The sequence below is a fragment of the Ailuropoda melanoleuca genome, chromosome 16, assembly GCF_002007445.2.
Source record: "Ailuropoda melanoleuca isolate Jingjing chromosome 16, ASM200744v2, whole genome shotgun sequence".
NCBI classification, from domain to species: Eukaryota; Metazoa; Chordata; class Mammalia; order Carnivora; family Ursidae; genus Ailuropoda; species Ailuropoda melanoleuca.
This window is the reverse complement of record NC_048233.1, coordinates 72,430,449-72,491,347: the sequence shown is the minus strand read 5'-3', so window position 1 is coordinate 72,491,347 and position 60,899 is coordinate 72,430,449. Positions and strand designations below refer to the sequence as shown.

Here is a 60,899-nt window from a genome sequence, read left to right as displayed (position 1 = left end):
ATTGAAGTCTGAATGAGGCCAAATCCTGGGCTCTTCACTACAACACCGCCCTGCCTCCCCCCACTCCCCTCTCCTGCATTCTAAAAACAACAGATCAGTTACTAATAATAGCAAACACCACCCCGACATCAACAACGATCTAAACATCCAACATACTGGGACTGGTTACCCAACGCAACATATACAATCCTATGCAGCCATTCAAAACCATGTTATGGGACAGCAATTAATGTCATGCACTCATGTCCTTAATAAATAGGAAAAGGCTACAAAATGATGAGTTCAGTATGAAGTTGTTGTGTTGTTTTTTTTACGGATACAAACATGCAGAAAAAATACACTGCAAAATGTGAAGAGCTGTTGTCTCTGGTTGTAAAGTTACAAGTGATTTTCCTTTTTGTCTTCCTTTTTAATTTCTTGCAAAAAACACATACTCCTATTCTAGTTAGAAATAATAACTAATTTTGAGAAAGGAAATAAAAGCCATGCTGGCTTCCTTCTATCTGTAATAGAAGGGATCGTGTCCTCCTTTTATACATTCCCACTGTAGCTAATACACAATCTTCAGACATAAAAGCCCTGGTCTTGAACAGAATTCCAGCCTCGCAATCTTGTTTAATCTTCCAGGCCAAGGCGTTCTGTACAGAATTTAGAAACCGCCAGCAAGGACAAGAAAACAACGTGACTGGTAGGGGTGCGCCTGAGCCTGGTTGGGTGACCTGTCCCCCGGGCTGGGAAAGCTCAAACACTGCCCTGAGGGGAAAGAGACAGTGGAATTAGGCCAGCAATGGTGCATTAGGAGACCAGTCACTTGGGGAGCATGTGGCAGGGCTGCTGAGAGTGAGCGGAGCTTTGACTGGAGGCCACTTTGGCATCTGGCATCTCTCATCAGCTTGGTCTAAAGAACTTCCCAGGAGACGTGTAAATGCCACTGGATCTTAATATGGTGGATAATTTTCATTTTGCCCCTCCTCCCAAAGCTTCTGCGCCTCCCCTCACAGACTGCAACAGAGGTGTGGACACTCAAGGAGCCTGCCAAGAGGAAAGGTGGGGTCACAGGGCATTGGTCAGCTGCAGAGGAATCACTCACCCAGCGGGAGGGTCAGGGCTGGGGTCAGTAGGGCATGTGGAAGGAGCCACCTATGACATGACGTTATTAAGCACATTACCGTCAGGAGTGTGACATTCGAGATCTCGCGACCGTCCCAAGACCTCGGAGAGGTGGCTGCTTCTGTGTCCATCGCGCAGCTGAGGGAACAGGCTTGGGGGCTGTCTGGTCCAAGGTGACTCAACTAGAAAGGTCAGAGTGGGACTCAAGCCCTGGTCCACCTCACTCAAACTGAGGCTTCTTCCCCAAGAGCTGTGGCAGTAATTCTGACGACTGTGGAGGCTGGGCCAGTCGTGGGGTGTCATGGCGGCTCCCTAATCCGCCCCATGCCTGCAGCACCGGAAAGGGGGCACGCCCCCTTGCAAGCCCGAATCTAGGCCAGTCTTGCCTGAAGCTGTCCCGCTCCCTGGCCTCATAAGCTGGTGCAGGGCTTGGCTTGCACTATTTTCGGCAGGAGGAGGCTGCCTCCAGCTGCAGCAGGGACTCTTGCCATGTATCGAGCCACCGGGCCAGTGCGGCGCAGCGCCGGTCAATACCACTCCTTGGAGGCCTGCCCCACAGGCACTGTGACTTTCTGGCGGTCTGTGTCCGTGTTCCCTCCAGTCACCAGGTGCTGCTTTTAGCTAGAAATCGCAGAGGAGGTCACGGAATCCGAGTGGTGGAAAGATAGTGGCCTAGGCACTTGATATGGGTCTTCATGCTGGTTCTACCTTACCAGCTGGGTGCCCCTGGCATGAGCACCTCTGGAACTTGCCTTCCTCATCTGTCCAAGGAGGAGAGCAGGTCCTAACCTATACCCTCACGGTACTTTGGGAGACTGAGGGCAAGGTATTCCAAGAGTTCACTGCTCTCCTCTCCGGCCCACCTCCTCCCTGCTGGAGGAGGCAGACTGGGGGAGACGGGGGCAGTTGAGAGGGAAGCCAGACATTTGGACTCCCCCTTGATTTCTTGCCTCTGGGTTAGCTGTCCTTTCCCCTTCACTGCAGGTGAATGGAGACTAAAAGCTACTATCAGAAAGGGTGCTGGGGAAAAATGAGTGGCTAATCCCGTAGACATTTTCAGAGGAAACATTCCAGAAAAGTTTTCTTTAACCAACAAGGGCACAGGAAAACGCTTCCCGAGTCCTGCCTGGGTGGCCTGCAGCCTGAACGCACTTGGGCCAGAGTTTGGGAAGCACCCCCACCCCTGTGGCATCCTTTATCCACCCATCCCACGTTCTTCAGGCAGGGAGGATATAGCCCTCAACCCAGAATTGTTTTTGGAGGTGTGGATTCCCTTCCTAGAGGGCCCCACCCATGCCCATTCTCTAAGTATAGACAAGAAGGGCAGGGTGGGAGCCAGTGGCATAGAGACAGACTCGGTCATCACAGCACCTGTAGAAGGGCCTGGAAAGTGGCTTCCTGCCTCTTGGGATGGTGGGGGGGGGCAGCCCCACAGTCTCTGCCATTTGCTGCAGCAGGAAACATTTTGGCCACATCTAGCCAGGTGGGTACATGCGTTCTGATGGCCTTTTTAGGAGGCGTCTGGATCATCACATGGGCTGCTCGGCAGGCCCTTCCTGCAGTGGGTGGCTAAGTGCAACCTGATCACACAGCCCCTCCAGAGCCCACTTCTTCTTGCCTCCTGCCCCAGGGGAAAAGCTCCCAGGCTCCCAGGCTCAGATTGGTGTCTCTATGCTGCTTCTGGTGAAGGGACCAAGAAAGCAGTCCCTCCAGCCCCAGGAGACACTGGCTGCAGCTGTCCCCCATGCCTGGGGCCAGGGCTGGGGAAAGAGCAAAGACAGCACAGAAGGCCCGCTGACAAGCAGCCCTGCAGGCCTCTTCCAGCCCACCCTAGGACACCAGATTTCAGAATCTGATCATTTTCTAGGTACATGTTCCTCCACCTGATTAAAAAACAAAACAATGACCGCATTAGGGTCACTTTTAGGGAGAAGTCAGATTAGGGATGTAATAGGCCCAAAACAGTGGTTTTTGTTTTAAGGGTTATGTATTTTAGAGAGAAAGCACGCTCATGTGCACACCCAAGCTCAAGAGTGGGGGCAGAGGGAGACACTCAAGCAGACTCTGCGCTGAGTGCCAAGCCCAGTGCGGAGACTGATCTCATGAGCCACGAGATCATGACCTGCGCGGAAACCAAGAGCTGGATGCTTAACCAGCGGAGCCACCCAGGCACCCCCAGGCCCAACACAGCACTCTGTAAACTCCCTTGTGGCTTTCACCTTTCCTTCCCATCCAGAAACCTATAATTTGTGTCCAGGGTTAAAAGCTAGTGGGGTCAGAGGCCAGGATCCTGCCTGAGCATGCCCACACTTCTGGAGGCCCCATGAGAAAAGGGACTGTCCCTGGTGTTCAGGAAATGTGAGGGTTGGGTGTGGGTGACAGCACTGACATCACTGTAATGACAACACTGTCACACAAACCTCGGTCGGCATGCAGCTGGCTCACTTGAGAAAGCAATCTACTCGGTAATGCTGGCTACAAATGTCCCACCTCACTTACCCTGCCTTCCTCTACTGCTCTCCGACACTAGGCCCCTCGCTCAGCTTTAACACTAAAAAATAGCCCAGCCCAACAGGGGGCTCTGTTCACAGGCTGGAAAGGCACTTGTAAATTGGCGCAGCACTACTAAGCCAGCTGGAAAAGGCACCCTTAGTCTGTGTTCCACTCTAATAAATAAACAGCAACGTCATTTCCCTGTTGACGCTCAGACACAGGAATCACCATATCTAAGACTGGATTCCAGCAGCACAAAACTGGCTGGGGCCTCCCATGAGGGTTCTTTCCAAAGAGAAAATGGGGAGGGGGGGGATAGTTGTTGACTAGGTCCTTCGGAGGAGAGCGAGTGGGTGGAACCATGTATAAGTAAAGATTTAAACAAACAGAATGCATCACTATGGAAACATTCGGCTTTTTCAAAAGCATTGTTCAGAAAAATAAAGCAATCAAGACTTCAGATTCAACACTTTACAAGTGTTTATGACCAGAAAAGGCAAAGTGGGTCTTGGATATTCTGCAGCCAAGTAAAAGCTGCCAGAACTCAAGGAAGAAATATTCCCAGCAGGGCAGGGACCCATCCTGTGTCAAGGATTTCTCTACAGTCCTCCAACTGGAGCGTTCTGCTCAGCGCAGGACCCACTTCACTCTGTTGGGGTTGCCATGACACAATTCAGGAGACGGGGCCACTCGCTGACCCTGTCCAGGCGGACCTGCCACACACTAGGGCAAGGTCGTATCAGCCACGGAGGCCACACAGAGTGAATGCCACAAGGAAATGTCAGGTTCATGAGCCTGCACGAGCTCCAAACTTATCAGCAACGGTCCATGCCACTGGAGTTAGTGGTTTAGCCAGCAATGCAGATCATGATTTCAATACGGAGGGTACGATCTGAGGCTGGGTGCGCGCTGTTCTAAGGCAAGCTGCCTGTTGGCAAGACACTTTCGGTGTACAACCCGACCCGTTTCTTTGGGGTGTCTGTTGACCACAGTAGTACTGTTGTTAAGTATCACGAAGAAGCCTGACGCTGAGTTTGGGCGTCATTCAGAGCCCCCAGATGTACTCACAGGTAAGCACGAAGAGAGGAAGGGACCATGCATCCACCTCAGAGTGTTTGCTGGGATACGATCAGGAAACACTGTTCTGGGTCACTGGAAGGTTGGATGAGTATTAATCTAACTTGCCAGAAACTGGATTCTCTCCCCCCAAAATGAGCTTCCTTAGTTAAATGGCCAATTATGAGTCCAGTTGGCAGCACGGTTTCTGACTAGGAGCTAATGTTGATCAGGAAGAGAGACGCAGACGCCTGCCCTCACACACAGGAAAGCCAGAGGACAAACCAGGAGGCCTGGGAGGCAGCTCTGCCCGTGGGTTCCCAGGCTGAGCTGGACGGCCAGCTCCGCAGGAGCAAGCACGGAGGTTCAGGCTCTCAGAGAGGCCCGGTAAACTATTCTGCCGACATTCATCACGGCAGAGGGAAAAGCACGCAGTTTAAGGATTCACCTGTGGTTTGAATTCTGGTTCTGCTGCTTCGAAGTCCTATTAAATCACTCACCCCTTCCCGGGGGGCTCAGCTGCCTGCTGGCTACAATGGGAAGAGCATCTCTTTCCTACACGGCTGTGAGGGAGGATGAGGGATTATGTAGAAAAAGCTTCCAGGACAGTACCTAGCAGGTGATTAAAGCTCAAAAAAAGGGCAGCAAAAAAACTAGAGCTGTTTTTCTTCATGCTACATTGTTATATTTGCTTCTTCTGCTTTACAAGTAATGTTGGCGAAGCAGCTCGGCCCCTAACTCCTAGTGAAGATGTCCGGCCAGTAAAACTCAGCTACAGGCTGGCGCAGTCACGGAGCACCCTTGGCCAGGTTCCAACCGTTCCTGTGCAGTCCTCGACCCTGTGCTCTAACTCTGTGGGAAGTGCCTGCTTGTCATTTCAAAAGGGGCATTATCTTAGTGGCTAAAAAAGGTGGGGAGGGTAGTTCTAGCACTGGCCGGCAAGAAACAAAAGCTAAGACTGCTGCTCTCAGCTGAAGACACCCAGGCGGAGGCTCGGGCCGTTGGCTGTTGAGTAGGAATCCCGTTCCCCGACAGCCATGGAAGCGATGAGTGAGGAGATCAAATGTGCAGCTGACATAAGGGGAGGCCATGACCCTACATTAGGAGGGATGCCGTAAGTCCGGGAACCATCTGCCAGTTCTTTCGTCCGTGGGAGTGGAAGAGGAATTTCCCAAAGTCATGCATCAAACTCACAATGGAAGCTGGCTGTACCACCCTGGCCAGGTTTTGTTTAATAGGAAAACAGCTAGGAATTAGAGGTTTTATTTGACTTTTATGGTGATTTGCATCACCTTCACTGAAAGGCTTGGTGTGATGCTCAGATTTTTTTAGTATTTGTTACAGAAAGGAGCTATCCACATGAAAAAAAATGTTTTTAAGTGTGTGGGGGAGTGGGGGAACCCCAATGTGAGAAGCCAGAAAGCCTGTCAGAAAGCAGAGCCCGACAGGCCTTGTGTTGCATCTGAGTTCTAGGGAAGAGCCTGGCCAGTTTTTGGCACTTTACCATCCCCGAGGCCATCCGTCTTCTAGCATGGAATGGAAACAAGATCAAAAGAAGGCTCTGTACATTCTCCCAGCAGGCAGCTATGGAAACGCTAACTCTCTTGCCCTGTTTTCACCCATCTGATTCCATTCTCTTTCTCTCAAGTTTTCCCTATCTTGGTTTGGAATCAATCTGGCACGGTGCTCCTAAGTCAAGAGGTCAAGAAGACGTGATTTTATGATGCAAGAAAGGGCAGCCACTGTGTTCTGTTTTGGGAACCCTGATGACATCATGGACTAACCGCTGAATCTCGGGAACTTATGTCTAAGAGAGTCAGAAGAAAGCTTTCGTCACAGGGCTCCTGGAACTTAAAGCAAAGACAACTATTAGGTGACTGAGCCCATCCCCAGAGGACTGTTCCTGCTTCTCTCTGGCCCGGGTTTAAATGACTCAAGTCATTCTCTAGGGGAAACCTATCTATGTGGGACAGCTGTCACTAGCAGGACATTTGTTGCTCTTCAGCCTAAATTTCTCATGACATCACTCAAAGACTTCTCCCTCTGTGGGGGCAGTTTTCTCTCGTATTACAAGCATCCAGGCGGCTGCCTGAAGATGGCTGGGTTACAGGATATGGCCTCCACTCTTTATTCAGTGGCCTGTAACCTGTCTAGGTCTGTCCCAGGAAGGAGACTCGGTTAAATAAAGTGCTCCCAGAATATGCAGCATTCCATCACGAAAGCACGCAAGCCAAGATGTTGAGGAGTCAAGGCGGACTTCCACGAGGCTCTGTGAAGCCACTTCTGTTTGGGTTTTGGCAGCTGTCTGCCTGCGGAGGGCTCCAGAGTCACTGACACATATTTATATCCTACTTCCCGAAGTCACAAGGAACAAACACGTGCACATTTACCCTGTAGGCAAAGCCCATTCACACAGCCTCAAATGAAGCAGGGAGGGCAGGAGAGAAAATGCTTACGGACAAAATCACCTGTGAGCACAGCCACAGCAGGTTTTAATTTGCCTGAAGAAGATACGTGATTTCAAGATGTGATGAGGGAGTACTGTTCCCGCAGTAAACATAGTATGAACATGAACTGCTCACTGTCATTTAATAGAACTCCGAGGCTGGGAAGCAAATCCCCACCCTTGTCTTCCAAGCAGCCACCCCATGAGATCAGCTGGACCAGCCTCTGGAAGTTTCTTCACGGCAGAAGGTTTGCTCAGTCTCAGCCCAGCTTCCCTCTCAAAGATTTCACATCACCAGTGCGCCCCTCCAGGGTCTGGATAAACTGTCCGAAAGGTCAGGTTTATTCTCGGTTCTCTAGAGTGGTACTCTTTGGGCACTCGATGCTAAACGGAAATATAAATAACTCTGACATAAACACATTTATGAGGGCACGGACATATTTTGACTTCATCCCCCCTCAACCCCGAATGAGCATCAATAAACTCTTTGAAGTCTTGTGGAAAAAGGTTTTCTTCTCTGAAGCAAATCCCTCCCAGTCCCCACCACTCGGATAAGCCAGCGCCCTCACGGTGAGGTACCGTTTTTATCTTTTCTAATTGTTGTTCTTCCTCACAGCCTCCTGCCATTTTCCCAAATCTCGTAAGACAACACATAAATGACTGAGACCAAAGGCAGGCATGAGATTCTGCTCCCATGCTAAGCATTCTTCCATGAACTTGCACACCTTAAAGGTGACCTGGCTTTAAAAGAGCCCAGCCTAAGGCAAGAAGCTGTGCCACCAGGTATGCCAGCCACTGGCTACCTGGAGCTCCTGAAATGAATTGAAATCAAATTAAAAATTCAGTCCTTCAACACACTAGCCACATTTCAAAAGATCAATAATATTCGTGTGTGTCCAGTGGCTACTACATGAGGACTTAGATGCAGAGTATTTCCAGTGTCACAGAAAGTTCTATTGGATGCCACTACTGCAGAGGTCCATTCTGATCGTCAGAATCAAAACTCCTTGAAAATGATGTCACTGTACCGCCTCTCGCTCATGATAAAAGCAACTTGCCTTTCCCCATATTTACTACAGAAATGAATAATCATATGCCATCAGGGCACCGCCTCCATGTGAATCCGAAATCCTTGCACATTCTCACCTGCCAGTCAGCTTGTGTTGCTCCTTCCATGATTAACAAGGTCCCATGATCCAAGGGGATCTTCACTCTCTCCACATACGTGTAGTCTCCATTCTCTTCCTAGAAAACAGCATTCATTGCACTACATTTTTTGCTTGTGTGACCAAGATGCCACGGAACCTGACAGTGGTCGAGAAATGCAAACCTCTCCTCAGCTAGACTGTAGGGGTTCATCTACTGGCTCTGTCCACGGCAGCCGTCTGGCCTTAGGCAAGTTGTGGCACCACTCTGTACCTTAATTTACTCATCTGAAAAATGGGGGTGACGACAGGACATAGGGCTGCGTGAGCCTCCACTGTTGTGATCTGCGTACGTCACTTGGAGACTGGCACATAGGAAGTGTAAGTGCCAGATACTACCACTAGCAGCAGCTACAGTGCAGAAGAGTCCATTCTGGCATGTGAAGAAATTAAGTCATTTACACAAGAACTCTTTACATCTGCTTTATGCTGTGCTCTGTGTTTTGCCATAGTCAGTGTGGGAAAAAATGGGCTTTTAAACAAGACATGGTGTGGTGAGTTCTCATCGCCTTTTTACAATTTATGCTAATTCACTAATCAATGCCTATGTTAAAACTGGTTACGACACTTCCTATAGCTCCTCTGGTGTCTCGGAGATAAATTCTTGTTTCTTTCCAGAACAGTCAACAGCAAGATCTTCTTAAAGAAGGGAGCTCTGGCTTGACCAGAACAGTGTTGCAAACTGAGACTGGCTGTTTAAGCCTCGGAGCATAGATCACAACTCATCACTTCAGACAGAAATGCTTTGTATTGACACTGCCCCTTTCTTCCAGAGAACTCAATTCATGTCCAGGCACGGCCTGCAAAACAGCCCAAAAATGGGAGTCACTCCTCCTTCACAGCTGACAAAGGGGTGCGTTCAAAGAGTTGGTCAAGAGTTGAGACCCGAGCTTCCTGATTTTTCTACTTCCATTCTGGGCAGACCCACCCGTTCATTTACTTCACTTCTGATGCAAGGGACTGCATTTGGGTTACTGCAGGATTGATTGCCCTGCAATACTGTGTTTATGTTTATTATTGTAGGGGTGCTTCTGAGAACATAACTATTTACAGTGATTTCCTTCAGGAAAATCAAAATCAAAACCATAATGAACTTGCATAAACAGTTTAAGTTCCAGGTCCCAACCCTTGGCAGTGACTTTGTGGAGCGCAGTCCTAACTTGTACAGGCAGAAGATAAAAGCAATGTTTGAAATAATTTTTGGTTTCGGTGATTGATTTTAATTGTGCCTGCCACCTTTTCTTTTCCAGCAGCAAGTAAGCGCTGAAGCATTAACCTCTGGCCCCTCAGCCAATCAGAGAGTAGTGGGAAGGTGACCCTGCCCTCGGGTGGCCCAGCTGCATCTCAGAGAAGAAAAAGGTGGCTCTCTGAAAAGAAGGACTCCAACTAGAAGAGATGGATTTCCTACTGGAGAAAAGGTACCAGGGGCGCCTGGGTGGCACAGCGGTTAAGCGTCTGCCTTCGGCTCAGGGCGTGATCCTGGCGTTATGGGATCGAGCCCCACATCAGGCTCCTCCGTTATGAGCCTGCTTCTTTCTCTCCCACTCCCCCTGCTTGTGTTCCCTCTCTCGCTGGCTGTCTCTATCTGTCAAATAAATAAATAAAATCTTTAAAAAAAAAAAGAAAAGAAAAGGTACCAGAAGGGAGTGCATTGTCCATGAGATTATAGGGCTCAAGGCTCCTTGATTTAAGCTGTAAAGTCAGTTGTCAGATCAAGGTTCAACATAGCAAGGAGCAGACATTCTCCTGCCGCCTTCTGCATACTGCACACCCAGGGAGTAACTCAAGCACAGACACAAGGACAGGGCTGCAAAATGAAGTAGGGAGGAAAGGCGCTGCCCAGACATGAAGCCAATCCTGAGATGAAGATCTCTTCAAAGAGTAAAAACATTCCTGGGGAGGAGGGGGCACCAAGGCCAGTGGAAGAGAAGGGGTGAGCACTGTAATTCTGCCTGGAAACACCCGGTGGGAGTAGAGCCAGCAACCAAGAGAGAATTCCACATGCAAACGGGAACTATCAGCCCTGATGGAAAGTAATGTTCCACAGAGCCATGTTTCACTTAATGCTCCTACGATCTGAATATTTCAAATGAGAGAAAGCCTCAGGTTGCTTTTAAACATACTACATCCAATATAACCTTTAGCTGTACCTAAAAGCCCAAGAGGGAGATCTTTCATTTGGGATAGAGCTACTCTTGGTCAGTCCCAAAGGAGACAGCGATACCCAGGGCACCCACTGCGTGAGGTGGTGTCATCACTTTGCTGCTTGCTATTTGTCCCTTCCAACACCCTTGACTCAGAAAGCGCATTCCTAATCTGCAGACGAGACAGAAAAGAGGGCAAGGGATTCTACTAAGGCAACACAGAGCTCACAAATGTGTCCTTCTTCTCTTGAGGACAGAATGCCAACAGACCAAGAGCCACCCTTTAACTTAACCAAGATACACAGAGACTTTTTCCACTTTGGAAGGAGATAAAAGGCCAGCGGAGTTCACGTGGCTGTGCATAAAGACTCAAATTGATAAATGGATAAGCAACGCTGGAAGCAAGGGTCAGACTGTTTAGAGGAGTGCATTCACAGCCATTAAGCATGGTTAAGTTACCAAAACACAGCTCTGTGACCCTTTTGATTTACTCAGGTCTTTCTTCAAAACAAAACAAAACAAAACACAACCCTAAAAAAACCATGGCTTAGGATAAAATTTTCCATCCATGATCCCAATTAAAAGAGGCATTTTAGGGGCGCCTGGCTGGCTCAGTCAGTTGAGCATGTGACTCTTGATCTCAGGGCTATGAGTTCAAGCCCCACATTGGGCACAGAGCTTACTTAAAAAAAAAGAGGCTTTTTAGGGTCGCTATCAGTCTACAGGGTGGGTTTTGTTGTTGATGATTTGGTTTTCCACACAAAATTTCACAAGTAGATGAAAAAAGCAAAAAATACATACTTTTATGTTAATTCTGATCAACACTCTCCCCTCCTCCCGAAGCACAGCCAGTTCATTTGAACACGCGATTATGATTCCCAAGGCGCACTGGGCCTTCCCAAAGTTCTTATACTCCCACCTCTGCCTCCCAACACAAGCCTATTCAGTTTCCTTTAGAAAAACAGTATTTAGGGGGAAAAAATCTGGGTGTATTTGTCATTCTGTCATTACTAACCATCCAACAGACAGGAAACCTAAACATGTTTCTTTGCATTGGAAAGGTAACTTCAAGTTTTACAAGCTCTATGTAGATTTTTCATGTAATCGCTCCTTTCTTGTCCTAAAAAGGTGCTTTAGACAATATAAACAACAATCGATGCTTGAAAATCAGCAGCAGCAGAGTTTTTCTCTCTACAGAATAAAAGTGACATGAGTTCACTAAAGTAAATGACACATGGAAATTACTGGTTTGATGCCTGGCTTTCTCCTCTCTGATAAACTCCATGAACAGAGAACTATGTTGTCTTGCCCTTTTGAAATATGCTCGGCGCCTATCACACACATCAATAAATATGTGCTGAATGGGGAAGAGCACCAAGAAAATATAACCCTATTATCCAGAATTCATGCAATGCATGTACAGGAAACATTCTGTATATATAATCAAGTACTTTACATTTTGAACATTATATTGTGAGAATGTTTTTATGTCTCAAATGTACGGTATTTCAGAAATGGGGTTATATAATATTCCTTTTATGAACATATCTTTCCTTCTTTAAACTCACAAATATTTTTTGACCGCTGTGTATATCAGGCACTGTGCTAATGCTAAGAATATAGCAACGAGGTACACACTGCTGGACACTGAGATTTTAATACATCAGTATCGCTAAAAAAAAAAGAGAGAGAGAGAGAGAAGAAAGGAAGAGAAAGAAAAAAGAAAGAAAGAAAGAAAGAAAGAAAGAAAGAAAGAAAGAAAGACTACTACAAGTAGATCCTTACCAAAACATTTCTGAGTATTTTTCTAAGGATATATTCTCAAAAATGGAATTACTAGATCCAAGGATATGAACTTTAAAGCAGTTTGACTTATACTACCAAACTGATTTCTTAAGAAGGCTGCGGCAATTCATAATTCCATCAGGAAACTACTACAGTACCTATCTTCTGATCACAACACCAATACTGAACATTACCAACTGACAATGATGAAAAAAAAATTTAGGGGAAAAGTAACAATTCATTATTCAGAGAGTTCTTTAATTACTAACCCAGTTCAACATTTTTTCCCATGCCTATTTGCTGTTTGCATCTATTCTGTTGTGAACTCTCTGTTCACGTTCTTTTCCATTGTTCTACAGGATGTTAGGATTTTTCTTATTGATCTGTAACCATAGATAGTGAGATATTTACCCTTTGTCATGCTTTCTGCAAATACTTTTCTCATTTCTCTTTGTCCTTTAACTATGTTGATATTTAACACAGAGTAGCTCAAGAACTTTTAGAGTCAACTCTGACCTTTCTTTGGTTCTCCTCCACAGTTTTTATGCTTAGAAAGTCTTTTCTCATCCTGGGGGAAGTTAAATATTCAACTGCATTTCCTTTTTGGTTAACAAAAAAAAAAAGTTTACATTTTTTAAGATTTAATTCTTTAATCTACCTGGAATTTGGCTCCCCCTGCACCCCCCCACCGAGGGTTCTTTTTATAACAATTTCCAAATACTTAAACCAAGGCATCCTGCCAGACTTTTTGGACAGGATCAACCACAGTGTGTGCTGCACAGGTGCCAGGCACATTAGGAACTATATGTACGTCATTGCTAATGCTCACTACAACTCTAAGAGAGCAAAGGGAGCTGCAGGGAAAGCACATCTCTAAGGCAGAGGCTGGCAGGAAGAAGGCAGGGCTAGTATTTGGACTTAGATCTGCCTAGCTCTAAAGCTTCTATTTTTTCCAGTATACTGTGTTCTCCAAAGTGATCTCTATTCCTTCTGAAATCCCGTAACATTTCCTGTCCTAATTACATGGCACCCTAACTGAACCATAAGGGTCGCAAATACCAGCAAGTAGCATAAATGAGGAGTGCAGGCAGGATGCAATGCAGTGGGGAGTGGGGGCTATGAAGAACCAGAGAGCATGGGGCCTGCAGACAGGTGAAGCTCCAGCTCACTGTTCCCTCAGGGTTGTCTGATTTTCTGGGTTTTCCAGGGAAGCTGATAAATGGCATTCTTATGTTAAATCTCCTGAGTTATAAATTTTGGCAAGTAATCGAATTTCTTTAAAAACGCCAAGTAGTATAAACAAGTCTGAGGACCAGACTCACTTCAAGAGCTGCCCAACTGTGCTGCTGATGGACCCATCATATGACTCCTTTTATGCCCACGTCTTGTCATCCTATCTGGCCTGGAAGCTCCCAATCAAGGCCAGTCGTAGTCTGCTGAGCATCTCTCATCCTGCTTTGCCATTTCATACAGTAATGCCTGACAGAAAGCTTAGGACACATATACAATTTCAAGTATGTATTCTTAATCTCAGTGACTCAACTCACCCAGAAAAGGCCATTCAGAGCAAAATATACTTCCAAATTAATGATTTCAATTTACAGTGAGACATTTGATTTTCCAAGTCATCTCTGATCCTCTGAAAAGTAGATGAGCTACTTATTTTAAAAATTTCCATCATTTTGGGGCGCCCGGGTGGCATAGCGGTTAAGCGTCTGCCTTCGGCTCAGGGCATGATCCTGGCGTTATGGGATCGAGCCCCACATCAGGCTCTTCAGCTATGAGCCTGCTTCTTCCTCTCCCACTCCCTCTGCTTGTGTTCCCTCTCTCTCTGGCTGTCTCCTATCTCTGTCGAATAAATAAATAAAATCTTTAAAAAAAAAATTCCATCATTTTACTAAGAAGATGTTGATGAAAACAAAACACAAATGAGCAGAAAGAACAAAGTAGGAGCCTGCTACCTGTTTCTCATTTCCTGAGCTCTCAGGAAGCACTTGATATGCAGCAACTATGATTAGTTTCTGCACTGGAGGCATCATGGAAGGCTTCAAGGCTACAGTGGGTCCTTGAATCCTAGAGAGGACTTAAGTTAATGAGAAGGTGGAGAGCGAGTGTAAGGGAGGGCAGAGAGATGATCTCATGGAATGGTGCAATCACACAGGGAACAGCAAGACACCAAAGTAGGTTGGGCATAGAGTATGTAAAGATTTGACAGTCTGACTAAGAAGCTGACATTTTATCTTTTGTTCCAGTAGGAGCAAATAAAGGCTTCTAGTTGGAAAACAAAGTGATGAAAGCAGTGAGCTCAATCTTGGCTCTCTGCTCCTCTTTAGCTATTCTCTTGCTCTGAATGATGATGTGGGACTCCATCGCTTTCCATTTACCACATTATCAGTTCTAACTCAATTCAACACAGTTATCGAAGTCATACTGCGTAAGTGATTTAACAGTGTGCTTCAGCCACATCGTCCGTACAACGGGGATAATAGCAGTATCGACTTCATGGGATTATTGGAGGGCTGAACATAAAGCACTTCGAGCAGGGCCAGGCACAGAGTCAGCACTACACATCTGTTATTTATCGCCATCATTTTCCTGCTGTGATTCTGACAATTCCCAAATGATGTTTCTAGCACAGGTCTGTCATCTGAATTGCAGACCTGCATAGCCAGTGGCCTACTTCCCCTTGGAAGTCTCAGGCATCTCCAACCTAGCATGTAAGGAACTCTGGTTTCCATCTACAAATCCTCCTTAAACAAGACCACAACCGGAGGCAAAAATCCCTGGTCCTCCTCCTTCTGAGTAAACAGCACCTCCATCCAACAACTGCTCCAGGCAGAAACCTAAAAGTCTTTCTTGATTCTTACCTTCGTATCTAAACTATTACTGGCAACTTCTATTGGTGCACCCTCAAAAACACACCTCAAGTTCATCCACTTCTCTTCATTCCCACCCCCACCTTAGTCCAAACCAGCCGTCTACCACTGGGTCTCCCACCCTCTATTTAGTCTCCTACTTTTGCCTCTCCTCAAACTATTCCTCACAAGCAGCCTGAGTGACCTTTTCAACGTATAAACCAGATCATGTCATAACCTCATTTATTCCTATTGAACCCAGAATAAAACCCAAACTCAGAGCTCTAACTACAAGTTGTAATTACTTCTCTCTGTTCATTTGATTACTGTCCAGCTCCTAAGACCTCCATGAGGGTGGGCCCCATATTTGCCATGTTCACAGCTATCTCCTCAGAGTTGAGCAAAGCATCTGACACATAGTAAATGGTCAATTAGTATTTGTGGGACAGAGGAGAGAGGAGACAGAGAGATAGCAACCTGTTCCTGAAAATATCTGGCATCTGGGTATCAGATAGAGTTGAGACAGAAAAGATGGGCATTAAAGACACTTTAGTATTTTAGACATGTGGTAAATAGAGCTTGGGATAAAGATGGTCACTAGGAGAGGGATGAATTCTTCAGACATTTCAAGAACAAATTAAGAAGATATGGGAATTGAAATAATTAAGAGAACAGGGAAGAACTAAAAATAACTTACATGTGGGGTGCCTGGGTGGCTCAGTCAGTTGAGTATCTGACTCTTGATTTCGGCTCAGGTCATGATCTCCGGGTCATGAGATCAAGCCCCGCGTTGGGCTCTATGCTCAGCGGGGAGTCTGCCTGGAATTCTCTCTCTGCCCCCTCCCCCACTGAAATAAATAAATCTTTAAAAAATTTTTTAAAAATAAAAATAACTTACGTGTGAACCTGACCAAGAGTGTTATCATGAACATAAATGGACTTATCAGCAGGTGAAATTGTGGAGTTTTCTGAAAGAACAATAATAAATCTGATTTTATAGTTTCAGGTCAGAAGTCACATATGCTGTTGTAAGTGGAGGTCTCCCTCCCCTCCCCAAATAAATAAATAAGTGGAAATGTCCTGTGAACATGTGATGACTTGAACTTGAGATAAAAGTCAAGGCTTGAGATAAGAGATTCAGAAGTCACTCCACCTTAAGAAGGAACAGTTGAAGCCATAAGAACAAATGAAATCATGTTTATTAACTTATTCAACCAAAATACACACACATACACACGCACACACAGAGTGCTAAATGATGCGGGCATAATAAGACAGAAATGGACCTTGTCCATATGGCATTTATAATCTATGGTCAGCTTATAATCTCCTAAAAACTAACTTAAACAAAGATAATAGATTCAAAGACAATCTTGAATGTCCATATTGTAGGGGTTAATATAAAGGAAAAGTCCTTAAAGGAGGCAGGGAAATAGCAATGAGAAAAGTGTGAAAGTAGCTAAAATAACACAGTATTCCAGCCAACAGGAAAAAGAAAAGGCAGCTAAGAGATGGCTGAGTTTCAAGCAGAGAGGTGATGGATACGGGGACCAGTATTACAAGGAAGAACAGAATGACGATCGAGAAAAGGCTCTTCCAGACAATGGCATCTATATATGAGCAAAGGGGTGGGGATGGGTCTGCAGAGCAGGCGCGTCAAGAGTGAGGTCATTTGTAAGGAGAGGGAAACTGCAAACACAGAAAACTTATTCCAGAATTTGTGCCTCAAAAGCAAGCAAAGAAAAACCACCCCAGATGTTAGTACGAACGTCTGCAGAGTCAAGCAAAGGGTTTTCTCAAGATGGTAACAGATATAAAGGGATTTCCCAACCTCGCTGGTCCAACGATCAGATATATGGTAGAGCTGCTTGACATTTTGATCAAGGCTTTTTGCAGACTGAAATGATCACTGAAAACTGAATATTAGCCCATGCTACAGCTACGTAACCTGCTGAGGGCCAGCTGTCCCTTTACTTGCCCTACCTCCCAACTATGATGATGCCAATAACGTCTCCCTCTCTGCTTTTTAAAAAAAGATTTATTTATTTGAGAGGGAGACAGAGAGAGTGCACATGCACGTGCATGGGGGGTGGGGGGGGAGAAGCACAGAGAGAGACTCTCCAAGCAGACTCCCCACTGAGCACGGAGCCTAACACGGGTCAATCTCACGACCCTGAGATCATGACCTGAACCAAAATCAAGAGTCGGATGCTTAACCGACTGAGCCACCCAGGAGCCCCTCCCAACCTGCTTTTTTAAAGATTTCTTTTCAGCTTGTTTTTACAATCAGATTGTGGAGTTCACTTGCCCTTGAGAACCTGGCTGGCTTCTTCTAGACTGCTTCATAGATCATCTAAGCTTGCGGCTATAGTTGGACTGCAAAGTTGTTCCTATAGTGCCAATACAAGAACACAGCTGGACTTACTCTTCATAATGGTAACATGTTTTTTTAATCTGACATAAACAAAATATATTAGTTATGGAAAATACAGAAAGAGATTAAAGCTAGGACCCCACAATGTCATCTCTAGTTATTATCCTGCTGACTCGAACCACACTTTAAATGATGGTAACCTCAATATTGATCTGAAATACATTACTTTGAAAGGAGAAGCGGCTGTTTCTGAAATGAGATCTGCTAAAGTAAAAGGCTGGCTGGAAAAATATAGATTTGAAATCACTGAGGTTATCTGTTCAAAACAGGTTTAAGCTCATCTGCCACATACAAATCTTTGGGTTTTTATCCAACTCTTTCCTGATATTTGGCACTGATTTGGCATGGAAGGTTCTGATGAGATGAGTGAGGACACTAAGTAAGCAGGAGGGACTGGTACGGGCAATCGATCATTGTATACCAGGGATGCCCAGTGATCTCAACAGTTCAGTAAGTCAGGACCTCGCCAAGGTCTTGCTTGGAAGGTCTGGGCAGTTGTTCAATGCAACAGTGGCTCTCTCCGTAGGTACTGAAAACAGCACTGGTGACCAGACTAGCATGAGAACTCCTGCCTTTCCTTCTGGATGAAAACATGTGGAAAGGCAAACAGAGCAAAATACTGTTGACAGTGTCTATTATTCAGACTTGTTGTCAACATAGCACCGGTGGCAGCGTGGGCACAAGAAGTTACTGAATTTCAGCAAAAATAAACATGGCTTTACCCTCACTGTTATAGTCCTTCTAGCAACACTGAATGTGCATTTGAAACCAGAAGGTTTAATGTAATAATGGTTCCATTCTTGGTAATGTAGTTCCAAGAAATGTAACTTAAAGGAATTGCTATCCTGAAAGAGCTTCCACCAAGACTGCTGCACCAAAAACAAATGCTCTCCATGTCCGACATTCAGCTGACCCCAGCCCCCAGCAAAAGTGCAGGGTTCTTCAGTCATCCATTGAAACCACATAATTCATTCCCAAACCGTTCCTGGAATGACCTGATCACACATAATTCCCTCCAGTCTCTCCCCCCTGCACCCTTCCACTGTGTCCTCCGGAACTCCCATTCAGTGATGAGCAAACACCCCCTAAATCCCCAACCTCACGTGCTCTGAAGGTTCCCTTGACTTGCATGTCCTAACTGAAACCTTGCTCTCTCCAGGATTCTAAATCCCTGCGGCCCTCTCATACGGAAAGTGATCGTGCCTTCCACATCCAGACAGCCAGGAGGTACGCCACACTAACACTTCCAGACCATATTCCCATGCCTCTCCGAAAAATCCCTGCTCCTCTGAGCTCATGTCATTGAATCTGTTCACCTTTGTCCTTCTCTGCCTTAGTCCCAGGTATGCACGAGGTATAACAAGCTCTTAATTGGTCTCTTAGCTCCCACTCTTGCTCCTTTCTAGTCCAGGCTCCACCCAGCAGCAACTGACTTTGCAAAATTATCCATCAGATCATGTCACTCTTCTGCTTCACACACGTCAGTGCTTCGTAATGTACTTAAAATCTGCTCCTTCCTGAGGCTCACGAGCCCCTGCGTGATCTGGCCCCTGTCCACTCTCCCCATCTCATCACCTGCAATGGCTCACTCTACTCTGGTGTAGGGCCTCCTTCTCCGTCCTCAAACCCACTAAGCCCTCTTCTGCCCCAGCCAAGCAGTCATCTACCATGAAAACAGCACTTGGGAAAGAGGAGAACATCACCAGAAGGCTCAGGAATAGTTCTTAGGAGTATGGCAAGGGGAGAAAAAAAATTCTATCACTGGGACACCATTTAAAAAAGTCAAGTTTGGAAGCAGAGCCCATTCCTAATCATGGCACATGCAAATTTGATGAATCACTTTGGAAAAGGTTGCTCCTCCAAGACTAAAAGGACCACCAGTGCCACTACAAAACTGGGTTGTCCTTGGCAAAAATTAATTCTTCCCAGTGGCAGTCAGGGCACGGATCCAGCTGAGACAAGGCCCCAAGGCAGCAAATGAGGATTCCAGCTCCCACAGGATTTGACGTCTGAAGAAATTCAAGTCCTACCAGAACTCAGCTTTATGGGCTCAAACATATACATTTTCATTTACCCACCCATGCACTCACATTCTCCAAACCACTAAATGGCCCTAGAGATAGCAGCTCAAAAACTCAGTAACTATTCCTGGTCCACAGGCCACTACACCCTCCCCGAGTCTCCCTTCAACTCCCTCAATGAATGCCATTTCACAGGCCAAAGGAATCTTGGGATTTTGGCTTCACTGCCATTCATTTCCTTTCCCAATTTTCAAATCTGAAAAGTCACTGTGGCATCTACAATTTTTTTTTATAATTTTTTTTAAAAGATTTTATTTATTTATTTGACAGAGATAGAGACAGCCAGCGAGAGAGGGAACACAAGCAGGGGGAGTGGGAGAGGAAGAGGCAGGCTCATAGCGGAGGAGCCTGATGTGGGGCTCGACCCCTGAATGCCGGGATCACGCCCTGAGCCGAAGGCAGACGCTTAACCGCTGTGCCACCCAGGCGCCCCGGCATCTACAATTTTTAACAGCTTAAAACTTCACTGATTATTGCAACAACTCTGCTCCCATAAAGTAGTTACCACTTATCACCCCATTTACAAAAAAAAAAGAAGTATAAATGAGGTGGATAGGTGCTTTTTGCCAGTATCAGTGACAGAAAGAGGAAACAAAAATGGATTTTCTAGATTTCATTTAGGGATGTATTAAAAAGACAAAGGTTATCAACAATTTCTTTCCAGTATTTCCTGTAACTTTTCAGAACAGATGCTGTAATCAGATGAGGGGCTGATTAGGAGATATGGATGACTAGGCCAGCAGCAGTGGGGTACTGGCTGAGGTAGGGGTTCAGTCACTACTCCATGAACTACTGCCCTGTGTAGTTTATCCAGCTTTCAAATTTAAGCTAGTCAGTATTACAGCATTTTGGATTCTAATAATCCTCATTTCTTCTAAAGTCCTGAAAAAAAAATCAGTATTTGTGATCAAACTGACCTCTTCATACTCCACCCTTCCCAGTAATGGACAAAAAAAACAATAAGCAAGATAGGTACTAGGAACTACAAGTCACTGGGAGCTCTCAGAGCCTCCACCATTGGAAGTGGTTTTACAACCATCTCTTCTGGTCCTATGAACAGGGTTCACATTCTTCAGAAGGTGCTAGAGAGAGAAGTTGCTTAAGAAACACTGAACTTGCCTCAACTCAGCAGCCTGAGGTAGACAGAAACCCCTCACATTTTCAGGATTCAGTTGATGAAGGACAGAGCTTATCCATGGGTAATGTGCTAGAAGAACAAGGCTTCTGGCATCTAAACCTTCAGCAAGCACATCACAAACTTCCTGCTATTATCTAATATCCCCCCAACTCAGCCATCACTGTTTCCATGGCAACCGACAGAGAAATAGCAGCCTGCCAAATGGCTTTTGTAGTTCCTTTTCCAGCTTGTTTTTCAGTATAGAATTAAAGCTAGCTGGGAAAAGAATCAGACTAATCTTTACAGCAGGGACACGATGCATTTTGGAAAGTACAACTGGGTCTGGGACAAGGAGTATAGACAAACTTTAATGAGCCCAGCTTGAAAGAATAAAAAAAGGTTCTTGGTTTCTAAAAACGTGTCCACTGAAGTATATTTGGTAAGCTTTACTTTTGTCTTGAGATAGTATATCCTGACATTGGCCAGAAGATACATATGGCGCTATTCACTCTGTCTTTAATTGAATTAACAAAAGAAGCAATGGGGTGAATGGAATGGCAAGATCAGGCAAGTTTACTCGGCCACCAAGTGCCTTGTTATCATTAAAGGAAACAGTAATTTACTCTAAAATCAAAATGAATGGGCAGGAGTTGACTGGCTTGGACTAGCAGACAGTGAAGAAGGATCGGCGTCTTGGAGGGGTGACACGTTTATCCCAGGGATGATGCCTGCATGAAGCCAGCTGAGCCAACTGCATGAATCAGAGGGGTGCTCATTCTTAGGGAACAAAGACCTCCTTGCCATCTCAGCACAGGGAGAAACTGAGGAATGCCATGTGTAGAACTGGGGCAGCCTTCAGAAGATCAGCACCTACAGAGATCTGCCGAAGGTGCCAGACAGCACAACAAACAACAGCAGGAGTGAATCGGATGTTAACAACAACAACAACAAAAAGTGACCCCAAAGAGCTGACCTTCTGTCTCGAAACTGCATACCTAAATAAAGGACACAAAAGAGCTGACCTTCTGTCTCGAAACTGCATACCTAAATAAAGGACACAAAAATCTCATGATTCTTCCACGTCACTTTCAAATGAGAAACTTTGACTCAAGTCAAACAGGTATTTAGCTTCTCTTCTAATAGGTTAAAACGAACCGGATTTTGAAAGAGGTTCCCTCCCACAACCTCTAACATACTCCAAATGTCTTGTTGACAGATGTGAAAATTACAGCCTATAGTGGCACACTAGTTAGGTTCCTAAGAGTTTCCTGACAGAAAGTCAGACTCCTACAAATTCCGCACAGAAGACTAACGTAATTTATACTTTTTAATTTATGCTTTTACCTTGAGTTGTATGAATCATGAGTCATGTTCTCAGAGCCCTCACTCGAGTTTAGAAAGAAAAGTAGACACAGATTTGCAAAAACCATTTCCTTTCAATCCTTCAGAAAAGGGATCATTATAATAAGATAGAGATGATGTACTCTAATATGCATTTCTAGGGCTGTCAACTCAAAAGAAAGGCTTCTGTACTTCTGGTTTAGCTAGATTTATGGAGCCCTAGATTTTGGAATCTGTTAAAGAAATCTGAATGAGTCCTTCCAAAAGTTTAAACTTGGGTCTTGTTTACCCAAGAATGGAACCTACAGGTTCTGGGGGGAAAAAGCCGTTTTTCAACAGTATTCGGTAACGTGTGAGGATCATTTCCAATACACTAACCTCCAATTTTCCCATCTTAAACAAAAGCCAGAACTGAAGGGATATACAATTGTATCAAACTCAGTCAGTTTAGATAATGCAGGAAGCCAAGACTTATTAGAGTCAAAAGCCAGAGGTATGGTACTGACATCTTTATATTTCCTCCCAAATCTGTTTCCTCGGCCAACTTTGTTTCAAGATCCCAGGTGAATTTTCTTACTTAGGAAGTCTACATTTTTATTAAATCAGCCACCACAGGTATAGCGAAGATTCCCTTGCTACTGGCAGATAAAGGGACGGTACCACATTTTTAGTATTTCATGGCCTGTGCTTTCACCATATTCATCAAAATAAACTGTAAGAAGCCTTGAGAAGATAAAGCTTCAGTATGGACAGTCTCCCTCTTAAACCGAGATTTTGTTCCAAATGGTTGCCTTCAAGGCTGTGTGGTAGTTGTATTATCCATCCACTCATTAACCTATAACAGACGTCAGGTATATTACCAAGGAATAGTCCTTGGTTGCCGTGAATAATGTTTTTATATGAGAAAATGAAGACCTTCAGTTGCCTGGAGGGGAAATGGAATGGGGGGGCATTCTGGGCACCAGAACACTGCTAATGCTTAATGGCTGGAAACTGTAAAACTAATTATCCAGAAAGCATGCTTTGGGAATCCTTAGGCTTCCAATCTATAAATAGGCCAAAAATATTTTTAAAAGGGGGGTAATGGTGATGAATGGATGTGTGTAAAGAAACAGTAATTGAACACTTCAATACCTGGCAACAAAGAAAAGTAACCGCCAAGAACGAGTGGCTAGGATTACAGCAGACATTATACTGCATCTAGCACAGCTTACAGGCCAGTCAGAGGAGGAAGGGAAACTCCCGTCAGAAGGCACAGCACAAGCAAGTGCCAGGTCATAAGCTCCAGTCGGGAAAAGGTGACTTCATCTCACTCAATCACTGCTGCACCCCCAGCTCCCACAACCATGCCTGACAAAAAGTTGGTGTTCCTTATGCCTGGCTTGAGAAGAGGATCTGAACTTAAAAATGAGACACACAGTGTTTCTCTGCTATTCACATAACAGGAGTCTTCCCAAGGGCAGGATGAATTATTGATTTAATTTATTTAACTGGGTTTTAATTGAGTGGAAGCTGCGGATAAAAGCATAACCATACCCAAAGAGAACATGGCAAAGGTTGGGATGTCTACTACTCAAGTGGTACTCCTGGTGTATGAGAAAGCTAATCACCAATGAAACTGTGAAGTCTATTCGAGGTGCTCAGGAGCGAGTTTACTCAATAAGTCATTGGCAACTGACAATCCCCTGCTAACACAGGCCAAAGAAAACCTAATCAATGGAAATTATACCAACAAAAGCTGCTTAATGGTATAAATGCAAAATAACACAATATGCTCCAAAATACCATGCCTGGAAACTGAAATATGAGTCAGGAAAATAGCCCAGTCCTTTAACTCTGTTCTTAGAAGCAGCATATCTGATGAAGAACAGACATGAGCACTGACACACTAACTATTTGGTCTGGATTAGGTCATATTCTAAACACAGCCTTATAAGCCTTTCCACACTGACTGGGTCTGCTTTAATGTTATAAGCTAAATGGTCGGGAACCTTGGTAAGAAAAAGACACAAAGATGATAAGATAATCAGATAATCTCGTAGAGGTTTGCTCTTTTGAGTTCCTACTATCCTTCTATCTATCTTAGTTCAAAGGTCCTCTACTTTTTTGATTTAAGAAAATTAACAGTCTTGTGTCCCTCAAATGTCATGTAATACAGGTAAAAGCTGGGATGGAAAACTAAAGTTATTATATAGTTTAGTCCCTGCTTCTCTACCTGAACTTGGACAGACCACCACCTCTGAGGATTTGGCTTGAATTTCCACTTTCTGAAAGAATTACAGGTTCATTTGTATTTCAGAAGACGGCTGAGAAGGCAAGGAGGACGCTCACAATGCTCCCTCATAGAAAAGGGGCAACACGGCCATGGAGAAGACTGACGTAGGAAAGCCTTCTTCTGGGCTATCTGCCTCACACCACCTTCCTTTCCCATCTCGCATCTACTAGCTTGAGCCTTCCCTTTATAAGCCCTCCTTCACAGCATTTATCATAATTCCAATTATTTCAATAATCAGTAATATCTGTCTATCCCCTGTCCCCCAACGGAAAGGGGTCCCCGGCGCCTGGCACAAGGCAAGCAGTTCCTGTTGGATAAGTAAACGAACGAATGAATGAAGGGAGTCAAACGTGAACCATGTGGTAGGCATCATTTGAAAATATTCCAACAATAAAACACGTATTCCTATTCTCTAAATCTGAAAACAGGAGCTTTTAAGAGCTCTACTTTTTTCACAGAATATTAGAAGGCAGGAAAAACATAAAAAAAGAGGAAGAGAATACTCACTGGAGGGGGCTTCCTTCTCATCTCAAAAGTGCGCGTGGCACCAAAACTCAGGGAAGCGATGACGGGACATCTCCCTAGCGAAGGTTCATCATCGCTATGCCAGTCGACACTGTCCTTCTCGTTTCGGTAAAGATTGCAGAGCAAGGAATTGAAGGTGTGGCCGGTGTTCTCTTCAATTTGGTCCTTCAGTGAGCGCAGCACAGGATGCCACTGCAATTGAGAGGCCAAGAAAAGGGGCAGAGATGGTTCACTAAGGCACAAGGTGGAAGCCACAGGTAAAACAGAAGAAAGTGTAAAATCAGTCACGTTGTAAACAGGGGCATGGAATAAGCAAAACTCTTGGAAGGCAACAGCCATTATTTCTCCCATTATTTCTATTTTGATGCAAGTTGACCTCCACAATTTGATTAAGGTACTGAATTTGGTAGAGCAATGTCATGAGGACCAACCCTATTGATCCATCTCACCCTTTCCATGTGAAATACATGACCCTCGCAAAGCAGCAACTGTCATCACATTCAGGACAGCCACCTCAGTAAGTCATCAAGGGGGTAAGTGGAGTGGTAGAGTCCAGGTTGCCGCCACAGCCAACGGGCTGCCAGGATGTTGGCAGATACAGACTGAAGTCTGAGGAGTGAAACAACTCTCCTGCTGGGTGGCCCTCTGTTCATTCGACTCCTATTTTATCATGAATGACAGAATTGCTTTTAAAAAAAGGTATTTAATATTTCCAGAGTGGCTAACTTCCTAAAAATAGAACCTAAGGGAAAAAACATTCTACAGAATAGAATCATGACGTGGCCTTGATAAATACATGGGCTGTGAACTATAGACGGTTTAAACAGACTCCACAGCCCTGCCTCCCGAGCACCTAGATTTGTGGTTTATATTATATGTGGTTTATATTTGGAACTCACGTCTTGCCACATACACCATAGGAAGCTATGACCCTTGACCTTAGGTTGTAGTTGGGAGCTACCAACAGCATAGCTCGTATTAGTTCTTGTTAGAATTCTGTCCTTCCTCCAAGAAACCTCAAGTACTTTACAGAACTCCCTTTTATGACAATCATTCTCACACCCCTACCAAAAATTGTGGACCTCAGAGAACTTCTGTTTACATGGGTCACAGCTATGACATTTATCATATTAAAAATTAAAACTTAAAAAAGTTAAACTATTGGGGCGCCTGGGTGGCACAGTGGTTAAGCGTCTGCCTTTGTCTCAGGGCGTGATTCTGGAGTTATGGGATCGAGCCCCACATCAGGCTCTTCTGCTATGAGCCTGCTTCTTCCTCTCCCACTGCCCCTGCTTGTGTTCCCTCTCTCGCTGGCTGTCTCTATCTCTGTCGAATAAATAAATAAAATCTTAAAAAAAAAAAAAGTTAAACTATTGGTTAATTCATTAAAAAAATTACATACCTGTGAGTTAACATAAATACTATTTTACAAAAAATAACTCTATTTTCCAATACAAAAAATTGGCAAGAAGAGTGGCACTGTTTTGCAAATCTCTTTACTGCCTGGCTTCACTGAAGAGAGGTGATTCTCACATCTGCTTCTGCATTCAGTGTGTTACAATATGTTGTTTTTGTTGAAGTATATGAAGAAAATTGGCTCCACATGAATACGTAGTTAGAAAAGGGCAGGAGTCTTTTCCAGCCTTTCCAAATAATTGTGGATATTCTCTGCTATTCCAACAAAACTCAACAAGTACTGATTTCCTACAGGTCAGTTGCAGTGTGGAATCTGAAACCGCATCAACAAACTTCTCATATTCTGTTACATTTAAATCTACTGGTCCGGCTTGCACTCTGAATGAGTCTTTTAATCTTTTATGATTCTGTAACATCAAGCACTGGGCATGTGGAAAATATTGATCCAATGAGTAATGCAGACTGACATTACTGTTGACACATTCCATTATACAATTTCTAAAAATCATATCCATTAATATTACCACTGATCTCATCAGAAAAGACTAAGTAATAGAAAGAGGTCAGGATCAAAGTGGCAGATATGACTTTTTCCAAAATTCTAATTCTCTTAAAAACTCAACTTTTATAAGTAACAAATCCGAGCCGTTGTTTTCCTTGAAGGGACACTCACTTCATTTATGAGAAAATGTCTACCAAATACTCAAGCCTGAAAAACTACAGTTTGTTTGCTAGTTGTTCTTCCAAACAAAAACGGTCCTGATAAAAGTAGGTCGTTCAGCTATAGCTTAACAAATCACACAAGTGTTTTGCCTTGACGACTATCACACTTGGCTTCTAGCAGGACTCCTTTATGCATACTTCCCATTTCATCAAACTATTAAAGAGACATGAACTCAATTATTGAGATTTAATAAAACTAACAATGTTTACTGCTTTGAGGAACATTCTTAAATAAAACCAGCTTTTTTTTTTTTTTTTTTTTAACTGGAAGTTCATGGTGGTGAAGAATAATACCATGATTATTAGTATAGTTTGGTGACAATGACCTCATTCCTGCTCGGGCACCATAAGTTTTATCCACCATTATTTTCGTATCATCAGTGCAAACTTGACATAGTGAAAATGTCACACATCCCTAGTATTATTATAAAAATAGTTTTGACCTGTGCACTCCCCAAAAGGACTTCGTGGACCCCTCCAGGTATCCACCGATTCTACTTTAAAAACTCTACCTTAGAGAACACCTTCAAAGTCATGTTCTATGTATGGCAGTGAAGGAATAGATGTTCGGCAAAGGAAAGCATAATATTATAAGTATATCCCATGGCTACTCTCAGGTAAAACTGCCAAGGAAGCATACGTGGGAATCACTCAGCTTTGCTGTGATGTACCAATCGTGGTAAACTGGGATTCCTTATTACAGATACTAGCATTACAGTCTAAGCAGAGGATTTTTTAAAATAAACAATAACAACAAACCAAACTTAGATCAGTAAAACAGAAATTTTATTAAACTAACCTGTGTTCAAGAGGATAAATTTCAAAGTGAAATTTCATAATAATGTAAGCAAGCTGTATTTCCTATTTATTTTATGGCTTTAAGCTTATCTTCATGGAGATAAAGATCAGATGCTAGAATTATACACTTAGCAAGAAAAATAAGAATGTAAAAGAGGAAGATAGCTTTTCTGCAATGTGACTGAGAAACTAATTAGCACTTCCCTGACTTGCTTCGGGACTGAGTACTGTGATAACTCCAAGTTTGCATTATGTTTCTAAGTGGGTATATATTTTTACTGGTTATTTTTGGTGGTGAAGTAAGGAGAAAAAAAAGGGGATAATGAACTAGAGGATTAATTTAGACTCCCAACCAATACTCTATATACAGATCCCTCAGAACTGAATGTCTAAATTAAAATTCAGCATCATCTCACTGTTCAGTGAAGACATTCTATCCTTAAAAGACATCTGAGGAAAAGAGTATGAGAAAATATGAATCACAGAAGTAAAAGGACCTATTCAGTGGCTTTCAAAAAGTGTTTTGTAGAGCCTTAGGTACCACAGAGGTGTCTCTGGGATTACAGCAGGAGAAAGGAGAGGTCAAGCTGGTGGGACTCCCAGCCAGTCAAGGCACTTCTTTATTTTCACACATTGGGTTCATATAAGATTTAGTTCAAAAAAGACTAAAAGAAGTTTATAACCTCTGACTGAATTTGCTCCTGTGCTTTGGGTTATTAAGCTAGAGGTAATAATTTTAAAATTAAACAAGTTAAAATTAAACAAGAACCCCCAACACACATATATACCTCTAAAAAATGTGAGAAAGAGGCATCTCTTTTGATTTTGTTCACGATGGTATATAAACAAACTAAATCTTTAGCAATAAATACAAAGTTATGAGCCGGCCCAATTCAAATAAAAGAATTCTAATCTGAAAACCTTAATACCCAACAAAAAAGTGTGCTTGAAATAATTATGGTGTGTACATACAGATTACGGACTACTTCACAGCTATTAAATACAATGTGAAAGAATATTTAATGATACTAAAACATGTTAATGATGCAGTTAAATGAAATGTAGTATAGTTGATATTTTTACAGAAAAATTCTCCCTATATTATTTCCCTAAAATGAAAAAAAAAGGGGGCTGGGGAGGGGAGGTATGCCTGGCTGGCTCAGTTGGTAGAGCATGTGACTCTGGATCTCAGAGTTGTGAGTTCAAGCCCCATGTAGCACATGGAGCTTACTTTAAAAAATAAAAAGACTGGAGCCAAACATCAGATGGAAGAATTATCCAAAATTTTAATATTCTTCATGCTTATTAAAAAATTCTAAAATTTTAAAAAATAAACTCATATTACATACATTATAAGAAAAAGACTGTCATTAAAAAATTCTTTTGAAGAGTTGTCAAAATGTCCTCAAAGCATAAGTGGCCATACTACTCAGCATATCTGATGTGCCTTATGGTTATTCTAAAGCAGGGGTTCTTAGCCAAGGGCAATTCTCCCCCTTAGAAAATGTCTGGCAATGTTGGGAGTCATTTTTGGTTGTCACAACTGAGTGAAGAGTGCTTCTGGCCTCTATTAGGTACAAGCCATGGATATTGCTAAACACCCTACAAAGTACAGGACAGCCCCAACAACAAAGAATTACCCAGCCCCAAAAACCAATAATACCAAGGCTGAGAAATCCTGTTCTAAAAGATTAACTAAAACGATGGGAAAGAACTTCTTCCCTAGAGCCTGTTTAATCCTGAACTTCTCTGCTATGACTGTTGACAAGAAGGTAAATTAATTCTGACAGAAACATGGCCAGCCATCTGTTGGATTGGTCTAATTCAATTCTCTTCATGTTTCCAAATCAACCTCAGCTACAAAGGGTCTCAGCACTTCCCTGGGTCACATTCTAAATGCAGCCCTACAAACAAAAGCATGCAGCTATCTTCTTATGTGAAAAAGCCATGTCCCCACTCCCACCCCCGTCAATATTTTGTCCCTGAACACTTTAGTCAAGTGGGAGTTTATTATTACAAATTACTAGAAGCTCTAAAATGTGTCATATTTCTGTTTATTTCAATGTCACAGGCAAAACTCCATTTTCTTCAAAGTCTCATTCAATAAAGCATAAAATTATTTGCCAAAGGCAAGATTCCAGGAACTAAACAAGGAGCTATTTCTTGGACCTTAACTCTATCCTTTGGACAAGCTTAATTTATATACTAGAATCTCCTTGTCTACTGTCATGGAAATTTTTAAAAACAAGAAAAACAGTAGAAATAAGCCAAAGCCATGATAAGATTTCCAAAGTCTAAGAACTGCAGCCACAGAATGAGTACAAAGTCAACAAGAAAAACACCAGATTTTTTTCACAAATGGCAAAAGAGCCTGAGAAATGGAAAAAGATGTTGTGACCTCACTGGCCAGTCGTAAGAATTTGGCTCCAGAGCAAACGTGTACCTGGGTGTACACAGAAGGCTATGGCCAGAAGAGCTGGGGAAAGGGGAAAATTTGAAGAAATGGTTCGTTTTCTTGAAATCCTTGAGCCTGGTTCCAGTTTATTCTATCTCCAATTTTTTTCTCATCATCAGAGTTCATCTCTAGATCAAAAAACACATCGAGAATGATAAGTGCAAAGACTCAGTGTTTTTGGAACTAGGAACCATCATGCAATGCTGCAAGATAATACACTGTTATTTACAGTACTCTACATTTATAGTATATAGTCTATAAAACCATACCAACAACAATATTCCAACATACGTGAGGATTTGGTTCCATAGTGATTCTTGAATAAGTGTAAGGAAGTTCTCCATACCATGCTGTAAGTCTTGGTTGCTTGTAAGTTACATCTAAGAAAGAAAATACAGGGCCTTTGAAACGGTTTGATGCTATTTAAGGTGTGCCTACTGAGTGCCATGCAATGTGCAAGAAACTTTGAGAAATACAAAGGCAGAGTAACGATGGGCTCTGACCCAGGGTTCCACGTTCTTAGAGGACATGGGATTTCAGGAGTAGAATGGGTAAGAGCTCAAAGAAAGAGGACAAGAGAAGGTATGTTGGCAGAAACCATATCAGCAAAGGCTCTGAGGTGAGAATATGTGTGACCTGTTTGTGTCAGTGAGGACATCAGTAAGAGTGGAGTCACACTGCATAACAGTTCAGATTAGGGAGGGCCAAAAAAAAGCAGGTTATGGAGTCTGAACCCTTGTAGGCAGGAATCTGTGGCACCAACATGCATACAAGAAACAAGACAAACTGTTCATCCATGTGCCACCTTTTGATTTTAAGAAAGGGTTCTGACCAACCATAGCACGAGGCTGATTGCAGTCAAAAGTTTTTGATGTCCAATTTATATAGAAGGGAGTTATCCATAGATCTGCTATTTTTCCTCACAATTGACATCAACTGCTATAATAAGAACAATAATGATAAAGGCAGCTAACATTCACTGAAGGTTTACTATGTACCAGTCATTGCGCCAAGCACTTATCATGCAGCATCTCATTTAATTATTACAACAACCTTACGAGGTAGATATTATTATTAGTCCATTTTACAGATTAGAAAACCAAGAATCGAAAAACTACTTAACTATAAGTTGCTTAAAATTAACAATTATTTTGAATGACAAAGCCAGCAATAAAGGCCAAGCTGGCCACCAAAAGCCCTGCTGTGGAAACTCTGGGAGTCAGGAGAAAAAGCGGACTCCTATTCTGATGTCTGAGTCACAAAAATGAAGCCAGTATACTTTGCGCCTCTTTCTCTACAGAAAATTTGAATTCACTCAGGATGCCAGAAAGGAAATTTTATGCTAGAGCATAGACGTCCTCCAGTGGCCACCTCTGGTATAGCAGATACTGTTGGCTTGTGGAGGCCCACAGAGGAGGCGGTTCCAAGTCAGGTCATCTTTACCAGCTCAGGACAGTACAGATGCTGAAACTAAGGGACACTGGACTCTTCTAGTGAAATTAAAATGAGAATAAAAAGCTGGTAATAAGGATTATAAAAGAACATATGCCAAACAGAATCAGAAAAAGAAAAGCTCTCGGGGCACCTGGGTGGCACAGCGGTTGAGCATCTGCCTTCCACTCAGGGCGTGATCCCGGCGTTATGGGATCGGGTCCCACATCAGGCTCCTCCGCTATGAGCCTGCTTCTTCCTCTCCCACTCCCCCTGCTTGTGCCCTCTCTCGCTGGCTGTCTCTATCTCTGTCAAATAAATAAATAAAATCTTTAAAAAAAAAAGAAAAAGAAAAGCTCTGGAAGTTTCTATGAAGAAAGAGGAAAACAGCACTATTGAAAGTAATAAAGGTAATGAACAAACTCAAGAAGAGAGGTATCAACCACAGTTCAGCCAAACCAAAGATCCTTTGGTTCCTTGAATTCCCACCTCCATGCTCCAGCCCTGATGGCTCTGATCGCAGAGCCTGCACCTGCTGTTTCTTCTGCCTGGAATCCTCTTCCCTGTCCCTTTTCACTGGCAAATCCTTACTCATCCTTAGGGTCTCTGTTAGGTTTTAAATCTGTTTAATTACGACTGGGCGAGGTAAAAGGGGCAACGGTATCAGAAAACATTCTAGAAAGGGAGACCAGGCAGCAACAAGTGTGATCTCAGACATCTACTTACCATCTCTGATGCCGGTCCTCTGTTTCCAGGGAACGACCTCACAAAGCTGTTCCAATACCCAGTTGGCTTCTTTTAAGTCAATAAAGCCAGGATACAAACATACCCTTGATGCAGAAAGAACCATTATTAACTAAAGAACACAGAAAAGAGGGGCGCCTGGGTGGCTCAATCAGTTAAGTGTCTGACTCTTGATTTCAGCACAGCTCATGATCTTGGGGTCCTGGGATCAAGCCCCGTGTCAGGGGCTCCTCACTCAGTGTGGTGTCTGCTTGAGATTCTCTCTCCCTCTGCCTCTCCCCCCACTCGCGCATACACACACTCTCTCTCAAAATAAATAAAATCTTAAAAAAAAAAAAAGAGAGAGAATGTAGCACAGAGAAGATGGGCTAGTCTTAGTGGAGGAAGTTAATCTGGATGCTTCCTCATGGGTAGATGAAATCATCTTACCATATCTCTCACGGCAAGCAGAACCTAATTATCACCAGGTCATGATGTTCCAAATGTGAAATAAACTTTCATATTAAGACAATAAAAGAGGCAATAAAGAAAAAAGAATGCAAGAGGGCTTTTAGAGACAAGCTTTAAATACTGCTCTATCACCTCCTGCTGTGAAACCTTGGACAAATTACTTAACCTCTCTAAACCTTGCTTTTTCTTATCTGTAACACAAAAATGATATCCACCTCATAGGCTTGCTACAAAAAGGAGAGTAACTAATAAAATACCTGGCCCTGTGTTATTTTAAAAATTGGTTGTCTTCTGAGACCAAGCCAACTGTAGGGAAAGCGATCATTTATGACTGTATCAAAATAAACATTTCCAAATGAGGGTTCTTTCTCTCATCGAATATACACTTTCTCTCATCGAATATACACTTATTTCAATAATGCCAAATCAGCTCAAAATCACTTTGGATATCCTTCTTAAGAAATGTTCTCAAAGCCCTTAGAACATTCTGTTGAATGTTGAAGGTGTGTTTGATTTTTTGAAAGAGCCAAAGCTCAAAGGAAGCCATGCCTGGTTAACAATGAGATGCGACCAAAATAATGCAACTGAGTTTCCCACATGACTGTTAAACTTGCTCTGAAAGGGAGGTTCTGAAGCTCTTTCTAAGCAACTTATTTAGATATGCAAGTTCTGATATATTTATTTTAAATGCTTCATTATTTTATACTGACAGTATATTCTTGCATTATGGGGATGCTTTCAAAAAATTTTTTTAAAGATTTTATCTTTATCTGTTTATTTGAGAGGGAGAGAGACAGAGAGAGAGCGTGTGCAAGCAGGGGAAGCAGCAGAGGAGGAAGGAGAAAGAATCTCAAGCAGACTGCACGCTGAGCCCGACCTTGCAACCTGAGATCACAACCTAAGCCAAAACCAAGAGATGAACGCTTAACCAACTGCATCACCCAGGCGCCCCTCAAAATGTTTTTAATAATGATTAATGCCAACTATACCCTAAATTGTATATGCTTTAACTTTACTAAAACTTACCTTAATGTAGATTAAGGTATTAATCCACTCATGTAGATTAAGGGTTAACATAACTTAATATGTTGTATATAAACAAATGTTGTAATAATGATTAATAATGATTAATATGATAACAAATGTAGTAATACATAAAATGTAACATAATAACAATAGAATGTAGCACTCAGAGCATAGAAGTGGAGGCTAGATCAACTCTAATTTTAAGTTACTATGTGGCACCAGGAAAAAGTCCTCAGTCTCTTTGGCCTTCATTTCCTCATCTGAGAAATTACGGAAGTAATAATTACTGTACCTGACAGAGAGGCTGTGAAAATGTTCTGAAGTTAGAAATGCTATATTAAAAGAGATATTACACTCCCCAAGAATTTCAGAGGTGGAAGTTACCTATTTCAAGTAAGGGGGCAGAATATTTTAAGAGACTATAACTCGATATTAATTATAGTCACTTTACAGGGAGGATGCACTTACCTAGATATGCCTGTGGGTGACACGCTGATTTCATACACACCCTCTTTGCTACAGAAATTAAGAAAACAGACTCATTAGTACCAGGCAAATAATACACTCCACCCAGTGTAAGAGCTATGCTTTGCAGTTCCCAAACTTCTGGTCACCAATATCATTTCAGAATGAGGAAGCAGTATGAGGGAGGCATAACCCCACCTTCTTCCACCACGGAGATGGAGGGCAAGATGGTGGCAGATCATTGCTGTCACTGGGAATTGAATCCTGACAGGATCAGGCCATGGAGACAAAGACTGGGATAAAATAAATTCTGATTCTACCCCTTTACATTTCATCCATAATTCAGGCTGATATGGTCCAGAAATCTATCACACAAAGGGGTACCAAACAGAGCACCTCTCTGGAGACTCTGGAATAGGTGCATTTACAGATAGCAAACACATCTCAGGGATCTGAGCTTCTGCTGCTTTCAGATACTTGTCTAATGAGGTTCCTGATCTGATTAAAATCCTTCAAAAGCCCCCCACCAACTTTTCAGCACTGCATTCAAGGTCCCCATGATGTAGCTCCACTTCCTGACAGCTCCCACCCACTCACGACCCTCCACTGCTGCTTGGAATCTCCTGAATACACCATGGTATTTCTTTTTTATTCTTTTTTTTAAAGATTTTATTTATTTGAGAGAGAGTGCAAGCGAGCACTAGCAGGGGGAGGGCAGATGGAGAAGCAGATGCCCCACTGAGCTGAGAGCCCGTCGCAGGGCTTGATCCCAGGACCCCAGGATCATGACCTCAGTCGAAGGGAGAGGCTTAACTGACTGAGCCACCCAGGTGCTCCACACCACAGTATTTCTAATCCTGCTTTTCTACAAGCTGGAATGCCTCCCCGCCATCCAGCACCCCAAATCCAACCCACCCGAGCTTTAGTCTGGCAGAAAATTCTAATTCATTCCTCAAAATCTCAGTTCAGCCTCACCTTCTGTAACGCTTTCCTGACCTCTGGTCCACCTAAATAATGTTAACCATCTCATCCTCTGAGCTTCCATTAGACCTTATTACAAATCTACTGTTTTACAATATACATGACTGCAATTTATCTGATTGCATGTCTATTTCATTTACTAAACTGTGGGCTAGTGAGGGGCAAGGAATGGGTTACTGTTCTGTTTCCCAGTGCCTCGCACATAGTAGATGGGAAGTAAAAGCTTAGAATTTAATCAAATGTGCAAAAGCACAAAACTGTTCCAGAAGTGCGGGGTGGCCAGGTCCATAGTGAGAAAACTGACCCAGACTGCACACGTTCCTCTACCGAGATAACAGACTTTCTCGGACTGAGGTAAGTTATAGAGAACCACATAAAGGGACAGTTTTCACATCACCGTCTGCCATGTGAGTTAGTAGTTCATGATCTGTGAGCTGGGCTTTTAGGCAGATGTGAGAGTCCCTCTGAGCAAAAATGTGGGCAGGGTTATTGTCATTTACATTTATCACATCTCTAGATGAGTTGACTATAGTTTCCCAAAGTGTGAATACAATGTGTCAGTGTGATATGTTTTGGGCCATATTTAGAAATTGGCTCACTTCAAATATGGGTGACATTTTTGGCTATTAAATAAAAATCTAACAGAGCTAACTTTAGATAACCAGAACTGACAAACCTTGGGGTCAAGCAGGAAGGAGTTCTGTCATTTTGCTCTGATTTGAATATTCACAACTACCCATTTTATCAACCTGAATGTCCCATCTGTACCTAGTAACAAGTTTCATGGTTTTGCTTATTCTCTTTACCACCAATGGAGGCAATGTCACATTGGTGTTCATAAACGAATCCAAGACTGTTCGAGCCACCAGGCTCTGCCTTAAGTGATCACGTAGTCCAAACCGTTAACATTACAGACAAGGAAACTAAAGTTCAGAGAGATAGCCTTAATGTACCTAAGGACTAGTTACATAGCTAACTAGTGGCCAGGCCACAACTATATACCCTCTTTGAAAGTATGATGACATTCCTGGTAGTTTCAATTTTTTCTAGGCTATACAAGTCAACCTGGAAACAGCAGAACAGCCTAATAGACTGTTCATGTTCAATAATGTACACACGCTAATTTGTTAAAATAAAAGGATGCTTTCTACAGGCAATATACCTATATCAGATGGAAACTGAGAAGGAAAAGAGAAGTCAAAGTGTCTTTTTTTTAAAGATTTGTTTATTTATTTTAAAGAGAGAGAGCACTCAAGCAGTGGGAGGGGCAGAAGGAGAGGGAGAGAATCTCAAGCAGACTCCAACTACCACTGAGCACAGAGCCTGACGTGGGGCTCGATCTCACCACCCTGAGATCATGACCTGAGCCAAAATCAAGAGTTGGCCGCTTCACTGACTGTGCCGCTCAGGCACCCCACAAAGCATCTTTCATTAATTTTGGAAAAGAATATTTTACATACAGATCAATGTAAGAGAAATTACAAAGATGACATTTTATATACAGATCAATATAAGAGAAATTTAAATTGCTCTGGAATAACATATGAACATTTAACGTCCTCTAGATTTCGAGCAGCTTTTGTAAGTGTTGCTAGTAAAATAGCACCTGACTAAAGTCTTCTCAAAAAGCCAGTTTCAGGGCGCCTAGGTGGCAGTCGGTTAAACATCTGACTCTTGGTTTCAGCTCAGGTCACAATCTCAGGGTCTTGAGATCAAGCCCCATGTGGGACTCCAAGCTCATCAAGGAGTCTACAAAAGTTCCTCTCTCCCTCTCCCTCTACCCTTCCCTGTGCTCTCTCTCTCTCTAAAATAAATACATAAATCTTTAAAACAAACAAACAAAAAACCGCCAAGTTTCAATGACTCAGGAAAAATCCCCGTCTGTCTTTACTTAGAAATATTTTAGCTTACTATCTGCAGATACCTTACTGAATCAGGGTCAGGAAATCCGCACCAGAGTCGGAATTTAAGGTCGGATATGTTATGCAACATATCTTGTTGCATTTTCCACACCATCAGCAAATTGAGAAAGGCTTCCCAAAAGACCAAGTTTAAAGAGATCTAAGATACAACTATCCCAGCCTAAAATTAAGACAGTAACTGGGCCATTGTCTCTTCCAGATGGAAAACCTGGTGAGGGAAAGATCTGGGCTCTCCATTATACTGTGGGCAACAAATACAGAAAGGCAGCAAATTACTTACTCAATCACTCGTGGCGCTGGGGGTCTGCGTACTACCTGCAAGGAAACAGGAAGATTTTACTTCTGGAATGATCCTTAATCCTCAGAAAGGCTTATGTGAAGGATTACCATAACCTCTCATTTCTGATAAAAATAAGTCAAACTGAAAACTGTCCCTTTTTTGTTTCAAGCTCTTACTATACCACCAGAGACCACTGTCTGCTTTTCTTAAAACTACTTCACAGCTGCTAGTGGGCAAGAAAAAATAATAAAAGTAGAATTAATGCATTTTCAGAGCAGCCAAAAATTCTGGAAAAACCTTCTTTCCAGGAGACTTTTTTTAAATAGAAGATACACTGGGGCGCCTAGGTGGCACAGTCGGTTAAACATCCAACTCTTGGTTTCAGCTTAGGTCACGATCTCAGGGTTGTAAGACCGAGCCCTGCTGTGGGCTCCATGCCCAGTGCAGAGTCTGCTTGAAAGATTCTCTCTCTTTCTCTCTTGAGTCATGCACATGGGTGTGCACGCTCTCTCTCTCTCAAATAAATCAATTAAATTATATCTTTAAAAAAATAAAATAGAAGATATATTAAGAAATAACTTCTTTTTTTTTTTAAAGATTTTATTTATTTATTTGACAGAGAGAGAGACAGCCAGCGAGAGAGGGAACACAAGCAGTGGGAGTGGGAGAGGAAGAAGCAGGCTCCCAGAGGAGCAGGGAGCCCGATGTGGGGCTTGATCCCAGGACCCTGGGATCATGACCTCATCCGAAGGCAGACACTTAATGACTGAGCCACCCAGGTGCCCCAAGAAATAAGTTTTAATCATTATTTACGCAATCACTATTACAGCCAGATGACTGATTTTTAGCTTTTTCCATGTTATTAACAGTGAATCTTCACTGTTTCTCATAATTTTTCCCCACAGGGGGAAAAAAAAAAAGCTAACAAATCAGGCATTGTAGCAGCTGAAAATTTCAACCCAATTCCAGAGACATCTGCTACATTAGCACTAAAGACAGCATGGTTTTGGGACTATTAGAACTCAGACAACCAATGCAAGTGCTGGTCATGGTATAACTCCTTCCCCCCAAAATGGGAATTATACATGCCCATCAGTTGGGAGCAGACTAGAAAGAATCTTCAGACATATTAAGGAACAGATACTCCACGTTTCATTATTATTATAGGCCTTTCATGGTCCTTTTAGTAGTGAATTTACTCAGTCACTATTGGAGTGTCTACGTGAATATAGCTTTTACAAGCAAATCTGTTAGTGTTGTAGAAAAAATAAGAATTCACCTGCTGGGGTTCTCTGAACACAAACTGTCTGTCTACAAGATGATGCTCCTTGTTCATCCATGTCTGACCAGGTCTCTGGTGGAGATGGCTCTGAGCAGTAGCAGCTGAATCAAGAGCAAGAACAGACGTGAGCTAGACTCAAAAAGTCTGCTCTAGGGAGCAAGGGCCAATAAAATCTACTTGAAGATAACCAATATGACACCTAGAAATTAATTAGTAAAGTCTGTCCGAGATCCCACTACATACACTGAAAGGTCTGAGAGCTGTGACCAAATATGAGTAACACTAAACCTCAACCCTCAATAAAAGATGACCATCAAGAAAATCAAAGCACCAGCTACATTTTAAATAACCTCTTAACATCAACTGAAATGCAAGCGCATTCACACAAGATCGCCACAAGTTCTTGCCTTGCTGAGCAGCGGCCTGGCTCTTAGCGGGGCCAGCCCAGGCTCCCTGCACTCGGGCTCGCCGTCTTTTGTCCTCCATGTTGACCAAAAAGGCTTCTGCTCTTAGCTTTCAGATTTCAATCTTGATTAAAACCACACAACGTATCTGTTTAAAAAAATAAAGTGCTTTTAGTTAGGATTGTGAGAGCATGGACTACCTAAGGGAGTCATTATAATCCTTTCAAGATCAATGCAATCAGAGATTCTATATAAAATTAATTTCTGTAATCACAACATCTCAATCAAGGAGCCTACTAAGTCACTTAGGACTGCTGGTTTTAATGTTTATCTTTTGCAACCTTATAGTACTTTTTTTTTTTTCCCCCTGAGAGAGAGCATGGGGGATGGGGTAGACAGAGAGAGAGGAAATCTTAAACACACTTCATGACTGGTGCAGAGCCCATACAGGGCTCGATCTCACCACCATGAGATCATGACCTGAGCCAAAATCAAGAGTCGGACTGAGCCCCCCAGGTGCCCCAACAATCTTACAGTACTTTTGCTGCTTTCACAAGAAAGTACACTTTAAGAAATTCTAAGATCTATCATAAACCACATTAGTCTTATTAGTCTAAAAGAAACTGTAATATTCCCTCACCTATATGGATATTGAGAAATAGGCTCAGACAGTTTCCAAGGGCATTTCCGTATTCCATTATAACTGGCTACATCAAATGTCCCTGGAAGCTTGTTAAAAATACCCATGGCCTGTCTCAGAAGATCTGATTTAGAATGGATACAAGTGTTTGTCTTTGTGACAAGCATCATAAGAGATGGTGCTAAGTGGGCATGTGTGAAGACCATAAGGTTAAGTGGCTCACCCAGAGTCACTCAGGAAATCAACAGGGGGTAGATTAACATTCAAACTTTATTAACTTCCAGTTTTCAGTTAATTGGAAAAAAAAAACTCATAATGGCCAGTAATACTAATTTGACATTTTTGCCAATAAAATTTTAGCTCACAGCAAATACAGGAGCACAGCTACAAAGAGACAAAAACAGGTAGGTTCAAGCCACATGCTCTGAACCTAAATCCATTTCTTTATTGATCTAAGAAAGCTTCACACTTCAAGTCCTCATAGGTTAACAAGCTCATTTTATGGCTTATTTAGCTTTGCAAGTTCCAGACCTTCCCCAGACCTTCTGAGCTGCACTGGGCCCAGGAATATGTACATTTAACAAATTTCCCCAGGTGATAAGTATAAAATTCATTCTCATTTAACAGGTAGGGAGATAACAGAGGCTGCCACCTGCCCAAAAAGAGTTAATGGCAGTGTCAAATACCAACCCTCCACTCCCACAAGATATGCAGAGGAAGCTTCCATTTTCTCTCAACGAGACCGTCAAAAGCTCTTAGCACAATGAGCTATAGTTCTTGCTCTGTTCACAGGGAAGTAATACGTTGTTCTATGCCAGGACAGCCGTTGAAAATGCAGATTTCGGAGGCCCATCCCAGACCTACTGATTTTGTGGTCTAGAAACTGTTAACTAACCCCACCTTCCATCCTGGGATTCTTTACCCACAGAAAGGTTGAGAACCCTGCAGAAGACAAAAGGCGAGGGCGAGGGCGCCAGCCTGACTCGCTCTGAATCTAAATCTAGCAGTTCCCAGCGGCATGACCCGTCAGTTGACTTCACCTTTCTGGGCCTGAGTGTCTTCCTCCGTAAAGAGGGGAACCAATACCTCTCACGGCTGAAGTGCAGATCAGGCAATCCTCGGAGATGAAAAAGCCTGGTCCTCAAGCAGAGTTAGCAACTTTCCCTATTTTAGAGCTTTTTCTTCCAGGAGCCCCGGGTTCGGTCCTGGAGGTCGACCCGGGAGGGTCCTCAGAGGGTGGTTCCCATAGCCCAGCCACCCAGCGGGGAGCCGGGGCCCCACGGTAGCCGGCGGAGCCCGGCGCGCAGGTACAAACCCGCTCGGTCCTGGAACGCACCCCGCGGCCCCAGACCCGCTCCGCCGCCGGCTGTCGGGGAACCTTAAAAGTGGAGCAACGACTCCAACAACTCGCAACCACAGGCCGCGTCTTCAGGTATTTCCTCTGACGTCACGCGCCGCCGCCACCACTTCCGGCGCCGTCGACTGGAGTCCGGGCAGCTCCGTGTTCCCCGCGCCGGGAGGGCCGCTCTATGAAGGCGCGGATGGGAGGGCCGGGATTGGCGGGGAGCACGGATTGAAGGTGCGGTAGGAGCCCCGTCAGAAGCCGGGATATGGCGAAGGTGGGAAGGGAGACGTGTGTCCTAGGCCGAGGTCCCTCGGGCCATAATCCAGCCCCCTTCGCTCCCAAACCAAACTGGAGACGTCTAAGCGCCGGCATCCTTGGTCTCTGCGGAAAGAGTGACTGGGTCCCGGCGGGGCTGGTGGAAGGGCGAGGGGGCTGGGAAACCAGGTCGTGATGTGCTAAGTAAAAAGATTTAAATTTTACCCTGGAAGCCCTGGAGAACGTAACAGGGTCTTCCTTTGCGTTCCCATCGCAGCCCGTGCATCCTTCCATCAATAACACAACAGGGCATGGGACCACGCCTTCCACTCCATGGCTCTCCAGTGCCAAGCACATTTTGCTTCAGTGAACAGACCTAAGTTTCAGTCCAGACGACACCATTTACGAGATGTATAATCTAGGGCAGGTACTCCACTTCTTTATAAAATGGGCATAGCTGTTGTTCGGAGAGTTAAATGTGGCAATGCATGTAAAGAATTTAGCAGGGTGTTTGGAACACAGTAGAAATTCCATTAATATTGAGTGTCTTAAAAAATAAAATAAATTTGGGCGCCTGGGTGGCTCAGTCGGGGAAGTGTCTGCCATCGGCTCAGGTCATGATGAGCCCCGCATGGGGCTCCCTGCTCAATGGGGATCCTGCTTCTCCCTCGCCCTCTGCCTGCCGCTTCCCCTGCTTGTGCGCTCTCTCTCTGTCAAATAAGTAAAATATTTTTTAAAAAATAAAATTATAAATAAATAAATAAATAAATTTGACCGGTGGGTCAGAGAGTGTCTTCTCCTCACCCCATGAGTTTTTTAGAAGCATCTGTAACATGGCCACGTTAAACCACGTATCTTACGGTGTAAAAATAGAAAACTGAATTGACTGTTTTGTGCAGCTTATTCTCTAAGACCTACCAAGTAACAGTCACTGTGGGCGTCTTTAAAATAAGTCTTGTATTATATACTGCTTACCAGCAAAAGCTCAGCGTACCCCCACCAATCTAATTTTCACAGCATCCATCATTCTTTGTTATACTTTGTGACACTGAAGGAAAATGATTTATCCTAGAACCGAAAGGAAAGAAAAGTGGTAAGGCCAGACTATAATTTTTATCTTTTTTTTGTCCCCATCAACTAGTAATTTGTCAGTGTCTGTTTCTGGTTCAGGAACCTTGGCTGTGTCTTCCAAAGGATGTCATTTCCTTCTTTTCAGTGATTATGGTTTTGGAACAGGGACAAAGAAGTTGGATTGAGGAGTCCGTAAAAGTAGTGATTAACACCTTTCAGCCTCCGAGTAGAACATATCTCAAAAATCCATCCATGGCCCGCTTGCATCCAAAATAACTGCATTTTTAACAAAATCACTTGTATTTTTACCAAGTGTTCAAGGTGATTTAGATGCAGAGAAAGTTTAGAAACCTTCAGGATGCATGTAGGGTGACAAATCATTCCCATTTGTCTGGAATGAGAGGTTTTCCAGGACATAGGATTTTAAATGCTAAAGGCAGGGCAGTACCGGGTAACTGAAATGGTTGGTTACCCTAGATACATGTGAGTATGTAGTATTAGAAAGATGTTCTTTGTGAGTCTTACATCGTGGGTTTCCCCATTTCTATATGCAGGATGTGTTTTTGTCGGGGGTGGTGGTGGAGACCGTGGGAGAGGGAATGAAAGTGAGGTGCCTTGCCAGTTATCAGCCCACTGATTCTCAGCTCCAAACCCACCCTCCCCTGCCCTGCTTGCAATACTGGAACATTTCTCCCTTGCCATTTGGTCCGATGTGAAGCGTCATCAGTAGAGGGTGCTGGAGGGACATTAGAGGAGGAAGGGGTTCTTCCTGACTCCAGAGGGCTCCTCTCAGCTGGCTATGCAATGCAGAGCAGCCAGCAGTGTTTGGCATCTCTTTGTGGGCTGAATTGCAACGTTAGTGGAATTTGCAGCCTTGTTAAGTTCCTCTTGTGAAGTTAAGGCATCGACTGGGAAGGAATGGGATCCCAAATTTTGAAATAGCGGCATCTGCTCGGACCTAGAGGAAACTGATGTTCCTTGGACACCCAAGTCACCCTGAACTTCCCGAGGCAGTGGAAGTAGCTTGCTCTCCTGTGGTCTGAGGAGATGAGCGGTCCTTTGCTTGAAAACCCTGTGAAACCTTCACCTGGAACAGGTGACTTGAAATGCACAGCATAGATCTGAACTTCCCAACGGGTGGGAGAGCACTCCCAGATTTGTGCCTTCCTTGATGGTGTGTGCGTGTGTGTGTGTGTACGCGCGTGTGCGTGCGCGCCTGCCTGGACCTGGATGCCGGTAGTGGCTGCTCCCTCTACCTCCTGTTTCTGTATTCTTAGATGATACCCTATTATGGTTATTAATTTTTTTCCACTGAAACTATACAATTTCTGTCTCCTGTTTGATTCCTGTTACAGTGTGATTGTGATATCAGGGGTTGGGAGCACTAGCTAGCAAGTGGCTGGCCCCAGAGTTGGCCTTAAACTGTGGGTAATCGGTTTGGCTCTGATTTGGATGCTTACCATCATCCCTGGCCCTTTATTCCCGAGCTGCTTTCTTGTTTCCCTTCACCCGACACAGCCTTCCCAAAGTTGCAGTAGGTTATGCTGATTTGGTTGCCTTGCCTCTACTCTGAAATCAGTATTTTCTCAGCGTATGGTTGGAAGACCATCTGCATTGGAGTCCCTGGGGGATGTTTGTGAAAAGTGAACATTCCAGGCTGCCCTTCAAGATTCTGGGTTAGTGGGTCTGGGGCAGGGCTGAGCAACTTGCGTATGTAACAGAGCCTTGTTTCATCTTCCAAGAACCTGCCAGAGTTCTACCTTTTCTAGCTGCCTGTTTTCTGCGGGTGACTACTTCTCACTCAACAGATACCTCATCCCTTGGATGGCAAAACTGATAGATGCTTAAATGCTGGTAGCTTTTACCAGCAGGATTCTGAGTGAGCTACACACTCCAGCCTATTTTCAGTTGCTGATTTTCACACCAGACTCTTGCCAAACATTGCCTGTTTCGATCATATGCTGCTTGTGGAATGCCTGCTGAGAATTCTGGAGAAAATCCAATCCAAGGAAAATAATGGCACATCATGCTAATAGCTCAGCGAAGGTACTGCATAGAGAAATTCCCAGCCCGTGTCTCACTGCCAGGGGCTTGGCGGTTCCCAGCTGGAAGGGGGGAGAGTGTGGGGCAGGAACCTGCCAACTCTACAGCGTGCTGGCACGGAGGCTTTCAAGTCTTCACCAACTCTAACCAATGTTGAGGAGGACAGGATGCTTCCCCAAACTCCAGACAGGAACTCCTCCCATTCAACACCCAGCACAACTGCAGATGCTGCTCGCGAGAATATCTGCCAGTAAACCATGGTGTCAACTGTGAGGAACAATTAAAGGACAATATAATTGGATGCGAAATTGTGGACAGCAGACAAATATCCAGGACAGGAAAGGTCACTAGAGGTCACAGGCATCAGTGAAGGCGTTATGGCAAACAGGGAGTTATGTCACAGTTTTAAACAGTATGGAGCGTTTGTTCGGCGGCGAAAAGATATTGATAGTCACATTACTCCTAAAAAGAGTAGGCAACATTTACGCATCTGATTTCTAAATAATAGCACATAATATTAACATTTCCTGAGAGCAGGCCAAGTTATATGCATACACTGATCCAATTTTCTAACTATTAGTCCCATTTACAAAGGAAAAAACTGAACCATAATGCTACATGAGGTCACCATGCACTCCTCCGCAAATACGTGGCAGAAGAAAAGCCAAATTAGGAAAGACAGGACTATTCCTGGAATGATATATGGCACCATTTCCTGGGGCCTAATAGCTGGGTTCTTTCAGAGACTTTGAAAGTGAAGGATTGGTCAGACCCTAGGTTATAAATCGTTCTTGATGGCTTTATCTAGATGGCTTAGCAGATTCTTCTCTAGAGTCACCAAGTCCTCAGAGCCATGTGAACCACATTATTTCGAGTCTATGAACTGTGATGTCAGCCAAGTCTTTATTCAAATGTCATGAGTACTGACTGTAGCTAGCACTGTGCTAGATACTAAGGACAAAGTAGCGATCAAAGACAGACCTGGCTCCGCCCCGATGGAGGTTACAGTCTAGCAGGAGAGGTGGACATTTTTACAATACACAAACATAATAGTTGTCATATTTGACATGAGACTCTCATGGGGAACCTGACCGAGTGGAGTAATATCCCCAATGTATGAGGACTCTTGTGTTGGTTGGGAGTTCTGATTTGGATTTGATGCAGCTGGTGCATCACTAGCTGGGGGTCGGCTGATCTAGACTGGCCTTGACTCCATGTGCTGTCTTGTCCTTGAACAAGCTCACCAGGCATGTTCCAATAGTGGTGTCAGGGAAGACATGTAGAAACACATCTCTTGAGGCCTAGGCTTAGAAATGGCACAAAAGCACTTCATTTGCTGGCCAAAGCAAGATAAACCAAGTTCAAGGAGTGGGGAAATAGACTTCCCCTCTTGACTGCAGTTGTTGCAAAGTCACATTGCAAAGAGTCTGGATACTGGGAGGAGTACAGTATTGGAGCCATTTTTGCAATCGCTCTACCACAGTAAGTGAAGGGACATATTGGAGAGACTGAAAGAGGGTTCCTGTAGGAAGAGGGTTCCTGTAAGGAGTTGAGGGGGTTCTTTGAGATGGGGTAGAAAGGAGTCAGACCATGCAGACCTTGCGAGGCATAGTAAGCATTCAATGTTCATATATGGTATGAAGCCTATGATTAACATTAGACACTCGTTCTCCCTTCCTTCCCTTCCTTTCCATCTTGTAGAATACTTTGAAGCCGTTGTTGAGACCACGTTTTTGGTGTGTGCCTAAGGCAGGGATATCTTCTTGCAAGTGGTTAGGATGTCGATAAGCAAATATTCAACAAAAGCTTATTACTAAAGAAATTTAAAAGCACCTGAAATTATTAAGTGAATGATTAATGGAATATTTTCCCTAATGCTCTGGAATAAATTATCCACTTTTTAGAAGGAAATTCATTATATAGAGAAGCACGAAAACTAAACTGATGTGCCTAGGTTGTCTTTTGCCCTGAAAGAACCAAAGACAGCATAGCTATTAAATAGAGTATTCATGTGAGTTCCCCTTACAGCTTTTCCATAGGTTGCATAGTGCTTGGTGGTCAAAGGCAGCCAGCATTCGCACTAGGGTGGGTGCACGGATGAAAGACATAATGAACCCAAGTTACTCCCATGCATGGAATAACACAAGGTAAACTGGACATGTTAAAAAGTGGCCTTAAATCTTTCAGACTCCTAATACCACTTGCTCCCTCCCCCTCTCCCTCTGCCCCCCCCACTCCTATGCAAGCTTTCTCTCTCTCAAAATAAATAAATCTTTAAAAAATTATTGGACTATTGGAACTACTACATACACAACATAAGAATGCTTAATATTTAAATAAATGAAAGTATTAAAAGCATTAGTTCAAAATCATCAAAAATGCAGAGCTATTTTTGAAAAAGAACAAAATATAACAATGAAAGTTAAAAACACAATGAAGGGGTGCCTGGGTGGCTCAGTGGGTTAAGCGTCTGCCTTCAGCTCTGGTCATAATCCTGGGGCCCTGGGATCAAGAGAAAAAAACACCTAAGTAGATCTACAGATGATCCAAATATAGGAGTAAGCAGACAAGAACTTTAAAACAACTTTTATGAATATTTATAAAAACAGAAAAAGAAGAAAATATGTGAAACTTGTAGATTTTCAATACATAATTGGTATTTACATGTCAGAATCACATACATACATAGAAAGGTAGTAAAACAACTGAAAAATATATACTACTAAATACTAACCAAAATAAAGCAGAGATAGCTAGTTTGGTATCACGGAAAACAGATTTTAAGGCAAAAAACATTAGCAATAAGGCTGTCACTACATGACCAAAAACAAGAGTTCAACTCACCAGGAAGGCATGATTCTAAACTTTATTCACCTAACAAGATGGCTTCAAAATGTATAAAGCAAAAACTGCTAAAACAGGGGAATTTGAAAATCCATCATTACAGTGAGAGATTTCAAAATACTTCTCTCAATTATTGACAAGTCAGGCAAATAAACGTTAGTAAAGACATGGGAGATTTAAACAATTCATAAGCTTAAAGTACACATGAAGAAAATAACAATTGGAAAATAAACATTCTTCTTAAGCTCATATGGTACATTTTAAAAAACAGGGAGGCAAATCATAAGAGACCCTTAATCATAGGAAACAAACTGAGGGTTGCTGGAGGGAAGGGGGGTGGGGGGAGCACTGGGCATTGTATGCAACCGATGAGACACTAAATTCTACCTCTGAAACTAATAATACAGTATATGTTAATCAAATTGAATTTAAGTAAAATTTTTTTTAAAAAGTGGCCATACCCAGACATAAAGTACATCTCAAAAACTTTCTAAGAATCGGTAAAAATAAAAGGTTTACATTTATATTAGTTCCCTATGGCTGTTGTAACATTAACATAAACTCAGTGGCTTAAAACAAGATTGCTCTCACAGTTCGGAAGGCCAGAAGTCCAAAATCATTTGTAGGCCAAAATCAAGGTGTCAGCTGGGTCCTCAACCCTCTGGAACCTCTGGGGAATAATCCAATGCTGGCCTCTAACAGTGTCTGGTGGCCGACGGCATTCCTTGACTTGTGGCTGCATCACTCCAATCTCTGCCTCCGACGTCATACTGCTTTCTCCTTTTCTGTGTGTCATTTTCCTCTTATTAAGGATATTTATGATTCCATTTAGGGCCCATCTGGATAATCTCATCTTAAGAGCCTCCAACTTAATCACATCTGCAAAGGCCTTTTTCCACGTAAGATAGCATTTACAGGGTCCAGGGTTTCAGATCTGGTATCTTTGGGGGCCATTGTACAGCCTACTACAACATTTATATATATATATATATTTACTTTATGCCAGGCTAGATCCTGAGTACTTTAAAAATACAAATTTTTGCTCACCAACAATCCACAAGCCAGGCGCTGTTAGTCTCATTTTTCAGAAGGCAAAACTGAGGTAGAGAAAGGTTATAACTTGCCCAAGCGGTGTCATACCCATATATTCTTTGGCCACAGTGCAATTATTTAGAAATCAATAACAAAAATTTCACTTTTTATTCTAAAAAAAATTCAGATTTACAGGAATTTTGCAAAGCACAGAATTCCCATATACCACCTTTCACCTAGGTTCTTTCAATGTTAATATTTTAACACATTCGCTTTACCTTTTTCTGTATACATAATTTTTTCTGAACCTTTTGGGATTAAGTTGCATAGATAATGTACCATTATCCCTAAATACTCTTGTATTTTAGTATCTAGTATTTAGTAGCTACAAAACAAGAGCTTTTTTTGGAATAACCACAGTACAATGATCAAACTCAGGAAATAAACGTTGACACAATGCTATTATCTAATCTACAGACCTTACTCAAATCTTACCCATCGTCTCAAAAATGTCATTCTTAATCAAGATTCAATCCAAGATCATATAACATTTAATTGTCACATTTCTTTAGTTTTCTTTAATCTGAAACTTTTGACAAATTTAAGTGGTTGTTTTGTAGAGCATCCTTCCATTTAGATTTTTCTGATATTTCTTTTTGATTAGGTTCAGGTTATCGCTTCTCGGTCTTTTGGCTAGGATCAAGTGTGATTAGGTTCAGGTTATACATTTTTGGCAGGAATACCACATAAGTGATGTTGTATCTTCAGTCCATGATAACACAATGCACAAAATATAAAATTGTCTGATTAATGGTGATACCAACACAAGTTTTTTTAAAAAGGAAATAACATTTATAAAAATTTGAATTTGTGCTTTTAAAAACATTTCTAAACAATTCATAGGTCAAAGAAGCCATAAATTTTTAAATATTAGCACTGAAAAAGAACGTGTGTATATGCATGTTTATGTATACACACACACATCCCCAATTGTGGGATGTAGCAAAAGATAATTAAGATTAGAACAGATGTTTGTCAGAATAGAAAAAAATGTTAAATGTGAATGAAACATTCAATTTATGAAATAAGAAAAATAACAGAATACATTGCCAGAAATCAGAATATACAGTGAAAAGGGCAGAGAGGATCAACAAAGCCAAAAGCTGCTTCTTTAAAAACTAATCAAGGAGACAAACTTCTAGCAAAATGCTCAAGGAAAAGAAAGTAAGACACAAAGAATATTGGGAAAGGAAAGAGAAAGCTTAACAAATCAAAGATTCCTCAAGTTACACTATGCTAATACATTTGGGGAAAAAATGAGTCATTGCTTAGAAATTTTTTTTTTCCAAAATTGACTCAAGAAAAAATAGAAAGCTTGAGTAGTCTTATTACCACTAAAGCAACATAATCAGTAGTTAAAGATCTTCCCACAAATACATACTAGGGCCAGATGGTTTTATAAACTTTCAAGGAAAAAGATTGCTTTAATCTTTTAGTCTTCCAGAGCATAGTAAAATAATCAACACTTCCCAGCTCATTTAATGAAGTTATAATATTGATATGAAAGCCAGACAAATATGAAAATGATTACAAACCAATTTCCTAAATATAGATGCAAAAATTCCAAATAAAATAACAGCAAATTGAATTCAGCAGTACAAAGATAGTGAATTATGACCACGAATCTGTAAAGGTGATTTCATACCAGAGAGTCATAACTAAACTAACCAAGATCTCTGAAATCTTCAGGCAAGACTTAACACAGTTTATACTTTAATATGTATGTACTCCTAGCCATTCTTGGAACATACCAGGCACACACTCTCCTTGGGTTCTTTGCACAGGCTGGTCTGCCTGATTTGGCCTTCTCCCACATAGCTGAAAGGCTTCCCCAGGACTGTTCAAACGCTACCTCTCTCCACTGCCACCATGAGTACACAAGCCTCCCACTCTTACCCTACACACATTGATTCACCATCTTCTTTACCTTGCTTCATTTCCCCTCACCCCATAGCATAAAGCACTCACAATATGTTACTCTATCTTTCTTTCTTCTCTTTTAACCTGTCTTCCTCCTTTGCTTGCCTCCCCTTCCCCCAGGTCAAATGTAGGCTCTACAGGGGCAAAAATTTTTCTCCCTTTATTCACCATAGTTTCTCCAGCCTCCAGAAGGGTAAATAGCATGTGGTTAGCACTCATTAAATGCACACAACACTACGTCTAGAAACTTTTGTAGTAAGGAAGACAAGCTTGCCTTATATCCTTTTAGGATTATCATTCGTAGTACCCATTTTGCTTGCTTTTCAGTGACACAGGTAAAAGGAGACTGCAAAGTTGTAATATGCCATCGTCACATTAACATGGTTTCACTTAATATGTTTGTGTTCATGCTGGACACAATTTTCCACTTCTAGATGTCTCCACATAAACCTCTACAGAAAGAATTACATTCCAAGAGGGAATTTAAATTCTCTCCATATGTATATGTTTTCATCATGAGATGAGTATCAAAGTACAAGGTAGTGAGTCCTTACACATTTTTTAATTGAATTAGTTTCCAACATATTCAATAAAGAGCTGTGATAATTTCCTTTGACACTGTAACTACAGATCAAAGTAGCAGAATCCAGGACCCCCTAAATCTCAGGTAATTTTTGGTGTCAACAGATTTTTTAAAAATTAGTGTACAACTTAAGCTCATTTCATTCTCATAAGGTGTCACTATAAATCTCCTCTTCCACACTGTTTCAGCACCATTGTCTGGTGTCAGCACGGACGTTCACTCATCTAAAGTTCAGTTCTGCCGTATTTCAATGCAATCAATGATCACATGAGAGGAATTCATCTATTTAGGGCAGAACCACATTTGAGGAAATCGAGACAATAATAACATCTGTATTTATTCCCAGTGCATGGGGACTGGCACAGAGACAAATCAGAATGGCAACATCATTATGTGGGCAAGATAATGCCTCTTGTGTTCCCCCCATGCTACCGCACAGAAACAACGAAAGAACAAGAAATTAAAGTCTGACTCCCTGTGTTGCGCGGTGAGCTGATTCTGCACAAATCATTCTTCAACCCTACTCTCTCGGGTTCAAACCTTATCCAGCACATATCAGACTATAACATCAAGTTGATATAAAGTTAAGTCTAAAAACTGTGCTCCACTATTCTGAAAGCTTGGAGTAGGCTGGGTTCTCTTTTAATGAATTTTTTCATGTGCCTAGAAACAGATTTTCATGTCATTACCCTCAGTCTTGAGTGTTGACTACAGGAGGGCACTTGCCAAGTTGAAGTGGTAAAAGCTTCGGCTCAGAAGTTTTGAGGCCAGGATTTCCTGGTCAGAATGCAACCATGTGTTCACTTGTATAGAAGAGAACATATTCTGTACGCCTGTCCATCGATCCCTCCCTCCCCGGTGCTACCAACTCCACCGAAAACTACCACCCACAGTGGTCAACCAACCAATGTGTGAAAACAAATAAAATATCGCCCAGGTCACTGTGGTTGCACCATTTCAACAACAAAATGAGAGAGAAAAAGGCAGTATGTTTTTCATAAAACTAACTTTATTCAATTTAAATGATTCTGAGATTATGTTCTTAATTTTTTGGGTGCTAAAATGTCTTTTCTTCTATATAGTGATGCTAATAGCAGATAGTACTTTGGATCTTCCTGTTTTTGTTTTATGTCCTTAGCTAGCAAAATTAAAAGCTAGAAACACCTAAACATCTCAATTACTTTTTTTTTTTTTTGACAAATCTCTTCGTGCTTAAAACTCAGAGCTTAGGAACCACAGCCTTGGTAAAGACCTCCCTTCTGTGTTACATGTTTCATTGAACTATTTCTTGGTGATTTCCCTCAAACAAGTTATGGAGCAGGATAAAAGTAAGTCCTAATGTATAGTAAGCCAGTGTAAAAACAGCCTTAATTTCAAGCACCAAAGAAATGGATTTTCAATCAACATGTAGTTATATCATCTTTTATTAAAACTAGTCAGATTGCTATCTACAGGGTATCGATTTAGAAGTCTAAGGTCACTTCTCCATTATCATTACCGTTTTAGGAATAGCCTGTGGTCACATATGCGAACAGGATCGGTGCAGTGCAGAAACAAAGCAGGTAGGGCGCCAAGCAGGCCACTCTCCTGGGTCAGGGTTTTAGTGGCACCGTGAGTGGCTGCTCATCTCAATGTATTTTTTTGGTCCGTTTACCTTTTAAATCATACCATCTAGCCTTCAGTATTTACATGCATTTAAAGTGAGAAGAAATACGTATTAGAGAAAAGCATATATTAGCAGGCTTCATGTGTCAAAAGGAACTCCATATTTTGTGTATTATTTTTATGTCATTAGCTACCTTTGAGAACAAAAATTTCCACAGAAATGTACAAATTGGGACACACTTTTAGAAAACCTCACAGCGATGCATATTACAGTGTGTCCTCCCATAAGTGAATCAGTTAATCTCTACTCCCTCAAAGTGTTAAGAACAAACAAACAAAAAAGGTAGCTGGCCATTACTTTCTAAAGTATAATTCAGAGAAAATACAAGAACCATCATCAATGGCATTTTGGGCCTGATGAAACCATTGAAGCATTATTTCTGACTCTGTCATTCTGTGATTTTCCAAAATCATGTTCCTTCGCATCACGCTGTTATTGCTAGTGTTGGTTCTATGTCCATTTGTTAGGAGCATTTATATTAAACTTCAAAATAACTCCTGATAGTATTCAAAATATATGTCCAGAACTCCTGAAAGCAACTTCTGCTTTCGTCCCAACTATGACAACATTCAGCCTTGTTAGTAACTGATAAAATGACAACCGCAGACTTTGGAGAGGGATGGGTGCCTTGCCGTAAACACGCGTAAGCTGGCGCACCTGGCCAAGCTACTCAGTGCAGTTACCAAAGCTTAGTTCTTCTTGGCTTTCTTCATATAGCGAGCCCGCGTGGACTTGCCTAAATTCATGGTCATTTTAAAATACAGCCAGGTAGGCATGACTGAAAGTATTGAGTCCTAGGGAGAGAAATGGGGAGATATGTAACGACAGCCTATAATTTGGGCTAACTTAGGGCATCTGATCTAACGTTTTACTCTACTTTTGTTTGGTAGGTAAATTTTAAAGTTCTTGGGTGTTTAAAATAAAACATAGATGCCTCATTAGTAAGTCTAGACAATGTATAGATGCTGATGCATCACATGCTATTTTGTGACTCAGAGGGGAAGAAAACCCCAAAGTACTGAGTTGAGACTTGCAAAGCTACATACCATAAGAGAATGGACCGGGTATCCGCTGGTCCGGGACTGCAAGCCCACTGTTTTCATCGCGGACTTCACGTATGTCTCAGCAGACGGCTTATCCAGAGTTGGCTTTCGGATTTTCGACAGCTTTGTAGCTACGTAGTACGGCAGGACACTCTGGAAAGGCAACACACCCCCCACCACCACAAAAAACAAAAACAAAAAACATGCCGTTGATTAGGAAGACCACAAACGAAGAATTCAGTGACGCTTGATTGCTCTTAGTGGCAGAAACAGAAACATTCTGGTGACATCTAAAGTGTGTATCTTTAGAGAGAGAGGAGAGAAGCACATCTAAAGCCACCTTGGGAGAATACGTGACAGCAGAAAGTTAACTGTAATAAGGCAATCCATCAATGAGACTGAGAAAGTATTAAAAATAAGCAGAAATAGACCTTTTTGTACCTTTAAAAAGAAGGCACTTAAACAAACTTGGAGAGCAGAGGTTCTGGACAGGATACTCTTTCTACTCTGACTAAACTGAACTTTGTTACGAAGCCACCATGAAGATTTTTTTTTTTTTTAAAGATTTTATTTATTTATTTGACAGAGATAGAGACAGCCAGCGAGAGAGAGGGAACACAAGCAGGGGGAGTGGGAGAGGAAGAAGCAGGCTCGTAGCAGAGGAGCCTGATGTGGGGCCTCGATCCTATAACGCCGGGATCACGCCCTGAGCCGAAGGCAGACGCTTAACCGCTGTGCCACCCAGGCGCCCCTGCCATGAAGATTTTTGACGTTCTATCCTCCTGAAGAGATAACACTCATCTTCCTCCTACTTTGCGGCTAAGATGGTCCTATCAGCTTTGGTGCCTCTAAACCAAGCATTTCCCTTTCTCAGACTTTAGCCACTAGCTTCCTCCCTAGTTTCGTACCACTCTGTGCCTGAGTTTTACTACTGATAAGATTGGATCTCCCCTCCCCCGCCTTTGGTTCTTTTTTCTTTGTGGTGGGGAGACACTAAAACCATATGAAAACAGCCTGGGTAATTGAGAGACCCTTGACGGGAGTGGCGTGGGATGACAGATCTGAACACTACCTGTTAGAAGAACTTAACTAGCGTCACGTTCTTTATTGCTTATGCTTGATACATTTGGATGGGATTCAACACAGAACACAAGGAGACCCTATTACAACAGGTCCTGAGTCATGACACGAGAGGTTCCTTCTATAGTTTGAAATAACTTGGGCTTGGTTGTTCACTGAAGAGTGAATGTATTCTGTTCATGACGTGTGCATGAGAGGAAAGGGTATCAATGACAGTGACACTTCTGTTAAAGAAGAGGATCTAATACCTGGCGGTCAAAATCAAAAACTTCACAAGAGATAGAAATAAAATTGAGATGTGTTCCAGACTAGACACTTCCTTCCTGCTGAGAGCAGGAACATGGAAGGAATGTTCCCCTGTCTCTTCGGAGTTTTTGTTTGGTTGGTTTTTGACTTTTTCCCACTCCCAAAATACAACCCACCCTCCTGAACGTGGGAGCTGAAAGTCCAGCCCGCCTGGCAAGAACCAAGGACCCAGGGGCCTGAGTCCAGACTCTCTCCATCTTTCTCTGATGTGCCTGCAGCCGTAAACCTGCACTAAGTAAACGAACGTCCCCCAAGTACCTCAATACCTGGGCCACCTGTGATTAAGTCACTCTTGGTTTTTGAGAATTTATCCCTATCCACGTATCCCCCACTTACTGAGCGAAAATACTTTATCAAAAAGGTCTTTAATTTTAAAGCCACGTTGCAGCAAGGATACAGTATGACATGAAGAGTTCACCGAGACTCTAACAGTAGGTAAGGAAAGAAAACTATTTACCAAGCTGATTGGCAAACAAAGCAAAAGAAAGCATATGGACACGCACTATCTCGAATAATGAAGACACATAAGCAAGCCGTGTCACATCTCTGTCTCAAGTTTCCTGGTTACAAAAAAAGGAAGATTTAAAAACCCATTTCCATCTATGGATCACAAGCCTGCTGAGGGTACTGTAAAGTTCTGGGTGTCTCCAGATGAAGATGGTCTGATAACTATACCTTCCAATTACGTAATGATATTATCACCCTCCCTCTCTCTGTAGATACATGGCATAAATTGGACTATTTGGATCTTGCAGAAGAATTTAAGTGGCACTGCCTGGCTGGACCACTTGATGGTGCCACAAGTTCACTCAGCATTCAGCTAAACCATTCAGGGAGCCTAGGGAACCTCCTAGCTCCGGAAGTGGAGGCAAGAGACACATGCCTAGAAATCCCAAGTCGAGCTATGTTTTTCCAACGAAGAAATGTAAATTCTGTTCTGGAAAGGGTATTTATTTCTGACAATGGGTTCAAATCAAGGCAGTTAACTTGGCTTAGCAGAAGATGCAAAGATTCGGAGACGAAATAACTTTAGAGCTAAGTCTTAAAGAGGAGGACTTTGACAGGTAAACAAACAAGGGAAGAACGTTTCGGGTAATGAGAATAGTAGGAGCAAAGAAAAGGAGAGAGAACATGATGTTCTCAGGCAACTGCAAGCTGTTCAGTATGGTTCAGGTGTCAGAAATGTGTGGAGCAGGGGCAGAGGAAAGCTAAGTGGGACAGAAAACTAAACCCAATCCCTTGGACAGTAGTGATTTCTAGAGTATCAGCTTTATGTGAACATGGTCCTCTTCACCATCACACTACCAATGCTCAGAGCAGTCCCTAGCACACAGGACAGGCGCACAGATCTGCTGAGTGACTTAGCAACAGGACACCTCAGTGTGCACGGCACTGAAGAACTGGATTGGGGTCCCCTTTCCGCTGCTCAGTCCGGAAAATTAATTACACCAGGAAGCCGACAGTATAATATGATGTGAAATTTTAGATATTCTGAAGCTTAAGCAAGATCATCTATCTAAACTAAGATAAACTTATAGGGCTAGCTACTTGCCAAGAATTTAAAAAGTATTTTAAGTTATGTGTAAAAGTAAGAAATGTACCTCAAAGTGTCATCTAGGTTCATCCTTCAAGAGTTCACCAAAACCAGAATAAACAATAATTAAATTAATCCATTTTCCTGCCTGCTCATGGAAACATTACAGTGAACAGGTGGAGAATACAGTCACCCTTCTACACGAAGTATTTTGGGCAGAACAAATTTTCCAAGTTGCTTAAGCTCAAAACTTTCCCATTCGAAAGATTACCACTTGGAAACCACCTGGGTCTTCGCAACCACAGCAGCAGGCAAGTGCCCTGTTCTTCCGGGGTCTTAGAATCCCAGAGTGACAATAATTAGGCCATAAAGCAAAGCTGTTGATGTTTTGTCCTTATTCAGCCTGTTTTTTCTTTTTCATTTTATTTTTTTAAAAAGATTTTACTTATTTATTTATTTGAGAGAGACAAAGAGCGCAAGCAGGGGGAGATGCCGAGGGTGAGGGAGAAGCAGACTCCCCGCTGAGCAGGAAGCCCAATGTGGGGCTCGAACCCAGGACTCCGGGATCATGACCTGAGCCGAGGCAGATGTATAACCAACTGATCCACCCAGGCGCCCCTCAGCATGCTTTTTAAAAAACAAATCCCTAGAGACAACATGTTACCTTTTCTTTCCTCACCCACTGGAATAGCTTGCTTAGGTAATCTGGTCCTTACAAAACAATTTAGGGGGCCTGACTCCGAAGGCTACCGTAACTTAGTCACGGAGTACTGGAAAGATGGAGGCCCAACACTGCGTGGCAGGTATTCAAGAATCAAATTCTGAACCTCGTAACTTCAGGTGGTAGAGCATCTCTCATGTTGTCACTTTACTAAACATGCCTTATTGAATTTAAAAACGACCAGAACAACTCACAACCAGGCTTTGGAAAACCTGGATCGAGAGGACACCAGACTCCAGTCCATTTGCCCAATATGGAATTCCGGACACGACGTCTGATCTGCACATGAGCATTACGCTCACCAGTGTGATTGGCACACGTTCTTAAGGCAGAGGCTGTGGCTCTGAGGAGGCATTTTAGTGAACCTTTTCTCCTATGTCTGTGTATTCATCTTCCATTTCCGGACCCAATATCCTCCAGCAGACCGGTAACCATGTACACAGACCCTCATCTGGGGAGCTGCTGTTATTTTATTTGCAGGCCATGAGATGAGCACTTCCACGAAAGGGTTCTTGCTTATCTCATCACTCTGATGGGGCAGACCCCTGATTACACGGCATTGAGCAAAGGCCCCACAGTAACATTACGTATAAACCTTAGCACCGAAGCCCCAAATGAAGGAGTTAAAATGTATGTTCTGTACAAAGAAGATCCTTGATAAAAAACTGGCCGGCTGATAATCTTACAAATGACCTACATCCAAATATGTAGAATTTATATGTTAACATTCACATAACAAAAGGAAAAACTGTGTAATATCATACAAAAACATCTGTGTAACAGCAAACATTTCCTGAGAACCTATGAGGACACTGCTGTAAGCAGTGGAATACAGTTGTGAAAAAAGCAAAGTCCTTAATTTTATAGAGCTTATATCTTGGGCAGGGGAGTGGGGCACAAAGACATAAACAAGTAGTAAAAAATGATACTACATTGGGAGGTGATGATAAAAAGAAAAATAAGCCTGAGTAAGGACAGAGGTGACAGAAGCTGTTCCTGCAGGTGACCAATACAGGCCTCTTTGATGTGGTGACATACAAGCAAAGATTTCAGCGAAGGGAGAGAGCTAGCAAAAAGGCTAGCTGGGTAAAGATCCTTTTCAAATGCAAGAACAGGAAGTACAAAGGCCCTGAGGTAGACATGTGCTTGAAGTGTTTGAGAAACTGCAAGGAGGCCAGAGAAACAGCAGGGGATGAGATAATGTGGAAGGTTTGAAATCAGAACATAGTAGGTCATAAAAACTCATGATTTTACTCTGAAAGAAATTAAAAAGTCACAAGACAGTTTTTGAGTAGAGAATTGAAATGAACTGGATTTATCTTTAAAGAGATCACTCTGACTATTGAGAGCAGACTGTGGGGGCTATTGGCAAGGATGGGAGGAGGGGAGGCTGGGTAGGAAGGTACTGCAAAATGTTCAGAGCATGTGATCACGGGGCTTAAATTAGTGGTAGCCGTGGTGGTCCCAAGAAGTGGTCTGATAGTGGATATGTTTAAATGATACTGAAGTCAACAGGATTTCCCTATGCACTGCATTTGGGGTATGAGAGAAAAAGGCAGTAGGGTATGAGGTGGGAGAATGTCAGTTTTGAAATCAGGCGGACATGACCACTTACTCATTGTCTGATCTTGACCAAAATACTGAGCTTTAGTTTTTCCCTCTGCAATTGGGGGATATAGCATCCTTCTTATTGTACTATTATGAGGATTAAATGAAATATTGTCGGTTAAAGTGTGTAGGATTTGAACTCTGGTATTTTCTAAGGTTTATAGTATTTATATTTTTCAGAGTAAATTTAAAAAGAAAAACTTGGCTGAATTTTTACGTCTTGTAAAAAAGTGTAAGAACACCATATTTATAGAGTGACTTCTGAGGTAACCACGTGGCTATGTTAGTTCTTTCTGGACTTACTCTTACATCTTAAAATTATTATCCCTTAAGTTTTTAGTTCTTGGGGTGCAACACTGTTGCAAAGGGCCAAGCAAAATAGATGTTATCAATGACAAACATGGAGATTCACGTGGCTGGAAGGGATCAGGGTCCAATGACCCCAACAGGACTAACGTTACTATTCTTGAGCCATTTCTCAAAGTTGGTGCATTTGACCAGATATGATTATTTCCTGGGAGAAATTATATTGCTTTATAGTTCTACTTAGATTCCTTCTGCACTAATAAAGATACACTCCATTACCTTCTTTTATTGGCATTGACAATTAACAAGAAGAATGGATCAAGAATTCGGTTTTCAATCCTGATAGTCACTTCTCAGTATTTAGCTTTCCAGCTCTTTGAAGCCCAAAAGATCTCCATGATTATTCTAAGCTATAAATATTTAACAAAATATAAAAGAGGAATATCTTCTTTCATTTAAAAAAAAACTTGAATTTTGTTTTTTCCCTCATCTCGACGTGTCCTACTTATTTTCTAAATTTATTCTGATTAAAAACAACATTTATTTGAATTAACAAAACCACCAACTCTCACCACCCAAGAAGAGTAAAACACTGGACGGTGGTAACTTTAGAGAAGGGGGCCGAGTGAATGTCCCTATTACGGTAAGTTCACATCTAAATGGAATATTCTTCTGCAATCTCACGCTAAAAATTTTCAGGCCAGCTGAAACCTACAACCACCTTCTCTAGGTTTCGTGGTCTTGACCTGTGTCCTCATCTGTCCTCTGGTAAAGAGTCAGATAAACTAAACCCTAAGGGATGGTTTCAGTTAGCAAATGATCTCCTCGTTGACAGCATTTCCAGAGACTTGATTTCCCAGCTCCAAGGAAGAAAACTGTATGGTGCAGAGAAACACCTCCATGAGAAACAGAAAGAACTCAGACTTTGGGTTATCCAACCCCAGGTTACAGATCCAGAGATGAGTAAATTCCCCACACTTCCCCACATTCTTGAACACATCACCCTCCTCCAATTTCTCCATAGCGCTTATCACTGTACACCGTCATCTCATTCGTTTATCTGTTTACTTGTTTATTGTCCGTCTCCCCACCAAACATAAGTTTCTACCACATCCATCTGTCTCTGTCGTCTTTTTGCCACTGTATCCCCAGTTACCAGACTATTAGGTACCCTCTAAATAGGTCTGGATTGAAGAAACACGGCCCACAATACGTACTTGTGGTTTTGGACTTACTATCCCTTGTCTTAGTCATGTTTAAATACCTGTCTTTTCTTTCTGTGTGTGCCTTGAGGACAAGGACGGTGTCTTACTGACCTCTGTTACCTCCCTGCCTAGCTAAGGACCTGGCCAGTAGCAGGCATTCACAGTGTGACACACTGGATTGACCTTACATAAGCTCCACAACTCCTATTGGTTCTTCGTTTCCTATTTGTAAAATGGAACTAGGTTGAGGTCTATCTCGAATAAGGTAACAAAATAGCGGGAAACATGGAGCATACTGTACATATTCAATAAATGCAAGTTTCTTTCCTCTCATCTTCACATTTGCAAATCAATTCCATGTCTGGTGTTCTTACATCTGCCTCATCATTTGTC

General features: G+C 42.6%; 2 protein-coding genes across 7 annotated transcripts in view; both read right to left on the bottom strand.

The window, feature by feature from the left end:
• Positions 1-7,129: 7,129 nt before the first annotated feature.
• On the bottom strand, positions 7,130-41,324 carry ALKBH3 (alkB homolog 3, alpha-ketoglutarate dependent dioxygenase). Of its 6 annotated transcripts, none has more exons than XM_019809914.2 (10): positions 41,200-41,324; positions 39,248-39,392; positions 38,838-38,941; positions 37,559-37,593; positions 34,379-34,426; positions 32,417-32,520; positions 30,551-30,660; positions 24,850-25,059; positions 8,252-8,350; positions 7,130-7,489 (listed from the first exon to the last, which is right to left on the bottom strand). In XM_019809914.2, the coding sequence occupies exons 2-10, from the start codon at positions 39,324-39,326 to the stop codon at positions 7,397-7,399; spliced, it is 882 nt and encodes a 293-aa protein (XP_019665473.1). In that variant the 5' UTR covers positions 39,327-39,392; positions 41,200-41,324; the 3' UTR covers positions 7,130-7,396. The 6 variants fall into 6 exon arrangements, with proteins under 6 accessions (XP_019665473.1, XP_019665471.1, XP_011235541.1 ...); XM_019809912.2 differs by having other exon boundaries at positions 40,925-41,318; XM_011237239.3 differs by having other exon boundaries at positions 30,551-30,639; positions 40,925-41,318.
• Positions 41,325-52,024: 10,700 nt separating this feature from the next.
• HSD17B12 (hydroxysteroid 17-beta dehydrogenase 12) overlaps positions 52,025-60,899 on the bottom strand; it is a 155,290-nt gene continuing 146,415 nt past the window's right edge. Inside the window, exons 10-11 of the mRNA XM_034646567.1 lie at positions 53,750-53,899; positions 52,025-53,497 (exon numbers count right to left, since the gene is read on the bottom strand). Of these exons, the coding sequence (XP_034502458.1) occupies positions 53,393-53,497; positions 53,750-53,899 (255 nt within the window). The 3' untranslated portion in view covers positions 52,025-53,392. The remainder of the gene's footprint in view (positions 53,498-53,749; positions 53,900-60,899) is intronic.

Bases quoted from the DNA above. Each gene is read 5' to 3' on its own strand.
- ALKBH3 (XM_019809914.2), bottom strand. From the start codon at position 39,326: ATGGAGGACAAAAGACGGCGAGCCCGAGTGCAGGGAGCCTGGGCTGGC. The intron at 25,060-30,550 runs GTATGTTGGAAT...TCTCAATTGCAG, and splicing joins CTATGGAACCAAATCCTCAC to TGGCATCCTGTGCTGCGCTC. The intron at 7,490-8,251 runs GTGAGAATGTGC...ATTTCCGTTTAG, and splicing joins CAACACAAGCTGACTGGCAG to CATCGAGTGCCCAAAGAGTA.